At 45.8% G+C, this 72089-nt stretch overlaps 1 protein-coding gene and 1 long non-coding RNA gene across 2 annotated transcripts in view; both read left to right on the top strand.

Annotated features, from left to right (window-relative positions):
* LOC311227655 overlaps positions 1–394 on the top strand; it is a 2700-nt gene extending 2306 nt beyond the window's left edge. The window contains exon 3 of the long non-coding RNA XR_014619608.1: positions 203–394. This is a non-coding gene — a long non-coding RNA (uncharacterized lncRNA). The remainder of the gene's footprint in view (positions 1–202) is intronic.
* Positions 395–45431: 45037 nt separating this feature from the next.
* hcn3 (hyperpolarization activated cyclic nucleotide-gated potassium channel 3) lies at positions 45432–71311 on the top strand (the record flags this gene model as incomplete). Its single annotated transcript, XM_084311936.1, has 7 exons — positions 45432–45535; positions 50286–50715; positions 59228–59389; positions 60442–60660; positions 63242–63388; positions 70110–70350; positions 71094–71311. The coding sequence occupies exons 1-7, from the start codon at positions 45447–45449 to the stop codon at positions 71309–71311; spliced, it is 1506 nt and encodes a 501-aa protein (XP_084168062.1). The 5' UTR covers positions 45432–45446.
* Between the last annotated feature and the right edge of the window lie 778 nt (positions 71312–72089).

Here is a 72089-nt window from a genome sequence, read left to right as displayed (position 1 = left end):
CAATTTCTAGGAATCCCAACATGTCAACATTATATTTCTGAAGATGTCTCATGATACTCCATGTTCATAAAACCTTTAAAGGTCAGTGATACGTCACAACTCGTAAACTCTGGTAAAAACCTCTGGCTGAATGCACGATGGGTCTTGGGTATGACACCTGCCCAACAAATCTTTGACATTTGTTTTGTTTCACCATTTCAAGGTGCTGCCGTAGTTTTGGCCCCTGTTTTGGCCCCTGTTTTGGCCCCTATTGTCTTGGGTGCTGCCGGCTTCACTGCAGCAGGGATCAGTGCCGGATCCTTAGCACCAAGTATGATGTCATCAGCTGCCCTTGCAACTGCAGTAGGAGTGGCTGCTGGAGGCGTAGTGGCGGCCTTGCAGTCAGCAGGTAAATTATGTGTATGACCTTTTTTCTGAATATCAATCATTTTAGCCTTTGTTAGTGAAATTAAGTATAAATTATATTGTGGGACCAGCAATGAATGTACAAATTGATTGTAACTGATACATGTATTTTTTATTGTAGGCGTGGTGGCCGGCGCTGGTGGAGCAGTAGGGGGTGGCTGCGCTATATTCTATTCTGGCCAGAACATGGTACTTGCTATCCCGTGCTATTTCGGATGAAGACAAAAGAAGGCACAGCAGCACCTCTTGTGTTCCCAGAGTTCCCAAGGGGTCACCGTCCATAATAAATAAAGAGTTACTTGCATTTGATTTGATTTCTCTTGTTTCTGCCAAGCATTAAGTCTGAACCTTTCATCTTAGAATCCAAGTAATGACACAAAGGAAAATGTTTCTATAATTTCTATCAATCTATCTACATTTGAGCATCTAAAACGCTGAGTCACCACTTGAACAATATGGAGGGCGTTTGTGTGAACTGTTTGTCGATGTTTACCATGATTCACTCTATATAAGGCAATTAACAATGAATGAATGAATTATTTTATTTTGAATGTTTACACATACAAATAAATAAACATAAACAAATAATTCTTGGAAAATTTTCACAAATAAACAAATGAAAAGGATAGGTTTGAAGCCGAAGGCTTATAGAGCAACCTACCCCTAATTCAAAAACAAATTCAAAAAAGTTTTAAGTTTTCAAAATATAACAAACAAACAACAACAACAAAAAATCAACAAAAACCTATCCAGAAAAGAACAAAAAAAATTAAGTTTGCAAGATAAAACAAACAAACAAGACCTTATTGACTTGATATATATTGCAATAGGGCTGACCCCTATTAGTCGAATAGTCGACTAATCGATCGAAAGGAGCCGTAGTCGACTGCCAACCTCTTAGTCGAATGACAAAATAAAATGATTATTATAATATATATAGCCTATATATATATATTTCTTTTTTTATATATATATATTTTTTTATCATTCTTTCCAAAAGAAAAGAGGCCTAGAAGCGTGGCTAACGCTAATGGCATGCATACCAGAGGCTAACTGCCTAAGAAAACAGGCACAGAGGCACTGAAAGAGGATTTCACCCATCTAATGAACACACTAGACTAGACAAATATCAAGATGTATCCATCAGTGGACCAATTGCATGCTTTCGCAGAGGACAAGAAGCCTTCCGTCGACTCCTTCAGACATTAAGCACCCTCACAGCCCAAATGGGATGAAAAAATAAAAATTACTTTGTGAATGTTATTGGAGAATGTCTTCACAAAAACACTAAAGGCTTATGTCCCGTGGGACCTTCATTTACTACTTTTCACTTTAAATATTTTATAGGAATGTTTGTTCATATTCAAATCAATACATTTTCAATAGCTCCTTTCCCATGTGACCAAGAGTTCTAAAATCATCGTCTGCAACCTGCCAACTCTCCAGCCTCTACAACTACAGAACATTAAACAATTTTTTTAAACCTGCCAACCCTGGATTGACAGGGGCAGTCAATTGAAGCCCAAATTCAGCCATCCACAACATTATTTTTGGCCCTCCAAAGGTTTCCAGAGAATGATGAGGTCTTCTACTTTGATGACATCTAACTATATTTGACTACTTAGTTTGATTACTACAAGGGATACACACTGATCTTAAACCTGAGACACTGTTTTTACTTGTTACATTTATTCAATTATCAATGTCCTGTCACATTATTTGGCCCACTACCCATGTTACATTTTGGTCCTTGGCCCTCCGCTCCATGTCTAAAGGTTTGGGCATCTCTGGACTAGAGACAAGATCAATTGATTTGGAGGATCTAATTTAATTGTAATGGATGGTATGGGAGAAGATATGCCAATCTATTCCCAAGCGAGAATAACAATATCAATAATTTAAAATAACTGTATTTTCCAAATGAAAGGTGGTATAGCCTATAGCAGGGGTCGGGAACCTATGGCTCGCGAGCCATATATGGCTCTTCTGGTGACAGCATATGGCTCCCAGAATTTTTTGAGTAAAAAAAAAAAAAAGAAAAAAAAAAAAAAATTTAATACTTGTGATATTTCTTAATAATACTGTGTCATTTAAAAGTAAACAGAAATTAGTTTTGAAGATACAGCTAATAGTATCTGTAGCTGAAGATATAGCGAGCAGAGCTGGCGAGGGAACACAAGTGGACAGAAATTAAAAATCTTCAACCTGAAGACCAGCTGATTCTTAAAACTTGGAACAAGCTTCCTGTGACATACCACACAATGCAGCGTGAGTATTGCCGTATATTGACCATGTTTGGCTCTACATATGCATGTGGGCAGTCATTCTTGCATATGAGGAACATTAAGACCAACCTACACTCACGTTTAACTGATGGAAGCCTCAACGCCTGCATGAAGCTCAACCTCACCACGTATGAACCAGATTACAAGGCCATCAGCAAAACCATGCAGCACCAGAACCACTGCTCTCCCAGTCAAAAAGGTTCCTGACCCCTGGCCTATAGATAACATTCAGCCACTAGATGTCGCACTAGAGCACCAGCATGTAATTTATCCAATCAGGTGCATTCCACATGGGGAAATGGGAAGTATGGAGGGGATACATGCACACAATATGTAAACAACAACATTCATTTTGGACCAAACACATTTTCTTTACATTAATTCCTTTATCAATTGAGTGTTTTCATATTAGGGACCTTTATACTTTTACTCCACTACATTTCTAAGAAAATAATGTATATGTATGTACCCCACTACATTTATCTGAACCCATCAGTTAGTAGTTACTTTGATTACTAAGATGATATACTTTCACATTTGAAGCCTGCAAACTTCAAGAGGACATAATCAGAGGCAGCATAACTGGATCACATAACACTTTAACATAACCTGTAGAGGTCAATGGATCAAGAATTGAGCGCTCTCAAACATTGGAATACACAAGCGTCATGTAGAATGCATACTTTTACTTTAGATATATAAGTACATTCAATAGCAAATACTTTTCTACTTTTACTTAAGTAGAATGTTGAATGGAGGACTTTTACCAGAGTACTCATTTATCTGGGTATTTTCTACTTTTACTTAACAGTGTATGTTACAAAGGGTCAGATTAAACCGAATATATATATTTATTGCCTGAGATCCCATGTATAATATTTGTATATCGTTTGATATCCCCTGTATATTCCTTGTACAATATGCACTGAATATCCCTTTAGTCTAGCAGGACAGACCATAATATTCGTTCCCCTATTGGAAGCGATCCCCTGGCGCCAGGTACCGAGTAAAGCCTTACCCCCTCGAGCTGACTTGAAAGCTACCGCCAGGACTTGCCCAAGCATGCCCGCTTTCGCCCACGGCTACGAGACCGAGAGGCGACAGAAATGAGATAGGTACTATTTGTTCACGGTACATATATATATGGCGCAAGAAATGTAGAACCTTGTATAACATTGTTATGCCGACGATACTCAACTCTTCCTCTCCTTCCCTCCCTCAGATATCCACGTCTCTGTGCGGATCTCGGCCTGTCTGTCCGACATCTCAGCCTGGATGACGTCCAACCACCTCAAACTGAACCTAAGCAAAACAGAATTGCTCCACCTGCCGGCCAAATCCTCCCCCCTAACCGACCTTTCAATCACAGTCGAGAATGCAGCTGTGACTGCGTCCCCGACCGCCAAGAACCTTGGTGTTGTCCTCGACGACCAGTTGAACTTCTCTGCTCACATCGCAGCGACGACCAGAACCTGCCGATTCCTCCTGAGCAACGTCAGAAGGATACGCCCCTTCCTGACAAAAGAAGCCACCCAACTCCTCGTCCAATCAACAGTCATCTCCCGCCTCGACTACTGCAATGCACTGCTCGCTGGCCTCCCGGCCACTGCCACTAAGCCTCTTCAACTCATTCAGAACGCAGCGGCCCGCCTGATCTCAAACCTACCGAAGTCGGCCCATGTCACCCCACTTCTTAGGGACCTGCACTGGCTCCCCATTGCTGCACGAATCCGCTTCAAGGCCCTCGACCTAGCATACCGTGCGGCAAAGGGAACCGCTCCCGCCTACCTCCGGTCAATGGTCTCTAACTACACACCCTCAAGACCCCTACGCTCTGCATCTTCTGGCCGCCTCAGACCTACTCCTATCCAAGCTCCGGGAGGGTCATCAAAGAGAAGTCGCCTATTCTCAGTCCTTGCCCCACAATGGTGGAATGAACTACCCACCCCAGTTAGGACAGCCGAATCACGTCCAATCTTTCGCCGTCGACTAAAGACGCACTTCTTCAACCATTATCTGAATTAAAAAAAAAAAAAAAAAAAAAAAAAAAAATCTAACCCTAACTAACCGTACTGTCATGCACTTGTCCTAATAAACTAACCTACACTGTAGCACTCAACACTTTGATGAACATTGTTGCTCAGCTGATAGAGTTGTGCCCTTCCTGATGGCTTGTCGTACAGAACTTGTAAGTCGCTTTGGATAAAAGCGTCAGCTAAATGACTAAATGTAAATGTAAAATGTAATGTAGAACCCCCCTTGCAGTTCCTTTTCAGTTCGCCTTCAGTTCAGTCTGGTTCAGTTATCCAAGTAACGTCTCACCCATTACGCAACGTGGGCAGAGCAGGGCTTGCATTGCCCAAGATAGAGCCTCGTGTTATCCTAATACGTCTGTTTGTCGTATCGTTCGCTATCTATTAGTAAACCTTCATTACGAGTCAAAGACCACGTGGAGTGAGTAATTGTGCGTCTATAATAGAGCACTTATTACCCGTGCTAATAGTATAGTAACGTCAAGTTTAACCGTGCATTACCGCACCGGAGGATTTACACCGGAGCAGCAGCACCACGGAGGATTTACACCCCACCAGCAGTGCCACTCTCCGGGCAAGGATTATTCTTCTTCATTCTTCACCACGCTGCTGGAAGCAGAGAACCGCCTACACCCACTGCTGTGGGACCCACGTGCCCGTGGGGAAATCACTCAAGCTCGTCTCCGTCGTACCGGAGACCCCACGGCTTCCACCTTCATCTGCGCGGAGCGCACCCTGGGATTACCAGGCTGCTTTCTCCGCTGACGCAGGGAGTAAATACACCGTCTCCAGGTGCATTGCTACAGCTCCGTGGACCATTGACATTCCTAGAGCTTTGCCCCCCTCTGCTGGCTTACAACCGGTAGTACACCCTTTCCCAGAAGATCCCTAGATAATTACTTAATATTTACTATTGACTCGCCTATGCACATTCTATTTGCCTTATAAGCGCAACTAAGTCATGTAATATAATTCCTTTATGTAATAAATATTGTAAACGAGTATTTTGTGTGGAAAACCGTGTTATTGTTGGAGTGTTCTAATCTAATAATACTTATGTACAGTATTGGCCAGGAGTACATAGACGGTAGTGATTAATGATATCAGTACTTGATTAATACAGTCAGGGAATTGTACCCCTCAGTTACAGTGTACTTCTTCCACCACTGACCACAACTCTTACAAATAGTGGCATCTTGACTACTGGCAAAGCTCAAGACATTAGTGTTCACCACATCTACAGAACCTGATACATTTACATTTTGTCATTTAGCTGACACTTTTGTCCAAAAGTTAGCAGGAAGGGTACAACTCTTACAGCTGAGTAACAATGTTCATCAAACAGTGCTGAAACTTGGGTGCTGCAGTGTTGAGTGCATAGTAGTAAAGACATATTAGTATAGTAGGAAGAGTGCTTTTATGCTTTTATTTCAGTTCTTGTTTCAGTAGGCCACATTAATACCTAATTTTGTTTTCCCTTACCAGGAACATTCCAAGACACATGCGGTTGCTCACAGTCTTGGACCATCCAAGGCAGAGCACTGCGAAGGAGTATTGCAATCACCCCGTGGTTCTGTCATTCTGTCTGTCTACACCAGCAATAACTTCTACAGTTCTGATCCGATTTGGATGAAAGCACATGACGCTGATAGTAGGCCAAGGACCTGAATTCTAGAATATTTTTTTAATCGGTCAACAACCAGTATTTTATTTGAATACTTTTAGTGGTAAATTTTGTCCCATAGGAATGAATTGCAGAATGTTGCAATCCCAGAGTCTGGGAGCTGCTTTTCTCCAGAATCGTGCATGTTTTCTAAATGATCACACACTTCTCAAGGCGCTCACATCTTTGTTTTTGTTCGCCCAAATAAAATCTGCATAAGTTTGACATTGTACACACAAATTATATTAAAGGGACAGGCACATAAATGAGCCTCATAGACTTCCACTGGGAGAAACACACACACACACACACACACACACAAAACATACAAGGTGTCAATGAACTCAGTACAGACTTCTACATTCATTGGGTCTCATTCACCAACATTGCCATAAGATTTCTCTTACGGCAACCACCTTGGAACCACCTAAGACAAACTCACCGACAATTACACCCGGATTCACCAACGCGTGGAGAGCCTGTCTTAACTCATTCAGCACCAGCTATTATCCTCATCCCTGGCTGTCAATGGGCCACGCTAAAAGATAGGCATTTTCACTGTGCGTCACGATGTTTGCAGAGCTATATCTATATTCTATATTATAGCTATGGAGATAATACTATGGCTCATTTGACAGTCACTATCTCTCGTCCAACATGTACAATTAAAAAAAAAATACATGTATACGTTTGCGTGTTATCCCGTGGTGAATATTATATAGTTTCAGAGTGATCCAGGCTAATTCCTGGAAGCCGAGTTATGGAGTGCTATGTGCATTTTGCGAAAGTCGTTAGCGTTGCTCGCCTGGACACAATATTATTTCCAAATCAAAGGTATATAATAGGTATTATGTTTCATCATGATGGCATCAAAGGGGGGGGGGGTTGTTTTGTGATGCTCTGATCGTCAGCAACGGCATACGTTTTGAATACTAAATACATTGATTGTTGCGATCGATGTGAAATCATTGTTGGATCAAAGTAGGATTGATGTCATATAGTCCTTACCTTTGCTAGGAGTTATTCCAAAATGAATATTCCAATTGTCTGATTGCGATATCCAGTATTGATGTCCATCGGGTCCCTGACATGAAATGGCACAAAATATGCATCAAGTGTGCTGGACGCGTTCCAAGGTGCTCGGATGTAGCGTTTCACTTGCCTGGGTCCAAATTCTCCACCCCGGACCATATAAAATGTAACAGACAGTGTGAAATAAGGTTTCAAAGGGTAGGCGATACTGCCACCTAGCAGGATTCGGCCGGCATTGCACTCTCGGGGTCTCAGAATGAGTTCCAATGATAACACTGAGGTCCGTGAGAGTGTATAGGATATTAAAATAGAAAAAACGATCTAAAAACGATCTAAAAACGTAATATTACATGTTTGGCGGTTGGCGAGCAAACGCGTAATATTACGTGGTTGGTGCAGAATGAGTTAAGTGGCCAAAACTATCCCAGCTGCGATGCCTACAATGAGAAACGTCACTCATTGACAAACTTGAACGCGTGTTCGCGTTTACTTCATTTGCATACAGACACGCCTCCGGCAGCTCCTTATAAAGCCAGCCAACAGAGCCGTGTGCAAATGAAATCCCAAGAATTACGAGATTGAAGAGAAGAGTTAGAGGCGCACCTGCAGGAAAACGTAGAGCTAATTACAGCAATGCGGAGATGGAATTACTCCTGCTGGGAGTGGAAAGGAGGAAATACATTTTGAAACGATTGCGGACATGCCGCGCAGTCTGGTCCGCTCACGCCCGACTCTGTGGAGATGTTGTGAGGTTTTGTCCGCTCCCCACCCACTCGCTCCGTTCCTTTAAGGTATTTTGTTAATTAATTGCATTCCGCGCCTCACGCTTCTTTCCTGTAAGATGCCGTGTTGATTGGTGCTCTCCCCACCACACGCTTCTGGAGCAATGATCTATTTCATCCCGCAGCTGTCACAGCTTGTCATTTAGCGCCCTGTGGCTTTAAATACCCTGATCTCCCTAATATCGATGTTGGATCGTTTTGAATATTCCCTGCATCTGCCTTTCTTTCCCGTCGCTGTCTGTTGCTCCCCAGGACTCTCGTGAAGTATCCCTGTTGGAGAACCTTATTCCCCGTACGAAGCTACGCCTCGTTTATCTGCCCGCATTACGCGTTGCGCTCTGGTGAGTTTTTGGAGACAGTTCTTTTTGGATCACTCGTTTTTTGTGTGTTTGTGAAACACCGAAGAGATCCCGTTTTTGTTACTGTTCTCACCTATTTTTGTTGTTGGATTTACACCTTGGATTACCGCGTTGTTTTTTCTCTGGACTCTGCTAACTGTGTGTATCACACCGAAGATCAAGTCACTTGGATAATTGTTTTGGATCAGTCACCTCTCTGTTACTGTTGTGCGCTGAGCTAACTGGGATTTCTCTCTCTCCCTCCGTTTCCACTTGGAGTGTATGCTGGGGGGATCTGCAGAGCGGCTCAGACGTCACAGGCAAATTCCTCACCATCACCGTCTGGGAGAATCTGCAGAGCCGCAAACATTCTTCACATGCCAGATTCCCCGTTTGTTCTGTTTTCCACCTAATTCAATCTTGTGACTCTGAGAATAAACACGCCCTTGTTTTTGGCTAACTCTGAAACAACTCTCTCTGTGCCGTTGCGCTTGGGGTCGGTTACAAACCCTAACATTACGATCCAACCACCATGACGACCCCAGCCGACACAGAGAGAGCCCCTGCAGCTTGCCAGGCCTCTACTACCAGCATGGCCCCAGTCTGCTAGCTTAGCCCCGGCTGCTAGCACAGCCTCTATGTTAATGCAGCCCTTGCAGCTAGCATAGGCCCTGTAGCTAGCCATGCCCAGGCAGCTAACCCGGTCCCTCTGCTAGCCCCACTTTACGTGTAGCTTCCCCAGCTAGCATGGCCTCCACTTTGTGTGTAGCTTTCCCACAGCTAGGACTGCCCTTTCAGCTAGCTTGTGCCCAGGCGGCTAGCCCTGCCTCATTGCCTGGTCCGGCTCCCACGCCTGGCCCGGTCCAGCTTCGACGCCCGGCCTCCACGCCTGGTCCGGCTCCCTCGCCTGGCCCAGCCGCTATGCCCGGTCCAGCTTCTACGCCCGGCCCCGGCCTCCACGCCGTCTCCTGGTCCCTATTCCACGGGGGGATGGCGTGTTCTCCCTCGGACCCCGGCTCGCCATCGCTCCCTATTCCACGGGGGGATGGCGTGTTCTCCCTCGGACCCTGGCTCGCCGTCGCTCCCTATTCCACGGGGGGATGGCGTGTTCTCCCTCGGACCCCGGCTCGCCATCGCTCCCTATTCCACGGGGGGATGGCGTGTTCTCCCTCGGACCCTGGCTCGCCGTCGCTCCCTATTCCACGGTCGTTTTTTCTCTGGACTCTGCTAACTGTGTGTATCACACCGAAGATCACGTCACTTGGATAATTGTTTTGGATCAGTCACCTCTCTGTTACTGTTGTGCGCTGAGCTAACTGGGATTTCTCTCTCTCCCTCCGTTTCCACTTGGAGTGTATGCTGGGGGGATCTGCAGAGCGGCTCAGACGTCACAGGCAAATTCCTCACCATCACCGTCTGGGAGAATCTGCAGAGCCGCAAACATTCTTCACATGCCAGATTCCCCGTTTGTTCTGTTTTCCACCTAATTCAATCTTGTGACTCTGAGAATAAACACGCCCTTGTTTTTGGCTAACTCTGAAACAACTCTCTCTGTGCCGTTGCGCTTGGGGTCGGTTACAAACCCTAACAGATGTCATGATAAGATGTGTACGTACTGTACTACTAAGATAAGATAAGATGATCCTTTATTGATCCGGGTGTCAAAGCAGCATGGGGGGGGAATACAGGGTGGGGGATGCATAGCTTCACAGTCCTATACACACTATAGGTACACCCGTACACTTAAAGTATATACAAATACAATATAATATAAAAAAAGTACAAACACAAGATAGTCCAGTGATGAGAGTCCAGTGATATTAGTCTCTATTGCAAAATACAAATGAATGAATGAATGAAAACTTTATTTAACAGATTGCAGAATGGGTACAATACAGTACGGCTCAATACTCACAATTGTTAAGGGGATGCAGACCTGAAAAAGACGTTTGTCTTGTTTCCATCAGGGTCCCCCATTTTCAATTCATATAGACATTTATGACATACACAACATACATGACATTTATGGCATAGGGACATATAGGTATTTAGTACTGATACATTTGTGACATAAACGGTATTCAAATATACAGTACTGTTACCCCTAGATCCTGACAGAGTATATACATATGATGGGGAGGGGACTGTACATTAGGAGGGGGTGGGAGAGAAATATCCATACGGCGGGGAGGGAATATATACATGCGGTGGGGAGGAGACTGTCTATTAGGAGGTGGTGGGGGTTTTGGGCATTTACGGTGGCCAGTTTCGAATTGCAGCCTCCCGTAGGTGCTCTTTAAGAGCAGTTTTGAATGTGGGTAGGGATTCACATTCCTTTACAGCTTTGGGTAGGGCGTTCCACATTGATGTGGCATAATTGCGAAACGTGTTTAGTCCCTTGTTTGAGCCGAATCTGGGTTTAACATGATTTGTTGAGCTTCCTCTGGTGTAGTGGTTGTGGTATTCACTGACCTTTGGGAAGTATTTTGACATGTACATGGGTACCTTAGTCGTATAGTGTATCTTGTAGACCAGGCCCATTGCAAGTTGCTGTACTCTGTCGTCTACTCTAAGCCATCCTAGGTTGTCAAAGTGGGCAGGGGTGAGGTGGGTTCTGGGGGTAAGGTCAAGTAGTAGTCTGACCAGTTTGTTTTGTGATGTTTGTAATTTTGTTTTAAGCGCCTTTGAGGTGCTTTGGTACCATGAGGTGCACGCATAGTCATAGTACCCTTGAATGAGTGCTCCTGCCAGAGTCTTCAGGGTATTCTTGTTTACCAGAGAGGAGATCCGGTACAAGAATCTAGTTCGTTGGTTGACTTTTTTTATTACATTGGATGCCATTTTGTCACAGGAAAGATTTGCCTCTAGGATGGAACCCAGGTAGGTAATTTCGTCTTTCCTTGTGACAATATTGTCACCCACTGCAACTGAGAAGCCGTCGGTCTTGCTGAGTTTGTTATTTGAACCGAAGAGAATGGACTCTGTTTTGCCCATGTGTAATGATAGTTTGTTATCAGCGAGCCATATGCAGATTTTGCCTAGTTCCGAGCTAAGGGTTTTTTCAACCTGCAACTTGTTCTTGTCAGAGACCAGCAGGGCTGAGTCGTCCGCAAACAGGAACAGGTTGCAGTCACAGGCTGACACAAGATAGTCAGTAGGGTGATGTGAGTATCTAGTTCTCAAGTCCCGGGTTGTGACAGGGATAGTTCTGGCAGCAGATCCGGCCGCCCAAGCTAATATAGGGCAGCGCAGTATCTGTGATCTCCTAATAAAACAAGTCATTAGAATAATAGAATAATATAAGCCTACTGTTCATCATCGGCGTATTTAGACCACTATCACTGGGGCATGTGCCCCAGTGTTGATCAGCTGTGCCCCAGTGATCAAAAATAATAATAATAATAATAATAATAATAATAATAATAATAATAATAATAATAATAATAATAATAATAATAATAATAATAATAATAATAATAATAATAATAATAATAATAATAATAATAATAATAATAATAATAATAATAATAATAATAATAATAATAATAATAATAATAATAATAATAATAATAATAATAATAATAATAATAATAATAATAATAATAATAATAATAATAATAATAATAATAATAATAATAATAATAATAATAATAATAATAATAATAATAATAATAATAAAAAAGATAAAATTTACTTCGCTTTGAAATATTATAGTGAAATATTTTGCACTGTTGTCGCATTTATCTTGTTGAAATCCTCCAACAGGCTCTTTTTTGTAAGTTGACTGGTTTGCACACCCCTATGACAGCTAATACATGGTACATCCCAGCAGTCAGCTGGCCTCGTGCAGTTCACAGGTCAAATCACACAGTGCTGCGTTAAGCGGTTGCATTCTGTCATGATGCACAGCTAAGAAAGTTAAAGCAAAGGAAATTCGGGCATTCCAGCCCTCGTGGACAGACTACTACGGGTTTGTGTGTCAGAAGGACCGTGCTGTGTGTACTTATGTTGAAGGATTGCCAAACAAAGACAATCAAATCAAGGATAAAAGATATCCCCATGTCAGCTCGAAGTGTCGAGCGATGCATCAACGAAATGTCCGAAAATATCAGAGAACAGCAAACAGCTAGATTAAAAGATGCTCCGGTGTGCAGCTTAAAGGGACAAACCAACACAGCCCCCAGATAACGGAGCTCAGTAAAGCAAAACAGTGCCAGGGATCTCAGGTAGGCTGCGGCAGCTGTTTATTTTCCTACACATGGCGCTGCAGCATGTTAACTTGAACGTCTCTCTCCCTCTCTCCTCTCTCCTCTCTCCTCTCTCTCTCTCTCTCTCTCTCTCTCTCCTCTCTCTCTCTCTCTCTCCCTCTCCTCTCTCTCTCTCTCTCTCTCCTCTCCTCTCTCTCTCTCTGGCCTTGCTCCGGTGGAGGGATTGGAGGAGGGTGTGCCATCATGTTAACGTTAGCCTCAGTTAAACCTTGTGACGACTGAGCTGTGTTCTGGTCATGTGACACTACACATATTTAATTGAGACCCTTTATTATTTCAATTTAGCTGGAAATACATTGATACATCATTCAGTAACATTTTCAGAGCCTTTTAACAAAAACATTATTACGGTCACCATTGTGACCAGTGGGATTCTTTTTACTCAAAATGTGAGTATTACCAAGTCACCTTGTGTTCTTAAAACAATGACAATAAACATAGTTTTATTAGGTTGAAATAATGTGGTTGTGTACTTATTTTTTCTGTTAACTTATTATGGATTGAAAACTGAAAACCAAACTAAATGTGCTATATATAGCCTACCGTCTGCGTCGAATATGAAATAAAGGCATCTAAATGATAAATTTTTTCTTTAAAAAAAACAAGCTCAATCAAAAGATTCTACATGATTCCAAAATAGTGAAGAAAATGACTTTAGGAAGAACAAAGGCAGAGGCTCTGGTCCTTGCTCCAAAGGCAGTGGGTGATGTTCTCAAGGCCTTAACATCAGACAAACTCCTCCCATTCTCCATACAGATGGATGCATCTAACCTAACCCTAACCCTAAAACCGAAATAAAGTTAAAAATAAAATAGTTACAAAATCTGCCCATTTTCGCAGAAAAAACTGGCAAAATCGGCAAAAGAAATTCATATGCCGGGGTGCCCGCCTGTGCCCCAGTACAGTGCTTGGTCTAGATACGATCCTGCTGTTCATTCATTACGCAGACTATACGGTACGCGCGTGTGTGTGTGCGTGCACTGAACAGGTGGCCAGGCAGGAGCGAACAAGACGGTATAAATATGGAATATTAATACAGTCTATTCCACTAGATATATCCATACGATTAGCTTTAGTTCTTATTTATTTATCCACTGTCATTTCAATGCCATAGAATCCCGTCTTCACCCGGATTGTGTAAGCCTAGGGTGCAGAGTTGACCATTTAAATAGCGCGATTGCTCACTGTTAATTGGATGGCAGGGTTCAATGTACATAATTGCTGTCCAAGTCCAACTGCAAGGTCAAGGTTTTATTTGTCACACGCAACATCATACCGGTAAGATGAGCAGTGGAATGTTTATCCACTGGCTCTTAGAATGTATACAATAAGCAATGTCCAAAACTATAAATAACCATTTGCCTAGAATGTTTCCCCTTCCCCGTAGATCACAACATGTCTCAGAGACACCATTCGGCACACAGTCAGCTGTACATAGGCAGCACCCACACTCACAATTTCTGCTGGAATTGTCTAGTTTGAACAAATTTCCATCATTGCCCATGTAAATCAATAATGAGTGTAAACAAGTGCAAGAGGGTGCTACTACACAAAGCCTGGGCCTCACCACTCCTGTAATCAGCTGGGGTTGGGCTTTGCCCACTCACACGGGTGTAGGCATCTTCTCATCGTCTTTAATGGTTACTTCTTAGAGATTGGCTGCCCTCTGGTGTCCCTAACACAGTAGTGCTGGTAACTGGGAAGCTTAAAGGGGAACACCACCCAAATTAAGAATTCCAATATGTTATTTCCATGGCCTAGGAAAGTTCAATCAATATTATGAGTTACTCTCTCCCAAAGCCAGAAAAGTAAGACTCAAACTTGTGATGTCATCAGGTATAACGTTTGCAGCTGCTCCATGAGGCCACTGCCACAGCAATGGCATGCCTATAAATTAGAAGGAAAGCTGCTTCTGTAAAGGAAGCCAACGAGACCACTACTATTGTAGTATTGTAACAAGAGCCATAAGGATAATTCATAATGCTGGATATTGAGGTCATACCAATTTATTATTCTTAAAGTCAAAAACATAAATATTCACTGATCTTGTGGAACAACACAAATAATGTATAAAGCAAAAATGTATCTACTACCAGGAAATATTCAAAAAGTGTTCTTTAAGAAGGGGGTTATAAAAAGGGGGAAGATGAATTAAAAAATCTTTGTGTTTGTTGTTGAAAGGTTTTTGTATTTCAATCTGTGGAGTGAAACTGTAGAACAGTCTGAATGTGGAGCTAAAGCAGCAAGGTACAGGGACAAAGAAAGGTTTTGACAATCACCAGTTGTTTATATATATATTAATACTATATTATTGTGGGTACATATATTTATATATATAAATGTATAAATAATAGTGCATTTAAGTGTAGATACTGTATGTGGATATGTATGTATTGTTGTGACTTCAAAAATATGTATAATCACAACCACTGAGTACTATTTTGGTTTGTTGCTTTTTTATTAAAAACATCTCTGTTCAAAATAAATAAAAGCGTCAGTAAAATGACTAATGACTAAATGTGAATGTGTACTTGTATGTGAATGTGAATGTGAATGTAAATAATATAAATGTGAATGTGAATGTAAATATAAATATAAATGTGAATGTGAATGTAAATATAAATATAAATGTGAATATAAATGGGAATGTGAATGTGAATGTAAATGCAAATGTAAATAATGTAATTTAAAATCAATCTGGGATTTTAAGAATTGACAGCGGATTATTCAAATGCAATGCGGCAGGTGGCACAGTGCTCAGCACTGCTGCCTCACAGCAAGAAGGTCCTGGGTTCGAACCCCAGCAGGGGGCCTTTTTGTGTGGAGTTTGCATGTTCTCCCTGTGTTTGGTGGGTTTCCTCCAGGTACTCTGGTTTCCTCCTACACCATAGAGACATGCATGGTAGGCAGGGACTACAGATGAAAACTAGCTCATTAGCTAATTCTGGCACATTTACATTGATGTGGAAACTGAAGATGTTGATTCATGTGCACTGTCCCTGGGTAATAAATAAATATATGATGATGATGATAAATGGATTTTTTAAACACAGCCCTATCTAATAATCAGTGGTGCGTTATTGAAATCATCTGGGGTGACACGCACCACGTGCACGCGCGCTCCCGGCGCGTGCGCGCGCTCCCGCGAATGCGCATTTAATGTCCCCTCGCTTGGGCACAGACTAAAGACAGTGCCTAATTGCCTCTACGAATGGAATGTAACACGTCTTCACAACAAGGTTAGGTGTGAATGTGTCTGAGAACGTATTTAACACACCTGACGACCGGAGCTATTGATATGCAAATAGCGAGTGAGGTTACACACCGTGCTACCCCGTCCCATGAACAACGCATGCCTGCTAATAATGTTCATGTGCTGATCTAAAAAAATTAATTAAAATGTAAAAAAAAATTAAAAAAAAAATTCAATCTAAATGTATTCTCACCTTGATGTTTCAAGCTCTGTAGCTTTTATTCAGACATTAATGCACGAACAACACAGCCTTAAACTGGCGGCTGATTGGCGCAGTGGGCAAGGCGCTCGCCTCTAACGCAGGAGACACTGGGAGCTACCGGCTGGCCGGTCGACACAATTTGCAAGTGAGGGTGGGAAAGCCGGTGGGTGGGGATTTGACGTTGTGGACAGCGACTCCTACAGGTAGGTTTGGTGACGCCGGTGCGACGGAAGCAGGAAGTAGCGGGGGCAGCGTGAGCCTCCCACGCGTTACTCCTCGCCACTGAGAGTTTGAGCTGCTGCGGTGAAAAGATGCGACAGGCTGCCTCCTCGTGTACCGGAGGGGACGCGTGATGCAAGGCTTCTGTCCAGGCATGCGTTGTTCATGGGACGGGGTAGCACGGTGTGTAACCTCACTCGCTATTTGCATATCAATAGCTCCGGTCGTCAGGTGTGTTAAATACGTTCTCAGACACATTCACACCTAACCTTGTTGTGAAGACGTGTTACATTCCATTCGTAGAGGCAATTAGGCACTGTCTTTAGTCTGTGCCCAAGCGAGGGGACATTAAATGCGCATTCGCGGGAGCGCGCGCACGCGCCGGGAGCGCGCGTGCACGTGGTGCGTGTCACCCCAGATGATTTCAATAACGCACCACTGCTTCTGTCCTCACTACTACAACCGACCTGTGGGAGGCATAGTCTAGCAACGTTCAAGACAGGGGAGGGGAGAATTGGATGATACGAAATTGGGATGGGAGAAAAAATTTAAAATGGGGAGAAAAAGTGGATAAAAACAAAAAAAACACATACAAGTGGTGGACCGGTTGATTGGTCCCTATTAGACCTATTAGACACCAAGTAATCTATTCAAGTGTCTAAAGCAGCTTAGTAAATGTAAATGTACCACGCAAAACACATTTTAAGATGGAAAATAGACAAAAGAGTACTGTGTACAATGTATACAGTCATAAAGGCAAATCAAATTACCACACACACATACACACACAGCCATGTTTTCATGCATTGTGGGGACATTCCTCAAACGTACATGCATTCCCTAAACCCTTACCCTCCCCTCTAAACCTGAAATGTGGGATACCTTGTGGCAGGGACGTGCACAGGACTTTAGAGGGGCAGGTGCTCAAAGGCTGAAAAGGGCACTACACTTGTGTGTATATATATTAACCGAGCGCGCGCGCAAGCACGATTTTTAAGGGCCCTTTTCGGGCGGGGGCCCCCTTTTTATGCTTTTTGGGGGGTTTTGGTGATCAAATATTGAATATTGAACTATAATAATCAGTGCAGGAGCTCACTTATCCTTGAAAGACACTTTTATCACTGACTTAAAAGGCCCATACATCTCCATAAAGGTTCAGGGGGGAGGGAATAAGTGCTTACCCTACAGACCCCAAGAAGTGCTGTATATTCTGTATTGTTTAATATAAATGCATTTTTTATTCCAATCCTGATTTGTATTTGAGATTCCCAAATCCCATCGGACTTGACTTCTTCATGTCCCTCAATGAGTGTAATACCAGCATTCAACTGTATGCGCCACAGCGGTTTCTATCATCATCATCATCACCACCCACGCTATGCATAAAATATATAGGTCCGCGGAGAAGCACGCTGAGGAGGCCGTGCAAACTGCAATGGAATATGGGGCATCTCTCTCTCTTTACCTAATATTTTAATTCTATCCTGACATTTTTCAGTTTGAATCTTTCAAAAAGGGCACTTTTTTGATGAGGCTCAAAAAGGCAGGTGCTCAAGCACTCCTTGGCCTCTATGTGTGCACGTGCCTATAAAGAAGGCTGACGTGCACAAGGAGTTCAAGCGCATCAATGTACACAAAGCAGACCGAATCCCAGGCAGAGTGATCAGAAAGTATGCAGAGCAGCTGGCTCTCCCTCTCCAAGCATGTAGTACCCTCCTGATTGAAGTCATCCACCATTATGCCGGTGCCAAGAAAGAACAGGATAACATGCCTGAATGACTGGTGCCCTGTTGTCCCATAAGAGCAAATGTTTTGAGAAGCACGTTACCGCCTGGTATGGACAGACACTGCTCTGCCCTCACCCGCAAAACACTACAATGGGTCATGCAAACAGCCCAGAACATCAGTGGATGTGAGCTTCCCTCCATCCAGGATATATTGAAGACCCCAACCACAAACTGTTTCAGCTGATGCCGGCTGACAAACGGCACTGCAGCCTCAAGGCCCGGACCAGCAGACTCCAGGACAGTTTTCCCCCCAGACAGTCAGACTCATGAACAAATAACACTAACAACCTGCTACGTGCCTGTGACTGTGGTAATCTAGTGCTATTTTATCGCTGTCGCGGATTATTGTATTTTAAATTAGTGCTATTTTTACCATTGCTTATGCTGCTATTTTCATACTATTTTTATTGCTTTCTTTTTTGTCCTACTTTATTGTTGTTGGGCAAATTTATTTGGAAAACAAGGCCACACACAGCCGCCCGCTGGTGTCGTTGCGTGCGCCTCTCAGATCTTCGGTCTTGGTTCGTTTGGTGTATTTGGGAAACTGCAGTGGCACAAGTGACTTGCCAGGCTGATCTGTCGAGTGCCAGAGTTTCAAGCTGCGTGATGTTTGCACACTTTAGGATGTCCCTGGTGTAGTCCTTAAAGCGTCTCTTTTGGCCTCCAGCAGCCCACTTTGCTCCTCTCAGTTGGCCATAGAGGACTTGGCGGGGCAGGCGGTGGTCAGGCATACGTATGGTGTGCCCTATCCAACGAAGATGTTTTTTGGCCACAGCTGCGGCCATACAGATTGAGCTGGTGTTGTTGAGGATGTCTGTGTGCGGGACTCGATCTTCCCAGGTCAGGCCGAGGATCCTTTGGAGGCAAGTTGGCAACGGATGTGGAAAGCGTCCAGGTTGGTGATGTGCCGGCGGTATGGGGTCCAGGATTCTGCTCCATAGAGCAGAGTAGAGAGACACACACACACACACACACACACACACACACATGAATTCGCAAACAAACACACACATTTACTACTTACAGTATGCAACTTTTGGGTATATTACATTGACTACATTCATTCACTAGCACCTAACCACCTCAACCATGATGACCTATACCCTTACAAAGAATAGAACAGCCATTGTATAAATAGCTCACCAAAAGTCATGTATCATCATAGTACCATGTTTGTGCTTAAATAATACTATGGAATAATCCAATGATACCAACGGTATTGCTATACCTTTTTGGTCACTATCATGGTCATGGTAGTGACCAAAAGATTATGGAAATACCATGATAGTTTTTTGTTAGGGTAACCTTATATTCTATACTAGGGTAACCTTACTCTAACCCTAAACTTAACCCTATGCTTAACCCCTGCTTTGTCCCCAATTGGACAAGTCATCCCCAATCAGCTGGATTTTAGTCAGAAAGACACAAAAACATACACACACCTATTTCTGAAAACATGACAAATTTGGTATGTGGCTCAGGAGGTAGAGCAGTCGTCTGGTAATCGGAAGGTTCCCAGTTCGATTCCCGTTCCTCCCGGGCAGTGTGTCAAAGTGTCCTTGAGCAAGACACTTAACCCCTAACTGCCCCCGATGAGCAGGTTGGCACCTTGCATCGTTGCCTCTGCCATCTGTGTGTGAATGTGTGAATGAATGGGTGAATGTGAGGAACAACAATTGTAAAGCACTTTGGAGAAAGGCACCATTTTTTCCACAAAACTGCCTAATATTGCACTCTAACCAGATGGCTATACTTCATCATCACCCGCAATTAATTTTGATTACCACGCCTCTATTTCAGTCACACCTCTTTTGGGGGAAAACAACTGGGGGAATAAACAGAAATTAGATGGTATTTGTTCATAAACTACAACTGTTACAAAGGGTCAGATTAAACCGAATATATGTATTTATTGATTGATATATATTGCATAGGATTTGTATATCGTCTGATATCCCTTGTGTATTCTTTGTACATATACACGGAATATCCCTTTAACCTAGTACAGACCATAATATTTCGTTCTCCTATTGGAAGCGATCCCCTAGGCGCCAACGGCCATACCCCCAATGCCGAGTTCAAAGTCACCGCGAAGACATGTCTGTACATGCCCGGCTTTGCCCAGGAATACGAGACAGAAATAAGGTTGGCACTAGATTATTCACCGTACGTATAAATACGTCGCAGGTGGATACAGCAGTAGTCTTGTCTTATCCTAATACGTTTGTTCAACGTATCGTTCACTCCTTACTAGTAAAGCCTTCATCACGAGTCAACGACCAAGTGAAGTGAGCAACCGTGCATCTAAATAGAGCACTTATAACCGCGTGCGAATAGGATAGTAAAGTGTCAGAGCTTAGTGGAATAACGTCAAGTTCGACCTAGTTAATGTGAAGTACCGCGCACCGGAGAATCTACACCGGTGAATGCAGAGCCCTTTTCCGGCTGGATTATTATTATTATTGCTTGGGTCCTGTGGCTATTGGAGCGGAGAAGAATCGTCTACACCCCACTACTGTGTGGGATTTACCCGTGACGTGAGGAACATCACTCGAGCCCGTCTCTTGGAGAGGCTGGCCGGCTTTCACCTATGCTGCACGCATACTGGGATTACAGCTGCTGCTTTCGTCCAGATCAAGGGAGTAATATACCGCCTCCCATAGCAGGAGCTTATTGAGTCCCCGTTGATCCAGACTTTGCATTCGAACATTTCCTCCCCCTGCTGGCTTACAACCGGTGGGAACCCTACTAGTATCTCCCGCTATCTTACCAGAGTACCATAGATATAATTCCTAAGATTCAGGTTGTATTATTATCTCCTGCGTAATATGAGAATGGACATACGTTATTGATTTGCCTACGCACATTCCTTTGCCTTATAAGCGCATCCAAAGTAAAGTATATTATGTACTATCATTGCTGCTAATAAATACTTAAACCCAGTTTTGTGTGGAACCGAGTCATTGTGGGAAGTGTTCATCATAAGATACCTGTGTACTGTATGGCCAGTAGTAATGTACATAAGACAGTAGTGGTTTAATGATACCATACTTATTAATACAGTCAGGGAATTGTACCCCTCAGTTACAATTGGTCCTTCGAGCCGGAGATAGTAATTAGCGTAATATTAATATAATATTAATATTAACATGGCCGATGATGAACACTCCACAAACGGTTCTCCTAAGCTAGATCGCCCGGAGCGCAGACGGCAGCCACCTCTTCACCTAGAGGACTACGTTGTCAGTCCAATACCTAGCTTTAAAAGGAAGTTAAATACGGATAAAATAACTAAAGCGGATAGTAAAAGTATGCCAAACCCTAACGACCAGGCGACCCCGACAGTAGAGACCCTAGTGGGTTCTAACGTAACTGACCAAGCTCACGGGGGGGACCAGGAGGGACATGACATGACTTTACCCCCCGACAACGCCAACGGGACAGTCCCCGGAGAGCTCCAGGATAAAGAAAGCGCTCCAGGGACGTAACCCGACCCACTACCAGAAGAGACGCACACCCAGGAGATGGATCTCCTCGAAGCGCGACAGGAGAACGGATCTCCAACGAGCACTGCCAGAAGCCGATCACCTCCGCCTGTGTCTTCCCCCAGCGAAGCGGACAAGATGCTGGCGCAGGCACTCATCGCCACCCTGGCAGCCTCCACCGAACGCGATCGACTTCAAGCGCAACAGACGAACGAGCGCGAACAAGCTGCAGACCAACGAGAGCGCCTTCACGCGCAACTCCAAGCGCAAGCCCTCCGTGAACGCGAACATTCTGCAACCGAGCGAGAGCGCTTCCAGGCGCAACAAAAGAGTGAAGACGACCGCATAAGACTGGAGACCAGACGCCTTCAGACGGAAGAGAACATTGAAAGAAGCCGCGCCGATGCGCAGCACGCCGCCGCCAATGCGCAGCGCGACGCCGCAAATGCCCAGCGCGAAGCAGCGCGCGACGCCGCCCATGCCCAACGCGAGGCAGAGCGCGACCGGCTGCAGGCGCAGCTGATGGACAAATTGATTACCATGGCGACACCCCCTCACTCCGCACGGAGCTCCCGGAGATCGTCACGACAAGGGTCTAGGACACATTCCCCTACCCGACCAAGCGACCCGGGACCCCGCCAACAGGAGGATCCTGTCCACGTCTCCGAACCCCCTCCCCGGCCGGTCCATACGAGACCCAGCAACCGGGAAGAACCGGACCACGCCGAGAGACTGAACAGAAGACTCCAGGACCTAGCAGAGGAAGAGGAGGAGGAAGAGGAGGAATGTCAAGCCGACCAGCAGCAACGTACTCTGGACCAGGAGGCCCAGTACAGCCCCGACCAGCAGCAACGTACTCTGGACCAGGGGGCCCAGTACAGCCCCGACCAGCAGCAACGTACTCTGGACCAGGAGGTCCAGTACAGCCCAGACGTCAGCCCCGAGGCACTGCGCTACAAACCCCCGACTCAACTCACGGGTGAGTTTGACGCACCGTCAGCACCGAGGAACAGTACCTGGGTACCCGACCTTCGGTACCCACCAAGCACCAGCCCAAGACGACACGCACGGGGAGACTCGCCCAGGAGGCCTCTCCCCCAACGCTCACCGATGTGCCAGCCATCCATGGCATCGTACCTTGGCACACCGACGTTCCCGGACTTCACACACGAGAACAGAGCACAATACACAGAGCTACGAATGTGCTTAGAGACAATGATGTCCGATGTAACTGATGAACCGTACAAGTATGCTATCCTACTCAAGCACCTCAAGGTGCCCCGAGCGCACAATATAGCGCTGGCATATTCCACCTCTACTACCCCATACACCGCGGCTCTAGCAGCACTCGACCAACGTTACGGACGCATATGGGACTACGTGATACAGGAGATAAGAGACATTGACCGTCTCCCTCCAGCCAGAGACAACAGAGCACTAGATGACCTCTCTATCAAGGTACAGTCCCTGGTAGGGATGCTGGGGTCCCAAAAGGAAAAAGGGATACACGAACTGTACGCTAACTCTAATGTAGAGAGGATATTAGAGAAGCTCCCTCCCGCCCGACAAGAGCGTTTTCGGCGGCAGAGAGACCACCGTGACCCCAACGGCCCAGAGGCATCCCTCCTAGACCTGTCTGAGTTCCTCGCCAGGGAGGTCAGCAGCTTACAACTGGACACGTTCGTATGGAGTGGACCAAGCCCAAGACCAGGACCTCGGGGATTAAATAATAACCGCCGGTCGGTGACCGTTATGCACCAAGCCGAATCAGTACCGCAGCACAAGAATCACAACACCCCCTCGACGAAAGAGGAGTGGAAGATTGAATGCCAGTACTGTGAAGGGGAACATCGGCTGTATCAATGCGACAAGTTCAAGACGCTGACCACGGACGAGGTGAGTCAGTGGATCAAGGACCACCGCCGCTGCTTCCGCTGCGCGCGCAGCCATATGGCAGCTGAGTGCCGCTTGAAGAAGAAGTGCGGCAGGTGCGGCGGCACCCACTTGGAGGTCCTGCATGACATCAACAAGCGTCAGCCAGGACAACAGAGTGGGCCCGTCGCGGTAATGTACCATGCCGAGGCGGTGGCACCAGTACCGAAGATCCACCAGACCGCTCCCTACTGTTCCGACTGCTACAGCAGACACTGGGAGTCACAGTGCTACTCGGACGACCGCGAGTCGGCACCACCCCAGACGATCCAAAGCAACCGACCAACAGGAGTGCTCCACATTGACCAGCATAGCGGAACCCCCCGAGTGCTCATCAAAGTGGTCAGAGTGCTCCTGAGCTACGAGGACAAGGTCCTGGACACTTACGCCGTCCTGGACGATGGGTCTGAAAAGACTCTCCTCCTCGCTTCCGCCACAGCCCAGTTGGGCCTGCGGGGTGCCAAAGGTACCATGACCATCCGCACCATCAGAAGGGACCAGAAGACCATAAAAGGTGAAAAGGTCTCCTTCAAGATAGCAGCGGTGGACCAGCCCGAGAAGCAGTATAGTATAACCAACGTCTTCACCAGCCACGACATAGGCCTGTCTCAGTACACCTACCCCATCCCACAGCTGATGGCCAAGTATGTGCACCTACGTCAACTACCTATACCGCTTATCGACGGCGCCACACCGACCCTGCTCATCGGCTCCGACCACGCGGACCTCATTCTCCCAATTGAGGCGGCCCACATCGGACCCAAAGGATGCCCAGTCGCGGTTCAGACCCGACTGGGATGGACGCTCCAGGGCCCCCTCTACGGACTTGACAGTCAACCCACGTCTACACGCTGCCTACACACAAAGGCGAGCGACACCGGCCACTCCCTCGTACAGCCCGTTGAGAGGCTATTGACATTAAGCGAGAGGCCTGTGAGAGAACCGTGGGCACCAGAGGGAGTTCGGAACTCCACCCCCCTCAGCTGCGCTCCAGACGTAGCTGACCTCAAACCCAGCACCCCAAGCGACTCCTTGACGGGGCAGCCGGCACCGGCCCCTCCTCAGACGGGGTACAGAGCAAACAGGAGGAACAGACGGAGGAGGAGGAGGCACAGCCAAGCACAGATCAAAGCAGTCTCAGGCCCGCTTCCTCCTAAGCCCCCCTTCATCCCGTCCAGTCGTCATGACCATAGACCAGTCACTACCCCGAGCTGCGTGGCCGGCCGGCCGCGTAAGCAAAGTGATCACTGGTGCCGACAGAAAGGTCAGAGCGGCAGAAGTGCTCGTCCAAGGGCGGACATACAACCGACCCGTGGCGAGGCTGATAGAGTGGCCAAGGCTCCCCGACTCGCTTAATGACGACCATGACCCCCTGACTTTGTGAACTGCCTACCCTCACAACAGACATTGAGTAGTGGACAGTGCGGTTAATCTGTCTCTGCTTATCTAATTAGGTGGGACTAATTAGGAGGCGGCTGTTACAAAGGGTCAGATTAAACCGAATATATGTATTTATTGATTGATATATATTGCATAGGATTTGTATATCGTCTGATATCCCTTGTGTATTCTTTGTACATATACACGGAATATCCCTTTAACCTAGTACAGACCATAATATTTCGTTCTCCTATTGGAAGCGATCCCCTAGGCGCCAACGGCCATACCCCCAATGCCGAGTTCAAAGTCACCGCGAAGACATGTCTGTACATGCCCGGCTTTGCCCAGGAATACGAGACAGAAATAAGGTTGGCACTAGATTATTCACGTACGTATAAATACGTCGCAGGTGGATACAGCAGTAGTCTTGTCTTATCCTAATACGTTCGTTCAACGTATCGTTCGCTCCTTACTAGTAAAGCCTTCATCACGAGTCAACGACCAAGTGAAGTGAGCAACCGTGCATCTAAATAGAGCACTTATAACCGCGTGCGAATAGGATAGTAAAGTGTCAGAGCTTAGTGGAATAACGTCAAGTTCGACCTAGTTAATGTGAAGTACCGCGCACCGGAGAATCTACACCGGTGAATGCAGAGCCCTTTTCCGGCTGGATTATTATTATTATTGCTTGGGTCCTGTGGCTATTGGAGCGGAGAAGAATCGTCTACACCCCACTACTGTGTGGGATTTACCCGTGACGTGAGGAACATCACTCGAGCCCGTCTCTTGGAGAGGCTGGCCGGCTTTCACCTATGCTGCACGCATACTGGGATTACAGCTGCTGCTTTCGTCCAGATCAAGGGAGTAATATACCGCCTCCCATAGCAGGAGCTTATTGAGTCCCCGTTGATCCAGACTTTGCATTCGAACATTTCCTCCCCCTGCTGGCTTACAACCGGTGGGAACCCTACTAGTATCTCCCGCTATCTTACCAGAGTACCATAGATATAATTCCTAAGATTCAGGTTGTATTATTATCTCCTGCGTAATATGAGAATGGACATACGTTATTGATTTGCCTACGCACATTCCTTTGCCTTATAAGCGCATCCAAAGTAAAGTATATTATGTACTATCATTGCTGCTAATAAATACTTAAACCCAGTTTTGTGTGGAACCGAGTCATTGTGGGAAGTGTTCATCATAAGATACCTGTGTACTGTATGGCCAGTAGTAATGTACCATTACTGTTTAATGATACCATACTTATTAATACAGTCAGGGAATTGTACCCCTCAGTTACAACAACTTTAGGACAAAACATATAAATCACACTGAAGACCATTACCTGCTGAATGGGGAAATGCCATAGGGAAGACTGAAAGGGCATATGCCTGAAAATGTATCCAACGTAACTATTAACCCTCAATGGCAGCCAGTGTTAATTGAAAGTAATTGCTTGATATAACTTGATGCACTAACAAAACAAACCTTTCTTTTTTTTATCTACTTTTCTTCTCCTCCTTTTTTCTGTATTTTTCTCCCATCCCAATTTAGTCGTTATGCCAATTCCCCCCTCCTCTTCCTGGTCGTTGCGCGCATTTTGCCCCCCACTTGCCGGTCTAGGGAGGGTTGATAGATACTATCACATGTCCCCTCCGATACATGTGGAGTCAGCCAGCCGCTTCTTTTCACCTGACAGCGAGGACTCTCACTGGGGGAGCGTAACGTGTGGGAGGCTCACATTACTTCCCCCAGTTCCCTCCCTCGCTGAGCAGGCGCACCGACCGACCTGTAGGAGTCGCTGTTTACAACGACCAGGATACACACCCCGCCGGCTTCCCACCCGCTAACACTGCCAATTGGTTAGTATGGACGACCGACCAAGCCGGAGGTACCGCTGACAGCTGGATTCGATACCAGTGTCTCTGCGGTGGTAGGCAGGCGCTTAGTCCGCTGCGCTACCCAGCCGCCCTACAAAACAAACCTTTCAAACAATTTAAGCATTCTGCGAGAGCCAATGTACCCGGATGTGCCGATCTGATGTATCCGGGACTGCTATTGAATTAGATGCATTGCATTTTTAAGGATTTTGGAGAGTTTGGAGCGTTTGCCCATTCAGAACTGGTCAATTGCTTGACCCCCGGAAAGTGCTGCTTTCAGCGACACAGCTCTTTGTTGCCTGTTCCCATCATAGATATATCACAGTTTATATATATATATATCGAAGGTTATCCTATAACCCTAGTTATGTGAGTACTGGCAAGCTTTCTGCTTCGCCTTACTGGACTAGCTTGTTATACATATTGTATACATTGAAAGTATTTCTCATGCACCTACATCTACCCAGCCACGCCCACTCCCGGTCACGTATATAACCTGGTGGCGTGACTGTGCTCCTCCTCCAGAGTCTGAACTTCATTCGAAAGACAGTCAGGGGTCCTCAGGGCGCAAAGCAGAACGCTTGCCAGTACTCACATAACTAGGGTTATAGGATAACCTTTGTTATGTTTCGAGACTGGCTACGCGTTCTGCTTCACCTTACTGGACAAGTGGGCGGAGCAAGGCGCATAGGCCCGATAAATGTACCCGCTGAGGTCCCCTTTACGACCACCAGTACAACAGGGAGGGTCCGTCCTAGTGAGGAGCGGAGGGATAGAACACTGACTGTGCGAAAAAAGGGTGCAATACCCAAAAAACGCACAAGGTGAGTAGACCGTGTGAAAAAAGCGTCGTGGCCCTGCCCCCGGGTCCAGTGGCCGAGGCCTCATATCACTGATATGGGTTCTCGCCGTCTGCAGGGTATATTTTCCTGTTGGGGGAAAAAAACTTGATAAACGCGGAGTGCGGGGCCACTGAGCAGGCTGACTGACATCATCCTCTTTAGCCTGTGGGCTGTTGTTTAAAAGGTGCCTGTGAGGATGGTATTCTGACTGCTTTTCTTTTGCAATCGGCTGATTGGGAGATATGTTCAGAACGGGCCTGACCCCCCCCCCCCCCCCCGTTTTCTTATGTATCAGAAAACAGGGGATAGACCCTCACAATACGCCCCATCCATTGGGGCTGTAACCGGCCTGCTTTGCCAAAAGAAAGGACTCGATTCAGAATCTGCCTGTGTTTGGCCAGGGCTGTCGCAGCTGCAGGCTCTGATAACAGAGCCAGGTTCGTAAAACCTGCGAACGGCGTTGGGCGTATTGGTAAAATAAGCCCTAACTCATCGTTTCTCCCCTATCTGAGGATAGGAGAGACCCGGTCCCCTGTAAGGGCCCTTGACACAGGATTTCCATACAGAACCTGGGGAAAAACACCTGTCGTTATATCCACTTCTTTGAGAGGATGACGACGTTAGTTTATCCCACAGAGCCAGATCCATTTGACAGCATGAGCTGGGATCTTCAGCTAAGCAGCACGACAATTCACCAGCATAACCTCCCCTCGGATTAATTCAGAACTGGGACACTGTTGAAGGATTTGGGGTGCTTTTTCAATGTATGTGATGTATAGATTGGGGGGAGATGACCACAGCTAAAACGGTGAGATCGAAATGTGCATGGAAGACGGTGATAGAACAGTGGTCCAGTAGCCAGCAGAATGTTTAGCAGCCAGCCGAATGTTGACATTCCTTTTAAGAACAAATTGATAAGAGCGAGGGGGAGGGGTGACATCTTTGATGAAACAGTAGAGAAACGTTTTGAAATGTGTGAAAGGTTATTAGCAGTTGTCATGAGCGTCGCATGACAACCAGGAGAGGGGCGGGGGGCCGTCGTTGCTACGGCGAGGATCTATAAGTCGAACGGTGTTTCCGGGTGTAGGGCAGACTAAAAATCTGACTGAGACCAAAGGAACGAATCCCACAGGAGGGAAGGGACCAAGAGACTCTCTCCTCTTATCACAGAGGGGGGGGGGGGGGGGGGGGGAAGAATGCCACATCATCATTAGCTTCGGCTACCACGAGGATGGTCTTGGCTAACGAACAGGCCTGACCATTGTTGGACTGAGAGACCGAGGGACAATAGACTGGACCGAAAGATCATTAGATAGACTGAACACACCGAAAGATCATTAGAATAGACTCTTCAAGGACAATACAATCTGTTAACATCTGAGCTGAGGTTTCTGTTTATAGCAATAAACCACGCTTTTCCTTGTAAGGTATTTCACATTGTCGAAGTGTCGAATTCTTACGGAGGTGGAGAATTATTATGGTTTGCGGATTGTACTAACGGGGGGAGATAAGGATCTTATCAGCCAGTATCGGAGACGTTAGGACCATTCAAATGACACAACGCAGAGGGATTGGATGGAGAGCCAAACAGACGAAGACGTGATACTGGCCAGTTTGATCAGGATCTAACACTGTGATGACATTTTAGGCGGGACCCACACATAACCCCACTCTTCCGAGTCGGCGGGTATGGGGAACCCCCCCCCCCCTCTGCGACAAGCAGGATATGTCAATATCTGCTCTGACGCTGAGGACGTCAGTCCATCCCACGTACATACGCCATTACTTCGGCGTGTACGGGGAATTCCCTTAGTGATGAGCGCACCTGTTCAAGGCTTTCACTTATTACACGCACCCTTGTCAGGATTTCACCAAATTGATATAGCATACCCAAAGATAAGGGTTTATATTTCATGAAAGCAAAAACATACGAGGTGAAAATGGACCCTCGAGGAGCAGTGTTTTTAGCCCTGTGTTGATTTATAAGTGAAAAGCATACGCAAGCATATGTCCCTCTTAACACCTGAAAAAAAAAGCCCAACACAAAAGCCAACCACCATCCGTGGGCTCTGAGTCTACGTTGTTTAAAAACGTGCACACGAGAGCCCCACGGCTCCATTTCACAAGACAAGAATCGCCACCTGCTTACTTTTCTTTATCAGAAAAGGTAACAGGGCCTTCATTGTCACCTTGTTTGAGGCATACATTAAACACATTAGTGAAATGATTGCACATTTGTCTCAACCAAAAAATGCCGCTCCTTCCAAGAGTGGTCTCTTTATTGAACACAGGCATTGTAGCCTGGTCCCGCAACCTCTACCTTGTGCGGGTCGGGGGTCGCGTACAGCCTCGATATGCTGCGCAACGCCTTGCGGACCGCAGTGAGCCAAACAATGTTTATGATGAATTGAAAACATGGGGGACCCTGATGCAAACAAGACGAAAGTCTTTCTCCGGTCCGCCCTGCAACAATTGCGTGTACTGTATTGTTAATACAATTTTCAATCAATCAATCAAACAAAACTGGGAGAGGCAAGCAGTATTGTTTTCACATTGACTGCCACGTACATGTTCCGCGGGGCCGGGGGTTTTGGTTTAACCCGAGCGCGCCAAGCGGAACATAATACAGGCTGTCCGGTGCTCATGCCTCCGATTAAACGGTGCGATGGGCGACAGTGACAGCCTCAAAATGCCGGTGCCACCGCGCCCGGCCTCACCTGAGCGCGGCGCGACTTGCCACCGCCCGCCGCACGTTGTCACTCTTCAGCCATCTTCTGAAGAAACACTGTGACGCGCAGCAAGCACCAAGCGCCTCCTTGCTTTCCTTTAGTCCGTCTGGGGAAGAGAGAACAACGCTTGGACTGCCGTCTCTCCTCCTCCAGTTGCATCTCGCGGCGTCGGGGTTGCTAGGCCCGGCACGCCAGCGAGGAACCGGATGGTGGCCCTCATGAAGACGCAGCCTCCAGGCTGAACTCCGTGGGGACACCATGGCCGGGGGTGCTCCTCACACGAGAGGGGCCAACCACGGCCTCCGGGCAGCTCGAAACTCCCCACCGCACGCAGCGAGGGCTCACCTGACTGCCATGACAGCCGGTCCAGGGAGCCCCTGCCATGAGCGGTGGAAGCCAAGCGATGGAAGCGCTGGTGGCGTTGCCATCTCCAAACTAAATTCACACTAATAACTATCTCTAACTCTCAGACTGCAGAGCGCGTATGAGCAACACTTTCGAATGAAAGAACGAGGGAGGGGGAGCACAGTCACGCCACCGGGTTATATATGTGACTTTCAATGTATGTATGTAACGGATGGTATCGTGAAGCGCAGTCAAGAAGGGCTGGGGTGAGTAGCGGTGCTATGGGTTAAACTCACTCTCACATCCTCAAAAGACGCATAGACCCAGCACTTAGAAGTGGATTCACCTCTTGGTATAGCGGTCTGTGTTGCTGCCTGCGGTGTGGGAGACCGGGGTTCGAATCTCCCTCAGGGCATCGACGTTTAAGGTGACGTCACAACCGTTACAATGGTGCCGTGACCCGGATGCCTTGGGTGGAGTGGAGTGAGTTTGAGAGGGTGAGTGTAACGGATGGTATCGTGAAGCGCAGTCAAGAAGTGCTGGGGTGAGTAGCGGTGCTATGGGTTAAACTCACTCTCACATCCTCAAAAGACGCATAGACCCAGCACTTAGAAGTGGATTCACCTCTTGGTATAGCGGTCTGTGTTGCTGCCTGCGGTGTGGGAGACCGGGATTCGAATGTCCCTCGGGGCATCGAAGTTTACGGTGACGTTGTCACAACCGTTACTTGTATAACAAGCTAGTCCAGTAAGGCGAAGCAGAACACGTAGCCAGTCTCGAAACATAACTATGGTTCCCCTAGGTAAAACAACCTTTTCCTGTTACATGTTACAAAGTTTGTTATAGTGCCACCATCTGGTCAAATGGAACCACATTCCGCACTGCACCCCATTGGGTCCTCACCAATACACACGCCCAGTGCATGGCCGTAGCTAGCTATGAGGTCACCGAGGTCCGGACCTCGGTAACTATTTGTAACTATTAAAAAAAAAAAAAAAAAAAAGTATATAATTTTTTTTTATAAAAAAAAATATAATTTTTTTTTTTTTTTTTTGTCAACGACCGGCCCACTACTTGGCTGAGACATCGGCCCATTGGTACTGACTGACACTGGGCTGGCCCAATCACATCTCTTACTAAGCACCCCCCCCGCCAGTCGTGCAGGTATATGACTGAGAGGGGGCTGTGGTTGACTGAGAGGGGGCTGGTACATGACTGAGAGGGGCTGGTACATGACTGAGAGGGGGCTGTGGTACATGACTGAGAGGGGGCTGTGGTACATGACTGAGAGGGGGCTGTGGTATATGACTGAGAGGGGGCTGTGGTACATGACTGAGAGGGGGCTGGCTGGTACATGACTGAGAGGGGGCTGGTACATGACTGAGAGAGGGCTGGTACCTGACTGAGAGGGGGCTGGTATACATGACTGAGAGGGGGGCTGGTATACATGACTGAGAGGGGGCTGTGGTACATGACTGAGATGGGGCTATGGTACATGACTGAGATGGGGCTGTGGTACATGACTGAGAGGAGGCTGGTACATGACTGAGAGGGGGCTGGTACATGACTGAGAGGGGGCTGGTACATGACTGAGAGGGGGCTGGTACATGACTCAGATGGGGCTGTGGTACATGACTGAGAGGGGGCTGGTAGATGACAGAGGGGGCTGGTATACATGACTGAGAGAGGGCTGGTACATGACTGAGAGGGGCTGGCTGGTACATGACTGAGAGGGGGCTGGTACCATGTATTGTGCATCATTGTAGGTCAAACCATTAAAAAGTTTATTTCCACTGCAGCCATTTTGGATTTTGGTCTCTCACAAATTTCCCCCGCCTTTTTAAAAAATCCATTGAGAAACGAAGTGCCACAGATGACCCAACTACTAGGTCCATATCGTATCATCATAATATTATTTTTTAAATCATTAGGATAAGGGTTCCCTTGATAAAGATGCATGAAAAGGCTGTATAATATACAACACCAGTAGCTCAACTGCAAAAACTGCTTTTTTATTTGATTAGATTTATTTGGAAATTAAAAACACATCATAAAAACAAATCATCTTGACCAATTTGTATTCCTGAGGATATCACCTAAAAGCATTCATTAACAAGCATTAACACTTATTTCCAAGGTGGTCCTCGATGGAAGACATAAAAACACAGCACATTATAGCCTACTCAACTGCAAATTTTTCCTCAACTGCAAAAATGTATGCCTACTTATGTATTAGCCTACAGGGAAAAACACATTCACAACAGGCAGCAAAGTTTGTTTTCAGCCAAGTATGGTAATAAGGTAACTATTAGGATATATATGGTATGGATTACTTACTCTTAATAACTTATTACTATCTGTGGTAGGTTGGTAGCTCTAGTCTCCACCTACACAAATTGTTTTTGTGCTGTCCATTGATCATGCACCTTCACGTGGTAGGCACATAGGTCAAACTCCCAAAACAAACACACCATTGATTTAATTGCCATATAAGATGAATATAAAACAAGAAGGTGATCTATTAACTGTGTAAACCTTATGCAATATTCATCATTGATATTTGAATACTTGAAATCTGTATGAACTGAGTAGTTAGTATCAAATGAAATAAGATGGAACTGCTCCATGCATTCATTGAATAAACAACTATTTTCTCATTACCAGTATGGCATTGTTTAAATTGTACAGCTTTTTGCACATCTTTGTCAGGGGATTCCAACAATTCTGGACCTGAATGTACCAGTTAATTGTAATTGTTGTGAAGGATCAGATTAAACCGAATATATATATTTATTTATGGATATATATTTAATAGTATTTGTATATCGTTTGATATCCCTTGTATATTCCTTGTACATATACACTGAATATCCCTTTAGTCTACTAACAGCCCATAATAGTTTCATTCTCTCATTGGACAAGAACTTGGCGCCAGCAGCCAAGCCCCTTGGTTCAAGTTCAATCGTGCCGACGAACATGTCGTTACTAGCCCGGTTCCGCGTAGGAATACGTCTGGCGAAATACGAATGGTACTATTTGTTCACAGCGCATATATATATGGCGCAAGTAAAGTAGAACTTTCTTTTAGTCCCTTAGCCCTTAGTTCTTTACCCTCCAACCTAGTGGCAAGACGTTAAGCCTCACCCACGATACACGTGTGGTGCATTATGGTCAACTTGGCCTCAGAATTCCATTGAGACATCGTGTGGATTGATAGTTGAATTGTCATAGTTTGGCACTATACCGTCGAGTGGGACGTATTTCTAAGTTAATAATAGTCTATTATGTATGGTGCATCGTTCGGTTAGAGTTATACAGTGAGTAGTACCCCCATTGTTTCCTCGCGTTATCTAGAGTCTTAACCAGGCTGGGCAGACCACGTGTGGTGCTTTCATCCGAGGAGTTCTGGGCTAGGACGAGTGGACCTGCACATTGGATTACCTTACCCGGACGACGGCGAGCCCTACACGGCTTGGATTATCTACTTGCTTTGGGTGCTTTGATTTATGCCATGGATAACAGCCAACACTGGTGAGTGTTGGAACTACCCCCCGAGAGGAGTCCAGGTGAGACGGCGCTCTACCCCGAGTGAGGTCGCCTCACGTCTCTTCGTTGTGGACCGGCAGCTACCGTCTACAAGAGGGCCCAACTGTATTCATCTGTGGACCAAGGTTCTGTGGGCACCGTGTTCAGCACTCTGAATTCTCCCAAGAAATCGTTGGCCAGATGGGATATCGCCGGCGGCTCTCCTAACCCCCCCCCCCCCCCCCTACTGACTTACAACCAGCAGGACCCCCCTTTAGTATATCCAGCTATAATCATTAAGTACCATCGCTATAGTTCCCTAAAGAACCAGGTTGTATACTTGCTTCCTGCGTAACCAGAGATTGGACATTCAATGTTGATTTGCCTACGAATACTCATTTGCCTTGTGCATTCAAATCATAAATGTCATTAAGTGAACGTTGTATATACCCTTTGCTATATATTAAATATTCGACTTATACATTTGTGTGGACTTGGTTTCATGGTGGGAAAGTGTTCATCATATCTATATCATGTACTGTGTGGCCAGTAGTTAAAGTACATAAAGCGGTAGTGGTTTAATGATACCATACTTATCAATACAGTCAGGGAATTGTACCCCTCAGTTACAATTGGTCCTTCGAGCCGGATGGTAACTAGTGTAATATTAATATAGTGTTATTAATATTGAAATGGCCTATGATGAACACTCCACGAAACGGTCCTCCTAACGTAGAACGCCCGCGGCGCAGACGACAGACACCTCAGTACTTAGAGGATTACGCTGTCAGTCAACTACCTAGCCTTCGACAAACGGTAAACGCGGTAAAAGTAGAAAGTAAAATTATGTCTGACCTTAACGACCAGGTTACCCCGACCACAGAGGCCCTAGTGGGTTCTAATGTAACTGACCAAGCTCACGGTGGGGACCAGGAGGGAGCTGACATGCCTTTACCCCCCGCCAATACCGAAGAAGTAGTCCCCGACCAGCCCCGGGAGGAAGACAACCCTACAGAGAGAGAACTCTGCACGGAACAAGATGAGGAGAGCGCCGAGGAGATAGAGCTCCAGGACTCCCCAACGAGTACAGCCAGGAGCGGCTCACCTCTACAACCGTCTTCCCCCAGCGAAGCGGAGAGGATGCTATCACAGGCGTTCCTCGTCAGCCTGACAGCCTCTACCGAACGCGATCGACTCCAGGGTGAACGCGATCGACTTCAGGGTGAACGCGATCGACTCCAGACGCAGCAACGGAGCGAAGAAGAGCGCATACGCCTGGAGATGAGACGCCTTCAGACGGAAGAGAATATGGCAAGAGACCGAGCAGACACCCAGCGCGCCGCTGACGGTGCCCAAAGAGAGGCAGAGCGCGACCTCGCTCTCATCCAGCGCGAAACCGAGCGCGACAGACTACAGGGCGAGCGCGACAGACTACAAGCGCAGCTAATGGAGCAGCTGATCACCAAGGCAACACCCTCTCCCTCCGCCAGGGGTTCAAGGAACTCGTCGAGACAACAGTCAAGGGCAGCATCCCCTAACCGAGAAAGCGACCCTGAACTTGACCAACAGACCAAGCCTATACCCCCCGCAGACCCCCTTCCCCGACCGGTCCAAGCGAGACCCAGCTACAAGGAAGGAGCGGCATACACTGCGGAGAAGCTAAATAAACGACTACAGGATCTAGAGGACCTGATAGAAGAAGAAGAGGGAGAGGAGGAGAACCAAGCCCGACGACAGCACAGTACTCCACCGGACCAGGAGGTCCAGTACAGCCCAGGCTATACCCCCGCGGCGCTGCGCTACAGACCCCCGACTCTATTCACGGGTGAGCATGACGCACGACCAGCCCCGAGGAATAGCACCTGGACCAGCGGGCCATGGTACCCTGCCGGTACCAGCCCACAGAGAGGCGCAAGAGGAGACTCGCCTAGGAGGCCTCTCCCCCAACGCTCGCCGATGTATCAGCCATCCACGGCGTCATACATTGGCACACCGACGTTTCCAGACTTCACCTATGAGAATCGAGCACAGTATACACGGAGCTCCGGATGTGCTTAGAGACAATGATGGTGGATGTCGCTGATGAACGCCACAAGTATGCAATATTACTGAAGCACCTGAAAGTACCCCGAGCGCACAATATAGCGCTAGCCTATGCCACCTCTACGACCCCATACACCGCGGCTCTAGCAGCGCTGGACCAGAGATATGGACGTATATGGGATTACGTAATCCAAGAGATAAGGCATATTGACCGCCTACCCCCAGCAACAGACAATCGCTCATTAGACGACCTGTCTATAAAAGTGCAGTCCCTGGTAGGGATGCTGGGAGCGCAACGAGAAAGGGGTATGCACGAGCTATACGCCAACTCTAACGTCGAGAGGATTTTAGAGAAGCTGCCACCCGCCAGACAAGAGCGCTTCAGGCGGCAGAGAGACCACCGTGATCCTAACGGTCCCGAACCATCCCTCCTCGATCTAGCCGACTTCCTGGCGAGAGAAGTCAGCAGCCTACGACTGGATACGTTCGTGCGGAGCACACCAAGCTCCAGAGAGGGACCCAGGAGAATAAACGATGGAAGAAGATCGGTGACTGTCATGCACCAATCAGAATCAGTACCGAGCAGTAAGAACCACAGTACCCCCTCGAGAAAAGAGAAGTGGAAGATGGTGTGCCCGTACTGCGAGAAGGAACACTGGCTGTCACAATGTGACCTGTTCACAAAGATGAATGCAGAAGAAGTGAGTCAATGGATAAAGTCCAACAGGCGCTGTTACCGATGTGCGCGCAGTCACATGGCAGCCGAGTGCCGCCTAAAGAAGAGGTGCAGTCGGTGTGACGGAGCCCACCTAGATGTCCTACACGACAGTAACAGAAGAAAGCCTGCACCTGCACCATCGAGCAGCACAAAGGCAAGTGTCATGTACATTGACCCCGCCAGCAGCAGCGGCGCCCAAGTGCTCTTAAAGGTAGTCCGTGTAACATTGAGCTACCAAGATAAAGTCATGGACACTTACGCCGTCCTTGATGACGGGTCAGAGAAGACCCTTCTGCTCGCGTCCGCTGCGGCCCAGCTGGGACTGCGGGGGAGCGAGAACCAAATGACGATTCGGACAATAAGAAGAGATTTAAAGACGATAAAAGGCGAGAATGTCTCCTTCACTATCGCAGCAAGCGGGCAGCCAGAGCGACGGTATAGGATTACAAATGCTTTCACCAGCCAAGAAATAGGACTATCACAGTACACCTACCCCATCGCCAAACTGATGGATAAATATGTGCACCTGCGTCAACTACCTATCCCGCTCATAGACGGCGCCACCCCGACCCTGCTGATAGGCTCCGACCATGCAGACCTCATAGTCCCGATAGACCGGGTCCATACAGGACCCAGAGGCTGTCCTGCAGCAGTCGAGACCCGCCTAGGATGGACATTACAAGGCCCCCTCGCTAAATCTCTTAACCGAACAGCAGCCACTAGCTGCCTCCACTCCAGAGTGACAGAAGAAGACACCACTCTCCTGCAGCATGTCGAGAGGCTATGGACACTAGAGACAATGCCCTTTAAGAACGAAAAGAAAGACATTCGTTCTAAAGAAGACATTTACGCCATAAACCTCCTCGAGCAGGGGACAAAGAGAGTCACAGTCAGCGGAGTGATGAGATACGCAACTCCACTCCTGAGGCAAGAGGGAATGCCCACCTTTCACGCAAAGAAAGACGCTACGGAGCGGTATCTATTGAACACAGAGCGGCGCCTAGCCAAAGACCCCGCTCAAGAGAGTGTGTACCGCGCTGAGATTGAGAAGCTAATCACAGCGGGACACGTGACAAAGATTGACATTAAAGAGGCCGATCAGACGACCGAATCATGGTACGTGCCGCACCACAAGGTCCACCACAACGGCAAGGATCGCATTGTGTTTAACTGCAGCTACCAGATCGGATCCCAAAATCTGAATAAAGAGCTCTTGCCCGGCCCCACACTCGGCCCCTCTCTACTAGGCGTGCTACTACGCTTCCGCCAGGACAAGGTGGCTATCAGCGGGGATATCAAAGGGATGTTCCTGCAGGTGAGACTAGTGGAGGAGGACAAGCCCCTGCTGCGGTTCCTATGGAGAGAGAGGATCGGAGATGAGCACCCCGCCATCTATCAATGGGAAGTCCTCCCTTTCGGAACTACATGCAGCCCGTGCTGTGCTACATTTGCACTACAGAAACACGTCGCAGAGGACCCAGCAGCAGATGAAGAGGTCCGACACAGTGTGAAGAACAGTTTCTACGTGGACAACTGTTTACAAAGCGTTTCGACTCAAGAAGAAGCCGAGGCTCTCCTACTCAAGCTACGCGCCTCTCTGATCAAAGGCGGCTTTGATCTCAGGCAGTGGGCCAGCAGCGACCCGCACGTATTGCGCAGCCTCTCCCCCGCGGACAAGGCTGCCAGCAGCGAGACCTGGATGGCGACAATCCCAGGAGAAGCCCAAGAAATGACACTAGGACTAGTCTGGCGCTTCAAAACAGACTCGCTCCACTATAGACACAAACCCCTGACCACGGAGCAGGGAAGGTCGACGGCGATACCGACCACCAGACGGAGTGTGTACAGAACACTCGCCAGACAATATGACCCGTTGGGATGTATTCTACCTTACACCACCAGGGCAAAGATGATTGTACGAGCACTATGGGACAAGGACCAGGGCTGGGACGACCCAATACCCGCACCCCTTGCCTCCACATGGAGAGAGTGGGAGACAGAACTCCGCTCACTCCCAGGCGTCAATATACGCCGCAGCTACTTCCCACCCACAGTGAGGCCAGAGACATGCAAGATGGATCTACACGTCTTCAGCGACGCCTCCGAAGTAGCCTATGGATCAGTGGCCTACTTGCGTGCCCAAGAGAAGGGAGGAGAGATACACACCGCCTTCATCCTGGCTCGCTCAAGAATAGCCCCACGAAAGCAACAATCTATCCCGCGTCTAGAGCTCTGCGCCCTAGCAGGAGCGCATCTAGCCACGTTAATCCAACGTGAACTCACCATTCCGGTGCACAGAACAATCTTGTGGTCAGATTCCACGACAGTACTCACATGGATCAAGTCTGATTCATGCAGATACAAGGTCTTCGTGGGAGTCAGAGTCACAGAGATTCAAGAGTTAACAGAAGCAGCGAGCTGGCGGTATGTGGACACCAAACACAACCCAGCTGACGTCATCACCCGGGGAATGTCCCTAGATGACCTCACCCGTCACAACATCTACAGTGACGGACCAGAGTTCCTCAAGCTCCCGGAAGGAGAGTGGCCTACGCCCACCCCACGGGAGGCGAGTAAAGAGGAGGCTGAGAACAAGAAACCTATGTTCTGTGGACTGAGCACAGTTGCCTCCACAGACCCCAACATAGATGATTGCCTCACCCTACAGAGTGCGCAACTAAAGACATTTCTGTGGCACCACCCAGAGATTCAGCCCACTGCCGACATTTCAGCAGCTGACTACGAAGAAGCAGAACTTCTTCTACTACAACGAGCCCAGAGAGACTCGTTCCCCGACGAGCTAGACTGTCTACAGGGAGGAAAGCCCGTCCCATCAGACAGCAGATTGCTCCACCTGGCACCCGAGAGCGACGCCCATAATCTCATCAGAGTGGGTGGTCGTCTGCGGAGGGCCCCCAATCTACCGGATGACGTTAAGTACCCGATAGTCTTGAACAGCCGACACAAGGTCACAGAGCTGATCATGAAGAAATACGACGAGGATGTACACCACGCAGGAGCAGAGAGAGTCTTTGCGGAGATCAGACGTCGCTATTGGATACTTCAAGGAAGAGAAGCAGTGCGACGCTTCCAGCGAACCTGTCTAGACTGCCGAAAGTGGCGCGCGCAGCCCAGCATACCCCGGATGGCTGACCTACCTCCCTGTCGCCTCCGACTCGGCGACAAGCCATTCCACTCCACAGGCATGGACTGTTTTGGCCCGTTGTATATAAAGAAAGGAAGAGGAACCGAGAAGCGGTGGGGTATTGTATTCAAATGCATGACCACCAGAGCGATACATATCGAACTCCTTCCAACCATGAGCACAGACTCATTCCTTATGGCCTTCCGAAGATTCACATCACGGAAAGGAAAACCGTCTACATTGTTGTCTGATCACGGGACAAACTTCAAAGGCGGAGAAAGAGAGCTGAGAGAGAGCTTCCAAGCTATGGGCCCAGAACTTAAGACCCACCTCGCTCCATCCCAGATTGACTTCCAGTTTAATCCCCCGAACGCACCCCACTTCGGTGGAACCTGGGAACGAGAAGTACGTTCTATAAAGACAGCCCTGTACGCCGTGCTTGGGGCCCAAACTGTAGCGGAAGAAGTCCTAATGACAGTCCTCACGGAGATCGAGGGAGTATTGAACTCCAAGCCCCTCGGCTACATCTCTAGTGATATAGCAGATGTCGACCCAGTCACCCCCAACACACTCTTGATGGGGCGGCTGGACCCCGCGCTACCCCAGACAATGTACAGGCCTGAAGAAGCGAACGGCCGAAGAATGTGGAGGTACAGTCAAGTACTAGCTGACAAGTTTTGGAACAGCTTTCTACTCCACTACCTACCGTCTCTACAGACCCGCCAGAAGTGGGTAAAAGAGAGAGACAATTTGACAGAAGGAACAGTCGTCATGATTATCGACCAGTCACTACCCAGAGCTATGTGGCCGGCTGGCCGCGTAAGCAAAGTGATCGCCGGTGCCGATGGCAAGGTCCGAGCAGCTGAGGTGCTCGTCCAAGGGCGAACTTACACACGACCCGTGGCGAGGCTAATAGAACTGCCCAGACTCCCAGACACTATCGATGACGACCATGACCCCACGACTTTGTGAGTTGACTGACCCTTACAGCGGACCTTGAGTGGTAGACAGTGCGGTTAATCTGTCTCTGCTTAGCTAATTAGGTGGGACTAATTAGGGGGCGGCTGTTGTGAAGGATCAGATTAAACCGAATATATATATTTATTTATGGATATATATTTAATAGTATTTGTATCGTTTGATATCCCTTGTATATTCCTTGTACATATACACTGAATATCCCTTTAGTCTACTAACAGCCCATAATAGTTTCATTCTCTCATTGGACAAGAACTTGGCGCCAGCAGCCAAGCCCCTTGGTTCAAGTTCAATCGTGCCGACGAACATGTCGTTACTAGCCCGGTTCCGCGTAGGAATACGTCTGGCGAAATACGAATGGTACTATTTGTTCACAGCGCATATATATATGGCGCAAGTAAAGTAGAACTTTCTTTTAGTCCCTTAGCCCTTAGTTCTTTACCCTCCAACCTAGTGGCAAGACGTTAAGCCTCACCCACGATACACGTGTGGTGCAGTATGGTCAACTTGGCCTCAGAATGGCATTGAGACATCGTGTGGATTGATAGTTGAATTGTCATAGTTTGGCACTATACCGTCGAGTGGGACGTATTTCTATTAAGTTAATAATAGTCTATTATGTATGGTGCATCGTTCGGTTAGAGTTATACAGTGAGTAGTACCCCCATTGTTTCCTCGCGTTATCTAGAGTCTTAACCAGGCTGGGCAGACCACGTGTGGTGCTTTCATCCGAGGAGTTCTGGGCTAGGACGAGTGGACCTGCACATTGGATTACCTTACCCGGACGACGGCGAGCCCTACACGGCTTGGATTATCTACTTGCTTTGGGTGCTTTGATTTATGCCATGGATAACAGCCAACACTGGTGAGTGTTGGAACTACCCCCCGAGAGGAGTCCAGGTGAGATGGCGCTCTACCCCGAGTGAGGTCGCCTCACGTCTCTTCGTTGTGGACCGGCAGCTACCGTCTACAAGAGGGCCCAACTGTATTCATCTGTGGACCAAGGTTCTGTGGGCACCGTGTTCAGCACTCTGAATTCTCCCAAGAAATCGTTGGCCAGATGGGATATCGCCGGCGGCTCTCCTAACCCCCCCCCCCTACTGACTTACAACCAGCAGGACCCCCCTTTAGTATATCCAGCTATAATCATTAAGTACCATCGCTATAGTTCCCTAAAGAACCAGGTTGTATACTTGCTTCCTGCGTAACCAGAGATTGGACATTCAATGTTGATTTGCCTACGAATACTCATTTGCCTTACAAGTGCATTCAAATCATAAATGTCATTAAGTGAACGTTGTATATACCCTTTGCTATATATTAAATATTCGACTTATACATTTGTGTGGACTTGGTTTCATGGTGGGAAAGTGTTCATCATATCTATATCATGTACTGTGTGGCCAGTAGTTAAAGTACATAAAGCGGTAGTGGTTTAATGATACCATACTTATCAATACAGTCAGGGAATTGTACCCCTCAGTTACAGTAATCATCTCTCTCCTTATGTCTAGTCAAGCCAGGTTGTGGAGGAAAGAGACAGGGATGAACAGGCTATAGACTACGTTGCCCATCCTGAGCCTGCTATGATGCAGGTGTTTTTAACTTTTTACATCACCACCCAAAACAAGATTCAGCCAAGAGCGAGTGAGTACACTGGTCCACTTGTCCATGGCACTTACTACCCAGCTTTGTAATGGGTTGGGGGGGGGGAATAGTACAGTAGGTACGCATATTTAAGGGGACCGTAAGGATGGTGTACTGGTGGGTGGTGTCCGACCGATTATAGTGGGCCGGTCTGGGCCAAAAAAATAAATGGACCGCTCTAATTTCTAAACCCTGGCTACGGCCCTGGCCCAGTGTGAAGTAGATCGGATGAAAGGTTCTCTAGATATGCTTTATTGCTTACAATTCGTTGTTATCTCCACCATCTGACCAGAATTACACCAACAACACTGACTGTACTCCCTTTGGGTCCTCAGCAATACACCTGCCAAGTGTGAAGTCGATCGGATGAACGGTTCTCGAGATATGCGAGCCAGAGAAGCAAACTCGTTAGTGTGTCTGTGTCAAGTATGCTTACATCATGTGAACATGACACCTGGCACTTTAGTGAATGGGTGACCGACATGGTGGAAACACGATAGTCTATGATGATAATACCAAACTGACCCAGTCACTTAAAATACCAGAGGAGAGCACTGTTGGTAGCTCAAAACAATCACCCACACTTGTTGCACTCACTTTATCTCTATCTCTCTCTGTCTCTCTCATACACACATGCGCGTCTCTCTCTCTCTCTCTCTCTCTCTCTCTCTCTCGCGCGCGCGCGCACACACACACACACACACAGAGAGAGAGAGAGAGAGAGAGAGAGAGAGAGAGAGAGAGAGAGAGAGAGAGAGAGAGAGAGAGAGAGAGAGAGAGAGAGAGAGAGAGAGAGAGAGAGAGAGAGAGAGAGAGAGAGAGAGAGAGAGAGAGATGGTTAAATGTACTACATGATTTATTTACTTTCTGCTTTATTTCTATTCGATTAGGTCTATATTATTACTTTCCACTCATCCGTATCATTACAATAGCAGCCTAGTGTCTCCAAAAACAACGCAACAAGTTAATTAGCTCTGCTGCTATCCCTTTGCCAAGCAACCGGGCTTGGCAGTGCAATCTGACACGTGAGCACCACTTGGACGTGAGTTGAGAGGCGGAGAGTATGGAGAGAGAGGTGAGTGGACGCCGATATGACAGCAAGCCGATTATAATGCTGGCCCTCTATGTCGATTTATTTGCGTCCTCGCATGCTGAAGCGTAGACACACAGCTCCAAACGCACGCATAGATATCTCCAACTGTGCACCGGATGTCTTTATGTTTTTCTACAGGTGTATCTATAGAAAACAATTCTGAATGGGCTTTGCAACTTTTCTATGGAATTATTTCATCTCCGACAACGTAGTGGTAATGTATGGATGAAATCAGCACTTTTGGAATAATGAAGGAGGACAAAGTCATCTGAAATGAAGAGAGGGGATTTTTCAACTGGAAATTGTATTTGCTGATTCCATGTGCACAGGCATAATTTGAAAGGTGAAGACTATTTAAAATATATTATATTGGCAATTTATTTAATGAAAGGCCCAGTCAATCATCTAAAAATAATAATGATAAAAAGAAATATATATATATATATATATATATATATATTTCTTTTTATCATTATTATTTTATATATATATATAAATAATTATATATAAAAAAATATATATATAGAATGGGGACCTGTTTTCATTCTGATTGACTGAGTTATTGATACAAACAGGTTAATATGAATTCTTAATTGTATTTGCTGTATTATGTGGCTGGAAAAGGAAAGACTAATGACGCTCTTCTTCAACCATTATCTGAAATAAAAAATTAAATAAAAAGATATCTAACCCTAACTAACCTTACTGTCATGCACTCCTAATAAACTACACTGTAGCACTCAACACTTTGATGAACATTGTTACTCAGCTGATAGAGTTGTGCCCTTCCTGATGACTTGTCGCACAGAACTTGTAAGTCGCTTTGGATAAAAGCGTCAGCTAAATGACTAAATGTAAATGTAAATGTAAGTTAGAAAAAGCTTTCATCACTCTTCAAGAATGCATGTGAATATATCCCACAGAAATCACAGATTGGGGCTTTAGCCCAACTTTTCCTGTGTATTAATTGTAATAAGAACTCACTAGAGCCTTTGTCACATTGCTCTGTTGAAGGTCCAAGGTGTAACGATGGCCAGTCGCTCTAGAAGTGTTGATGGACAGAAAGGGGTCAAGGAGAGCCCTGCCCGCAAAGCAGAGACACCCAGACACCGCAGCTGGAGCAGCCTACGCTTCTCTTGGAGGTCCGGCTCCCAGTCGTCCCACAAGGCAGACAAGGGCAGCGACATGTCCTCCGGGCTCTTCTCCCTGGTCCCGACCAATAACGACGACCACACAGCCAACCCAGATGGCCAGTCGGTCTTGGACGAATCAGACATGAACTGTACCAACGTCGAATCTATAGGTGGTGAATCCGCCCCTTCGCTAGCTCAGACGTTGGGTGTGGACGAACCCCTGCCGTGGGACCAGACCACCTGCTTCCAGAGGAAGATCAGCTCCTTGTTGCAGCCGGGCGTCAACAAGTTCTCTCTGCGCATGTTCGGCAGTCACAAGGGAGTGGCAGCAGAGCAGGCCAGGGTCAAGTCCTTTGGGGTGTGGATCATCCACCCCTACAGTGACTTCAGGTAATACCGTGTGAAGGGGGGACATGTATGAGGGAAGACGACAATACATACAGAGGGGGGTCAACCAGATTATTCACCGTCCCAGGGCCAGCATTGCACCCAGTTAATAACCAAACCTTCCAGAAAAGTTTTAAATGTCTGGCCCCTAACGAACGATCGAGCACTTAGTGATCCGACTGAGATTTTTCCAAGGACAGCGTGTAGCCTAGTGCGGCAGCTGGTGTCATGATGCGCAGACATGATAAGGAGATGAAAAGATTTGATTAGTGATACAGTGCATAGGACTAGATGATCTGGATTAGCCATGTCCCTTTGTCTTTCACCCTGTTGGTATCGTGGGGGAAACTAATGCTCCGTCCCTGATATTTCGGCCACTCCTTTACTGTTGAAATTTAAAGCCACCCGAAAATTGCTTGCTTTATCAGGTCACTCAGCTTTTGGACCAAACGCTTTGTCATGTATTGTAAAATATCTTGGTGGTATTCAGGCAATCTGTTGGCTCAGCCTCTAATAATAGCTGCCATCAAATTTAAACATTTTCAAACATCAGACCCATGCTGGACAGAAGGGGATAAATCCGTGTGGAGGGATTATTGCCCACAGGAATCCCCATAATTCCAATCTTGCTCTATTATGTCATAAATACAGAGCCAGATGAGGCAGAGATTACTGGAGGCCTGCTTTCCTTAAACCTTATGTTCCAGCTTCCAGGTGAATGGGAGGAAATGACACATTTTAGATATACTCCTATTAAACTTACCAAATGCCATTGTTAATGTTTTATAACTCTCTCTCTCTCTCTCTCTCTCTCTCTCTCTCTCTCTCTCTCTCTCTCTCTCTCTATCTCTCTCTCTCTCTCTCTCTCTCTCTCTCTCTGTGTGCATATAGTAACAGTTGAGAGTCTGGTGGGCTTATTTGCTGCATGCAACCTCTAATCTGTTGCGACATGAGAAAAGATGATGAGTACTCATGTAAACAAGCATGCAGACACAGGGGTCAGGGGTTTTGATGGATTGAAGAAAGGATAAGAGAGTGAAAGAGAAAGAGGCACTAATCTATCACTTCCTGCATCGCAGCTCTGATTGGCCAAAGATGACGGGCGTTTTCTCACAGGGCTCAGGTGATGGCCCCCGGATATCACAGTAATCAGATGGAAAGCTGGTTGGTTTTCCGTCCCTGTGATTAGGCAACAGGCGGAGGGAGAGAGAACCCCTGCGTGTGATTGACAGTTAAATGGAAAGACTGAGCCAGTAAAGGAAACCCAAACCATGTGCTTGTGGTGTATTGCCAACAAGACATTGGAAACCCATAGAACAATGGGGCTTGTATAACATGTGGCTGTCATTGACCAATACATTTATACTGTACTGTATAACGTCTGGGACTCGATGTCCTGTAGTCTAACGGCAACAGAGAGATGCATCACTGGCTACACACATTTCCATTGACGTGTCCTTGTCTGTATCCTCTTCTTAATGGATCTGAAGTGGTATACATTTTTTATGAGAGGGGTTCTTATTTATGACAGCAGAGGTTGTGAGAGTTAGGGTCACTCAGAAATGTGACTGTGACTGCATAACACACTCCTGTCCTGAGTAGATTGGTTTTGCTTGACCTTTGAGCAGTGATGTATAAAGTACTTGAATAAAAGTAAAGATATCTTACTTGAAAGTGACTCCAGTCAAAGTTAAAGTCACCCACAAGAAAATCACTTGAGTAAAAGTCTTTAAAGTAGCTCACATTAAATGGACAAGTATCAAAAGTATGTATCTGGTGTTAGAATGTACTTCAAAAGTAAAAGTACAAAGTAACAAAACAGACCAAAATTGTTTATTGCTCTCCAGAATGATGAATCAAACTAAACTTTTCAAAATATCCTGTGACCGTCAATGGCGGCCAGTGTTGGAAAGCATCATGCCAACAGTTTTTATACAGTATACAATAGAAATCTATGGGAATGGCATCTGTGTTTTCCACCAAAAGTAGGCGTGATTGCGAGAAAAGCCAAAGTACCCGGATGTATGTCTGATGTATAGGCTGTATCAAAGTGGGTAGCATTAGGACCATGTAAACTAAGGACTCCTTCCTAAAGAGTAGTATTCCATTCATTGTGCACATTTAATTGGTAATGAAAGAAATTTTTTATATAATATTTTAAATTCCCATGACATTTACTGCTGATGCCATCTGTTTGGTCATGTGGGAGATATGTCTCAACTTGTCTTGACGAGAGCGCCAGTTGTTCACGTGCAAATGATCTTCTACAACATGTGTAGGAGCATTGAGTGTTATCATGCATATACCGCCACCTAGAGGCTTTGATTTATACAGTCCAGATAATCCAATATCACGATGAGACAATTATATTCCGATTTAATTTTGTAGTGAGTAACTGTCCAATGTAAAAATAATACAATTGTGCTTTTACTCCACTACATTAAATCTTATTTTTAATGGAGTGAAGTAATGGTGAAATGAGCAATTAATATAAAAACTCAAGTAAATTATAGGTAGTACAAGAAATTACTTTAAAGAAGTCACCACTGCCTTTGAGACGGTATCAAAATGCTGCTACAGTATGTGCAGGGGTATTGTACCCATGCTGCTCTAGTTCATGTTACACATGATTGATCAATTACGCATAATTGAGCAGACAAGGTTTCTCTAACAAGTGAATAATACACATATACAGTGTGGGGAAACTGATATCGTACAGCTTTGTGAATGAAAAGCTCAACCATTTAGTGGCTCCTTTATTTAAGTTTAAAGTCCCTCTCGGGTGACATTGTCAACAATGTGAAAATATTCAAACAGGCCATGCAAATTATTGTTGGTTTACAGGAGTAACTGCTAATTCCTTCCAAAGGAAACAGGCTTAAAGCTGCAGTAGGCAACTTCGGAGGAATTAGCAAGAGTGAGTTTGTGGTGTTTGTGGTGTTCCTGGGGTCGCATTGGAAAACTAAGATGACTATCGCATTCCTTGTCAAAAGTACACACAATGTACAAAACCACCTGCCAACCAGAGGCTTGAAAAATAAGTTTTTATATATATATTTAAAAGAAAAAATATATATATGTATGTAGGCTATATATATTTTTCCCAGCCTGTAGGAAAACCTTTGTTGCGCATGCATGGGCTTGAAAAGTGAGGCAGAGGGGCTTGCTCACTCTTACAAATTTCTTCCCCTGATGCACCCATACAAATTTAATTTGATTGGGATTTATGGCTGGTGGACACAATTATAATGAATATACAATTATACACCTCTTTTTGACGATAGCTTATGTAACGGAGGTCCGTGAGTATATCCACAGTCACGATGGACTTCAAGTGTTGTGAAGTGACTGTGGCATGTAGCGGTACTGCAAGTAAACTCATCCACCCTTAACACTTTCTATGCCGGCCGTGTTTTCCTTTTTACCCCCTTGAATGCCGCCACCCACTTCAATGTTAGCGTTAAAAACGCATAATCTATGTTTTAAATTATGGCTATGTGTCTAATCTGCCCGTCGCTTATCAATGACTTGTTTGCAGTCAACATTGTCGAAACGGATTGTTTTTTAATCGGTTCATATCCTTTTTATAGCATTTCGAAAAGCTATCGTTCTCTCGAAAATCTCCGGAAAATAGAAAGATTCCCTCATAAACAGCATTTATTGGAATATTCTCGAATACACTAGACACGTTGTCATTTGTCGGCCTATTTATGAATCGTTTTCAAATAAACGCTAGATTATCGATAGTATATGTGTACTTCTGCACGCTATAGAAGCGGGCTGAAAAATCTATTCTCTCATTTCCTCAACATCACACACACACACACACACATATACACATACGGGACACGCTGTTATCTCAGTGAATACAGCTCTGATTATCCTAAAACTGGTAACATAGACTCCTTACCTTAGATCAGATGTTCTCCATAAAGATTATTCCAATTCCTGATCGCCATTCCAAATATTGATCGCGTTTATTGATTGATTATTGGCTGCTGTAAATATATATTCCACGCTGCTTTCCAACTCGCGATCACTTCCATGTTCATCAGATCCCTCGCCAGCATAATGGAGCCAGTTGGCTCCCCCCACACAGATCCACCACAGATCCACCAGTCTAATCGAATGGCCTGCAGTTACACAGGGATATACGATAGGGGGCGGTATTTTGTGTCCGTCTGAGCTCCTAGAGGGTCTGCTGTACCAACGGGAGACTCGGTTGATGAAATATGAATTCAGATCGCTAATAAAAAAATCAAACGACAATTCACGTCGTCGGCACTCAACGGGGGGCATGATAAGACGACAATACACATTGCTGGTACTCAAAGTGTTAAAAAGCATCCAGAATATTTTCCCTAATGGGGTTGTACTTCCGCGTTCGGTTTGCGCGATCTGATTGGCCACTGACGTTTCTGGTCATGTGACATGTGCGCCAATCGTGTGACGCCTAGTTCTATCACCGGTTAAGCTAGGCACTCTTTTTGAATTCACCTCTTGGTATAGTGGTCTGTGATGTCACCCGGGTGCGAAACTCACTCAGAGTTTAACACACAACGCAGAGATTGCAATACGAGCCCGGCTACACTTACAGATCTAAACGGGGTAATACGATCATTGGAGATGAGCTTTAATTAAACAAAAAACTCAAGTTGGACAGAGAAACAGTTGGACAAAGCTGGTTATGCATCTTTCACAGTTTGTTCTCATCCTCTCCCCTCCTTCCTCCCCTCCCTCTCTCTCTGTGTAGGTTCTACTGGGACTTTGTGATGCTCCTATTGATGATGAGCAACCTGGTCATTCTGCCCTGGGGCATCACCTTCTTCGAGGACCAGAACACCATGCCCTGGATCACCTTCAACGTCATCTCCGACACCCTCTTCCTGGTCGACCTGGTCCTCAACTTCCGCACGGGTATCCTGGGAGACGACAGCCACATCATCCTGGACCCCAGGGAGATCCGCATGTACTACCTCCGCTCCTGGTTCCTGGTGGACTGCGTCTCCTCCATCCCTGTCGACTACATCTTCCTCATCGTGGACCTGGAGTCCCGGTTGGAGTCGTCCGATGTGTACCGCACAGCCCGTGCCCTGCGCATCGTGCGTTTCACCAAGATCCTCAGTCTTCTGCGCCTTTTCCGACTCTCCCGGCTCATCCGCTACATCCACCAGTGGGAGGAGGTAGGAGGAAAGAAAGAAAGAAAGAAAGAAAGAAAGAAAGAAAGAAAGAAAGAAAGAAAGAAAGAAAGAAAGAAAGAAAGAAAGAAAGAAAGAAAGAAAGAAAGAAAGAAAGAAAGAAAGAAAGAAAGAAAGAAAGAAAGAAAGAAAGAAATGGAAATGATAGCTGTCCTGAATATCTTTTTTGGGACTCAACACCGATTAGCATAGAATATTAGTCTGTTATGTACTTTCTTCAAACTTGTTGTTATTATTGATTAATGATGTCTTTATGCCATGATGTCATTAAGCTTTATTATTATGCTATTTAGAGACAAAGACAAAATCAGACTTCAAGGTTTTTCCTCTTAATTGGCTACAAAATGTGCAATAATCAAATTAAATAAATTATAGTCTTAATTTATAAAAAAAAAAGAGAAACTGCTCGTAGGCAAAATGGGAATAAAATAGCCTGTGCAATATAAAACTAGAAAGGTGAGCTCAGTAGAGCACAAATCTCTGCCAGGCAGTAGCCTGTGCCTGCTGTCTGCCTGCTATTTCGAAATAATTCAAAAATTACTATTTAAGCCATACATCAGTTTCCACAGAGGACAATGCATTATTTTTAGAAGACATCCTGTCTCATGTCTTTGGGGTACAACTCCAAGTAAAGTCTCAAGTTTTTGGTCACTAGTCCAAATCAAGTCTTAAGTCTCTTTTTGGAATACTATATTTTAATCTGCTGTGCATCCGGTTAGAAATAAACACTGTGCACCATGGTTATCTGGGGAATATAGGGAATGCACGTGGTTTTGCATGTTGTCATTATCTCTAATCTATCTATTACCATTTCAGAAATCTGTTGAATACAAGTATTGTATGTATTATGTTTTATCTACTAATGTATCGATAAGATCACTTTAAAATACCATACTGCACTGCAATATGGAAAAAAGAAAGCTTGTCTTTTAACCCCATATGCTGAGGGCACATTTAGCATAAAACGCCTGATGAGAGTAATTTGCGATTTATTACTTGAACCACTTATAGCACATGCATGAGTCTGGTCTTTTTTTAAAGGAAATATTCTGAACTTTCTTCCACAACAGGAGAAGAATCACTCTGAGTGCTAATGTAATAGAGTTAGAGGTTTGAACACACTGAGCTGGAAAACATAACAGTTCCATAGCCTGAAGTCTTATCTACAGTACAGGTCCAAAGTTTATAACAATCCAGGGCGGCTATGTGGTGCAGTGGGCAAGGCGCTCACCACGAATACTGGAGACGCTGGTTTCGCCTGTTCGAGCCCAGCGCTCCACATTGCTTTCAGTTTAGCTGGTCGTCCGTACTAATACACATTGGCAGTATTAGGGGGTGGGAAACTGATGGGTGGGGATCGGGCGTTGTGGACAGCGACTCCTACAGGTCGGTGGGTGCGCCTGCGCAGTAGAATCAGGAAGCGATGGGGGCGGCGCCCCTCCAAAGCGCAGACCCCTGACTCTGAAAGATCGCGCCGCGCAGGTGAAAAAATGCGACTGCTGTTACCTCGAGTATCGGAGGGGACTCGTGCTATGTATGACTTAGTCCACATTGCAGCCGGCTTGTGGGAGGCAAGAAACAGCGTTCGAGACAGGGGAGGGTTGAATTGGATGATACGAAATTGGGATGGGAGAAAAATAGAAAATGGGAGAAAATGTGGGGGGAAAAAAATTTCAATCCCACGAAAAATCTGTGTTTTACAGATGTTTTTGTAATCCTTGTATCAGTAATAATTCGTCCAAAATGGCGGACCGCTCATTGAAATGGACGGCAAATGAGGAATGCGTGATTTCTTTCCATAGCCTCTGTTTGCGAAGACGCTCTCTGATTGGCTAGCCCGCGTACAGCGAAGAAGAAAAGACCCTCTCTGATTGGTTTAGCTCCGAAGGGTCTCTTCCGCCTTGTACATATATAGTCTCTGCTTCTAACTGGTTATGCTTTGGCCCTCTTTCGAAGTGGGTTATGCTTAGAGTTATGGTGGAAGTTGAGGTTGTATTTGCGAATGATGTGACCGAGGGGGAGAATGTAGCAGATGAAGAGCAGGGGGCCGAGGACTGAGCCTTGGGGGACCCCCTGTGTGACTGAGGAGTGGGAAGAAGTGTGGCCGGAGAGGGAGATGAATTGATGTCTGTCAGTGAGATAGGAGGAAAACCAGTCAAGTGCTGTGCCCTCAACACCCAGTTGGTGCAGCCTTTGGAGGAGGATGGAATGACACACTGTGTCAAAGGCTGCACTAAGATCGAGTAGGATCAGGATGTTGAGGGCACCAGAGTCAGCGGAGATGAGGAGGTTGTTGATTACTTTTACCAGTGCAGTTTCAGTACTGTGAGCTGGACGGAAGCCAGACTGAAGGGGTTCATAGAGGGTGTTGGACTGGAGATGGGAGGCAGCAATGCGCTCAAGTGTTTTGGAGAAGGTGCGGCTGGGTGTCGCAGCGGACATTGCGCTCGTCACCAACGCAAGAGACACCGGTCTCGAATCCGGCTGTCAGCACTGCCTCCGGCTTGGGCCGGCCGTCATACTGACTCAATTGGCAGAGTTAGCGGGTGGGGAGTCAAAGGGTGGTAGTCTGGTCATTGTAAAACAGCGACTCCTACAGGTCGGTCAGGGCGCCTGCACAGCAAAGACAGGAAAATGGCGGGGGCAGTGTGAGCCTTCTACACATTACTCCTCGCTAATGAGAGTCTCCGCTGGCAGGTGAAAAGAAGTGACTGGCTGCCTCCACATGTATCGGAGGGGACATGTGATGGGCTTCTATCCTCCCTACGACCGGCCAGTGGGGGGAACATGCGAGCAACGATCAGGACAGGGGAGGGAGAATTGGCACAAGAGGAAAATTGGGATGGGAGAAAAATCACAGAAAAAGGGGGAGAAAGAGTAGGAAAAAAAAGTGTTTTGGAGAAGAAAGGGAGATTTGAGATAGGGCGGTAGTTGGAGAGGTTGGATGGGTCGAGGGTAGGTTTTTTGAGTACAGGGTTGACAGCTGCGAGTTTATAGAGGGAGGGGATGTGGCCTAGGGATAGAGACTGATTGAAGAGGGCAGTGAGATGGGGGATGAGAGCAGGGAGGCACGCCTTGGTGAGGGTGAGGTGAGGGAGGTGGTCATGAGGTCCGTGATGAAGGAGGAGTCGACTGGGACGAAGGCAGTGAAAGGGGTGGGAGGGGTGGAGTCAGGTGGGGGGGAAATTATAGTAGGGGGGGCAGGGGTGGGGGAGTTGGCGATGCTGGCGGTCAGTGAGCTGTTGATGAGGGATATTTTGTTGTTAAAGGAGAGGAGAAACGAGTTGCAGAGGTCAGGGGAGGAGATTGAGTTATTGTCCAGGGGTTGAAGGAGTTTCTTGACAGTGGAGAAGAGGGTCCGGGGGTTTCGGTTGCTGCTGTTGATGATGGTGGAGTAGTGGGCAGATTTGGCAGCTTGGAGTGCATCACGGTAGGAGGAGATGTGCTGTTTATGGAGGACAGCGTGGACAGTGAGATGGGTTTTATTGTAGAGGCGTTCGAGTTGACGGCCGGTCTGCTTCATGGAGCGGAGTTCCGGGGTGTGCCAAGGGGAGGAGGTGGTGAATGAGACAGTGATCGTTTTAAGGGGTGCCAGTGAGTCAAGGGAGTCAGAGAGAGTAGAGTTGAGCAGGGTAGCGTAGTCGTCGGGGTTAGAGGGGGCAGAGTCGAGGGGAACGGACACATATGGACTGGGACAGAGTGAGAGGGTCGATGGATTTGAATAGGTTGAGTGGGGTGACGATCGAAAGGCGGCAAATCCAACAATGTATTGGTTGATCTGCAAAAACGCAGCCCGGAGCCGGCAGACGAGGGGAAACAGTTTAAAGGATATTCTGTAGCTGTTTACCATTGTTGCCTTTATCTATTGTTACCTTGATATGGGCATGGACATGACATCTAAACCACTTTCATGTACAATATGATTATGCCTAAATCATCAATGAACACAATCTTTACAAAGTAAAGAATTGTTGGCAATAATACAGGGGCAGCAGCACACTGTTGAATTAAGTTGGGTACAGGTAGAGGGACACTGGTGCATCACTGCTCAATAGGACTGTTCTATCCACCCATTTTGTCCTTGGCTTGTGTGCGACTTTTAATCCAAATCGGCCCTGTAGTTTGTGAGATTAGCTGCGGCTACATAGAAAAAAACATGATCTAACAAAAATAGCTTCTGTGGTTTAGCTAAGCCTCAACACAAACTAACATACCTGGAGCTTTGAATGATATGAGGCTCAGCCTGCTTCAGGTTGTGTGACAGAAAGACCAACGTGTCCACATTCTTTGGTAACAGGGAATTTCTGGTTTTGTTTACAATAAAGCCAGCTTTAGAAAAAATGTGGCAGAGATGCAAAGCAATCGCCTGTCTGCCACGGATAATGGTCCACATTTTGTCTCCACCACTCAAGAGGGCCGGATTCCATTCTTGACCTGTCTTTTAAAAAGTCCTCCAGTTCCTTCTGTTATTTACAATGCAGGCTCTGCATCTTGCTTCACCTATTGGATTGCTCTGTGCGCCAATAGCGTGCCAGCTGAAATTATTTTACCAACGCACCTATCGCAGACTAGGTCTATGCCCCTCCAGCCAGTATATAAGCAGGGGCTGTGGCGTTCAATCTCCCTTCCATTTCTTTCAGCTGAGGAATACGCTTCACTTCCGACGCCACAAGTAACTCTTCTCTTCGTTTCTCTTCCCAACGATCATTTACAGTCTTTTACACAAGCCGAGGCCCCCACTCCAACAATAGCTCAGCTTTCCTGGTGGCGGAGACAGGGAGAACCCATCTTTCCCACAATTTCCTCAAGACGTCAGAGTCTGGCAGGCCTCACCAGGGCAAGGCACCCTCCAGTCAGTGCGTCCTCCTTCAAGGGCTCCCCGCCGGTCTGATTCCAGGCCTGAGAAACGCTGCAACTGCCTCAGTCTCCGCTACATCAGCCAGAGCCGCCAACCACCTTGCTCCCTCTTTTTTGGCCTCTGGCAGAGAGACCAAGCTCACATCAAGTTGGCGCCTACCTGGAGCCACCCCCAGGGTCTGAAGAGGTGCACTTTTTGCAATGCGTTAGGTGCCTTAAACCCATCAAGCGCAGTTTAACCCCTCAATGGGACCTCTCCTTGGTACTGGATAGCACACTGTCATTCAAATCCCACATAAATAACATCACACGGTCTGCTTACTTCCACCTACGCAACATCAATCGTCTCCGCCCCTCACTTACACCTACCAGCACCACTACTCTTGTTCACGCCCTGGTCACATCCCGCCTGGATTACTGTAACTCCCTCCTCATTGGTCTCCCACACAAGTACCTCTATAAACTCCAACTGGTCCAAAACTCAGCCGCCCGCATTATCACTAGAACTCCCTCCACCAACCACATCACTCCTGTTCTCCACCAACTTCCCTGGCTGCCTGTTAAGTCACGCACTGACTACAAAGTATTACTACTCACCTTCAAGGCCCTCCATAACCTAGCCCCTCCTTATCTCACAGAACTTCTCCAGTCCTACACTCCCTCTCGGTCACTCAGATCCTCCTCTTCCTTCCAACTTGTCACTCCCCCTTCCTGTCTGACTACCATGGGATCCAGAGCCTTCTCCCGCTGTGCCCCCCGCCTCTGGAATTCCCTACCACAAGACATCCGTGCAATAGATAACCTCCCCACCTTTGTTTCCCGTCTCAAAACACATCTGTTCATTCTGGCATATTCACTTTCATTTTAAGTGTATTATAACTGCTCCCCTTTGTAACTGTGTAATACCGTCTTTTTACCTGTGTGAAATTGTATTTGTTTTTAACCCTGTACGGCGACTTTGGGTGCTCAGAAAGGCGCCTTTAAATAAAATGCATTATTATTATTATTACTGTGTATACTGATGGAGGAACCCTTTATGCCTTTGGAACAGGCTCCCTTGAGTCAGTTGTCCTTCAAGACAGTTTTTCTGGGCGGTCAGGTGGCGTAGCGGAGATTGTGCTCGTCACCAATGCAAGAGGCTGCGGTCTCGACTCCCGGAGAGTCAGCATTGCCTTGGCTTGGGCTGATCGCTATACTAACTCGTTTGGCTGAGTTAGGGGGAGGGAAGCCGTGGGTGGGTCCTGGGCGTTGTGGACAGCGACCCCTACAGTTCGGTCGGGGCGCCTGCACAGCGAGGGTAGGATCTGGAGAGAGGTAGTGCGACCTTCCACACGTTACACTCTCCCAGTGAGAATTTGTGCTGCCAGGCTGGCTGCCGGCTGGCTGCACATGCGTCGGAGGAAAGCATGTGACAGTCTCTGGCCTCTCGGACCAACAGTAGGGGGGTGCGCAACAACCAGGAAGGGGGTTGGGAATTGGCATAACGACTAACAGTGGGATGGGAGAAAAATCGGAAAAAGGAGGGGGGAAAAGATACTAATAAAAAAAAAATACAGTTTTTCTTCCGGCCATCATAACTGCTCAGCATGTCAGCGAGCTGTACACTTGCCAGTCTTCCCAGAATGCCTGGCCATCAATGGAGATGGTAGCAGTGGCATAAGCCTGCCTTCATCCCCAAGAACATTAGCAGCTCTTTCCACTCCAGAGATACTCCAGAGAGGCTTTCTATCCCCCTCCCCATGCTGATGATAGGGAGAGGAACATGCATCTGCTATGCCATATCCGCATGCTCTCTATCTATGTGAGGTGCACCGCTGATTTCAGAACCACTCTGCAACTGCTCATGTGTCGTGGTGAGTCAGCCAGAGGCCATGCTCTGTCTAAACAATGTCTGTCCCATTGGCTGTGTGAAGGTATCTCTTATTGTTACACCCAAGCTGGTCAGACTCTCCATGTGTGGAGTGTCCGTCTCCTCTGTTCTTCTCAGAGGGGTCTCGGTGGAAGACATTTGCGCAGCAGCTTCTTAGTCTTCCTTGCCCTTTTATCAGGTTTTATCTGCTGGATGTGTCAGATAATTATCTCTCTCAGTATGTCCTCAGCTCAGGAGTCCCTCATCATCATTCTAGCTCTAAGCTAGATTGTAAGGTCTCCCAGCTCCTTCCCCAGTGGGGGTCTTATTCCTTTGTAGTTACAATTCACCATTCACTGTGTAATTTTGGCTTTTTTCCCCTGTTAAAATGCTTCTCTTTTCTAGACAGATAAAAAAAATTAAACAAATAAACGGGATCATCTTTTTAAAGTAAAGCGGTAAAGTGGTTTCTCTGCTTCTCTTCTGTTACTCTTCTGTTACTGCATAAAAACAAAATTCGTTAAAATACAGCAAAGATCAGACAAGCACGGATATATTCCGTGCTTGTCTGATCTTTGCTGTATTTTAACACTTTCCCGGCCACTTGGATGCGTCTAATATCACTCTAGACGGCCAGCATTTCATAATAGACTTGCATAGTTTGTGAGGCTGTTTGTAGAGCTAAATCTATACTTTATAGTATTGCTATCTGTCCATTCTCATTGTCAATTGAGACCATAAACATAAACCGTCCCTTCAAAATGGCGTAAAAAAAAATTCAGCAATACGTTCTCATTTTATAGCGCCGTGAATATAAGCGTTATAAGGGATTTCGGCTGGGATATTTCCTGGAAGGCGAAATAAAGGCCGCTAAGCTACTAACGTTATATCCAATGGCATTTCGGTTATACAGAAGCTAAAGCTAAAACTCAAACTGCATATGATCGGTATGATGGTCCACCACGAATGCATGAAAGGGGGGGGGGGGGGGGGGGGCGGGGGATGTCGTTTCTGATTATTGATTACCAATAACCGCGTTAGCCTCATTAGCCTCATTCATTGATAGAGTGGATGGCTATCAAAACAATGCCTGATCAGCATGTAATTTACATGAAAAAGATCTTACCGTGGGCCGGTTGGATCCCCCCGAGCATTTCCCAGTTATCGATCGCCATCTGGTAGATCGATATGTCCATTGGCTGATGATATATTCCCTTACTGCATAGTGAAATCCGCGATCCAAAACGTATTCCGTGCAACAGGCTATAGGGATTGCTTCAGGTGAGTAGAAAACTACATTGGAAATCCAAAAAGAAAAAGACAACTTCTGCCACAGGGAACACTGCATTATCGATACAGCGCCCCTAAGAGGATCTGGCCGGTAATGCACTTTTTCAAATTCAAAGAGTAGGGTACATCTGCAGTGCAGCTCGGCAACCTTGAATAGATTATTAAGTAAGGGATAATGTATAGCTACGAGGTCATTGTCGTAAAATAATTGACCGACACGGAGTTTAGAATACTGAGGCGCCTCGCCGAGGTGTTCTAAACATAGTGAAGGTCAATTATTTTGCGACAATGACCGAGTATAGGCTATACATTATCCCGCTTATTACATGGCTAACTTACTAACAATATACCTAATTCATTTTACACCATCGACAAGACGAGATCAAATGCAGACGCAGTTCTGTTGGATTCGAAACACGGATATATACGTGGCCCGTCCCGAATGTGTTAACAAATTTAGTTGTTGAACGTTTTTATCTGACCTCTGTGTGACCCTGTCAGCTCTTCCATATGACCTATGACCTGGCCAGTGCTGTGGTGCGTATAGTCAACCTGATTGGCATGATGCTGCTGCTGTGTCACTGGGATGGCTGCCTGACCTTCCTGGTGCCCATGCTGCAAGACTTCCCTCCAGACTGCTGGGTCTCCAAGAATAACATGGTGGTGGGTAGAATTACATTAAAATGGGAATGCCACCCATTTTAAGAATGATATGTTCCTCCTGCACTCCAGGACAGTCTTTTTGAAAATTCTAAAGCTAGAAATCTTCAGAGAGAGATACCCCCCCCCCCCTCTCTCAATCTTTGATGTAATAGGGATGTTAGATCTGGGGAAGCTCCATAAGATAAGTCACTGAATGGGGTTAGGATTTTATGAGGCCATAAAATGTTTGTTTGAATTCATACACCCAACTGGGGTTTATATTCTAGTATTGCTGAACCAGAATTTAAACCTCATCTGGGTACTTTGGGTCATTGAAAAGCGCTATACAAATAAAATGAATTATTATTATTATAAGCTCACTCAAACTCACAAAGTCAGAGCCCCATTCCTTGTCTATAGAGAGGTCCCAGATTTTTTTTAAGTGATAAAGGGTTCTCCTTTTTGTTTCTAGCTTTAAGAGAGAGTGGTGCATGTTTCCAAATATTAATTGAACTTTCCTGAGGCACAGGAATAATATGAATTCTTCAAAATGAACATTCCCCTTCATGAACTCACATTATTTATATTTAAAAAAGAAAGATAATAATAATTATATTCTTTCATTTAAATCTTTAAATGAAAGAATATAATTATTATTATCTTTATTTTTTATATTAATAAAAATAAATGGAAATGGAAATGGCATTTAGGGCAACACGAGCAATTTGCTATAATTCTGAACGCAACACACCTTTGATTGACGTTTGATATCCTAAAGTACCATGCATTTAAAAATGTTATGAGGATTTCTTTAGACGAAAATTTAAATGGAATTATTATTGTGAATCTTTGGCACAAAGTGATAAACAAATAAAGAGATGCAGACAAATGGGTAAACTGGAGTGAAAGACAAATCACAAAAGATACACTAACTAAAATGAGGTTGTAAACTCCACCATGTGCTCATTCATGCTGTATAATTTAATATTTCAATAATCAATATTACAAAATTTTCATCCGTCTTGTTTTTCTTCCTGACTTCTCATTCTTCCTGAACACTTTGTTCCTCCCAGAACGCCACTTGGCACATCCAGTACTCGTATGCCCTGTTCATGGCCATGAGCCACATGCTGTGCATAGGCTACGGTGCCCACCCTCCACAGGGCATGAGCGACGTCTGGCTCACTATCTTCAGTATGATTGTGGGGGCCACTTGCTACGCCATGTTCCTGGGTCATGCCACCAATCTGGTCCAGTCCTTGGATGCATCTCGCCGGCAGTACCAGGACAAGGTACTCACTTCAGCCCTAAAAGGGACATTTGTTCCACTATATTTTGACCTTGTACTACTGTGGTTTAATGAAGGCTATGTGTTGCACTCCTGGTTTTATGTTTTTACTAGTGCTGTCAGGCGATTAAAAAAATGTATCTAATTAATTACAAGATTTGTAATTAATTAATCTAATTAATCGCATTTTAATCGCATAACCATTTTAGTCCTGATATTCTATATTCTATAATCCTATTTCAAATTGCATGTGTCCGGATGGCAGAATTCAGTACTGTATCGATACAAAACCTTCTGTTTAATCATCTTCCATTTATTCATTTGCTTAGATTTTTCAGGTCTGGTCAATTTTAGCATGGTGTTATTCACAGTCAAAGAAAAAAAAATGATTGAATTGATATTCTCATTTGGTTCATTACAATTTACTCAAGCATAGTAACAGACACAGTATTTCTGACACATTCCCTGAGATGAATAGATGTCCCTAGAATCAGATACCAAGAACATGCAAATGGACCATTTAAAAAAAAAAAATCTGTAAATGTTTATTCTACGTTCTTATGGAATGAATGAGATAAAAAAAAAAAAAAGTACTTATTTTTTTTTAATTTTGAGTTAATTTTCATAACGCAATAATTTGCTGTGTAATTAATCAATCTAATTAACGCGATAAACTGACAGCCCTAGTTTTTACATAACCATACAAGAATACATACAAAGATGCAACACCATTTTTATGTTTTTAATAGAGGTATTAGATTATGGCTTAAAGGGGAACTCCAACATTTTGGGAAATTAGCTTATTTAACATCTTCCCTGGAGTTAGACAAGAAGATACATACCTTTTTTGTCTCTGTGCGTGCATTTTAGCTTTGGGAATAGACGCTCCGTTAGCATAGCTTAGCTTCATCACTGGAAGTGAGGCAGGACAGTAGCCTTACAGTGCCTTACAGTGTATTGCAAGGTCTGACATTGACCAAACTTGATATGCATGACCTTGGTGGGCTCTAGGTCAACTCCTGAAAAGGGGGTCAATGTCAGACTTTGCAATCAAAAGGTAGGGGGCTAATAACCCTTGCCATAATTTCAGTGCGCCCCCTAACTTTTGATTGCAAGGTCTGACATTGACCCCCTTTTCAGGAGTTGACCTAGAGCCCACCAAGGTCATGCATATCAAGTTTGGTCAATGTCAGACCTTGCAATACACTGTAAGGCACTGTAAGGCTACTGTCCTGCCTCACTTCCAGTGATGAAGCTAAGCTATGCTAACGGAGCGTCTATTCCCAAAGCTAAAATGCAAGCACAGAGACAAAAAAGGTATGTATCTTCTTGTCTAACTCCAGGGAAGATGTTAAATAAGCTAATTTCCCAAAATGTTGGAGTTCCCCTTTAAAGAGAAACAACATTGATCTCACACCTAACACCTATAGACACATGTATATTTTGTATTTGCATAATTTATTCTAGGCTATCTAATTGTGGATGTATTTTAGTATATGTATCTACATTTGTATTTGTGTATAGGTTATGTAATGTGGATGCATTTTAGTATGTATCTACAGTACATCTGTATTTGTACAGGCTCTGTATTTGTGGATACATTTTAATATATAATTTTAACTTTTCTATAAAAGCCTCCTGTAGACAGGTGTTGTAAATTTGCGTTTTTTTTTTTTTTTTTTTGTCCTTTTCTGTTTTTCTCCCCTCCCAATGTTAGTCGTTATGCCAATTCCCAATCCTCTTCCTGGTCTTTGCGCACTCTACCCCCTACCGTCGGTATGGGAGGGCGGAGACTATCATCACATGCTTCCTCCGACACATGTGTACCCAGCCCACCACTTCTTTTCACCTGGCAGGGCGGACTCTCACTGGGAGAGTGTAACGTGTGGAAGGTCACACTACCTCCCTCCAGATCCTTCCCTCGCTGTGCAGGCGCCCCGACCGAACTGTAGGAGTCACTGTTTACAACGACCCGGACCCACCCACCGGCTTCCCTCCCGCTGATGACGGCCGACCAAGCGGGAGGCAACGCTGACAGCCGGATTCGATACCAGCGTCTCTCGCATTGGTGACGAGCGCTTAGTCCGCTGCGCCACCCAGCCACCCGTAAATTAGCGTTTCTAATGCTACTGTAATGTCCATATAAAATAAACGTAACTTAACTTAACAAAAGCCCTTTTGAGCATTTTACCTAATAGGCAAATGTATGGCCAAATGCCTTGAGAATATGTTTACTTAATGGAATTTGGGTGACCTTCTTTTGGTACTCTTCAGAGGGTTTTGACAAGAAAAACCAAGACGGATAATGAAAGGACAAATGGCTGCCTTTTTGTTTTGGCTCACTGTTCTATAATACCCATTATTTACAAATTCATTCAGTTAATCCAATTAGGATGAAAAAACATGTGTTCATGAAGCAAATGGAACAAATGTACAGTAAATGTAATAGGAATGATTATTTCATGCAACACATGGTACAGAATGTGACAGCGTTTGACATTTTGACAATCACGCTCAACTGTGCATCTTCAATTAGGCCCACAAATATGTCCACTTACCATGTGTTTCTGAACAAATGTCTCCAGTACAAGCAGGTGGAGCAGTACATGTCCTTCCATAAACTGCCATCGGACATGAGGCAGAGGATTCATGAGTACTACGAACATCGCTTCCAAGGCAAGATGTTTGATGAGGACAGTATTCTAGGAGAACTCAGCGATCCTCTCAAGGAGGTCTGTTGTCAAACATAATCTCTCTGTTTCTCTATAGCCTACCTCCCCCTATCTCTCTGTTTTGCTGTCTCTGTCTCTGTTTCTCTCTCGCTCTCTCTCTCTCTCTCTTTCGCTCTCTTCCACATACATACACGCGCACACACACACACACACACACGCACATACAGTAGACAACACATTCATCTGAATAGTAACTGTAATCCATTTTGGCTACTGTAAAATAGATACTGTAGTCATGGACTGCATTTATAAATGGGCTGCATTTATATAGTGCTTTTATCCAAGGCACTTTACAATTTATGCCTCACATTCACCCATTCACTCACACATTCACACACCGACGGCAGAGGCAACCATGCAAGGTGCCAACCTGCTCATCAGGAGCAGTTGGGGGTTCAGTGTCTTGCTCAAGGACACTTCCGGGAGAAGCCAGAATTTAACCGTTAACCTTTTGATTACCAGACGACCGCTCTACTTCCTGAGCCACTGTTGTCCCTAGTCCCTAGTCATCAGATTATTTTGCTAGGTTTGTCTAGCCTCCAGAATTCTAGTTTAAGAACATGTGTTCTGTAACCACCATGGTATTAAACATGTTCATCTTATGTACATGTGAGATTCATTGCCCTCACAGAGATGAGGTGAGACCATGGGGATGTCATTGATTGAAATTCCTTTCCCATAGTGTAAGGAGTGAGCCTGGTCTTAACCTATTCTGATTGAAAACATTTATAATCTGACTTCTTTGTCTTTCTCTTCAGAAATCTGACCACATCCCCACCACGACTACATGCAAAATTATTGCCCTTTGCCCTCTGCCCTCTGCCCTTTGTCTCCATAAACCTCCTCTTTGTCATGACCTCCAGGTCACATGTTATCTAAAGTTATCGGCCATCTGCTGGCCTACATCCGGTGCAATTGACAATGTTTCTCCTCAGTGGTCCCTCTACCTATATAAATAGTAAATGATCCCGTACTAAAATGTGGATAAATATTGTATAATTGTTAGATGGTGATTCTGGTCACATCATAGAGGTCAAACTAAATTGGAAGGAATTGTTTGTTTTAAGGTCCTATATTCCAATTCAGCCTCTAGATTTCACTAGAGAACCAGCATCTCAGACCAAAACAATGTTGTGCTTACATAGGATTACATAGGTTAGGATAATTATTGTACGCTGTACCATCAAACTAAGTTCAGATCAACTATGATCAAATATGAATCAAGACCCTGCAAATGTATATGATGTATATACCCTATTTCTTGCGTAAAATGTTGTCCGAAACATATTTCTGGTTCAACTTTAAGTTGAAAGAGAGAAAGGTGAGCTGCTATTTATTTTCTATTTGAAAACAAGAGCAGAGAAACAGGGACCTCTCAACTAGCAGTGCGGAAATGGGAAGTAGGGAGGGGATACATGACATACAGTACACGCACGGCCGGTGCAGCTATCCAAAACGAAGAACAGAGAAGCTCAGATTACAATACACACAGAGGGAGTGTGACTTCATTCTCTGCTCAGGACACCATTACTCTACTATATATCTTTACATAGCAAATACTTGTTTGCTGCTATATAAATATAAGAAATCTGGGATATAGCACCTTTACGCTTATTCTATAGATTCTAGAGACAAAGATTATGTTATTGATTACAATTTTACAATACACTAATCTAGAAGGAATTATAGTTTTCTTTTTTTTCCTACTTTTTCTCCTCCATTTTTCTGTATTTTTCTCCCATCCCAATTCCCCCCTCCCCTTCCAGGTTGTTGCGCGCATTTGCCCTCCACTTGCCAGTCTAGGGAGCCCTGAAGTCTATCACATGCGTCCTCCGATACATGTGGAGACAGCCAACAGCCTCTTTTCACCTGACAGCGAGGACTCTCAGGCTCACACTACCTTCCCCAATTCCCTCCCTCGCTGTGCAGGCGCCCTGACCGACCTCTAGGAGTCGCTGTTTACAACGACCAGGATACAACCCACCGGCTTCCCACCTGCTGACACTGCCAATTGTGTCAGTATGACGACCGGCCAAGCCGGAGGCACCGCTGACAGCCGGATTCGATACCAGTGTCTCTGCGGTGGTAGACAGACGCTTAGTCCGCTGTGCTACCCGGCCACCCAAGGAATTATAGTTTTTTTTCTCCCATTTTTCTATTTTTCTCCCATCCCAATTTCGTATTGTCCAATTCTACCCTCCCCTATCTCGAACGCTGTTAGGCCATGCCTCCCACAGGTCGGCTGCAATGTGGACCAAGCCTTGCATCACGTGTCCCCTCCGGTACACGAGGAGGCAGCTGTCGCATCTTTTCACCTGTATAGCGCGATCTCTCAGCGGCGAGGGTCTGCGTGGGAGGGACACGCCGCCCTCGTCGCTTCCTGATTCTGCTGCGCAGGCGCACCAACCGACCTGTAGGAGTCGCTGTCCACAACGTCCGATCCCCACCCACCAGCTTCCCACCCCCTAATACTGCCGATTGTATTAGTCTGAACGACCAGCCAAGCTGGTAGCAATGCCGAGAGCTGGGCTCGAACCCAGCATCTCCTGCATTAGTGGCAAGCGCCTTGCCCACTGCGCCACTTAGCCGCCAAGGAATTATAGTTTTAAAGTAACCTTCCAAAACCTGTGTACCCCCGCTATCTTGATGAATTGAAAATGGGGGACCCTGATGTAAAGAAGACGAAAGTATTTTTCTGGTCTGCATCCTCTCTTTTTTTGTGCCAATTCTCCCTCCCCTGTCCTGATCGTTGCTCGCATATGCCCCCCACTGGCCGGTTGTAGGGAGGATAGAAGCCTTGCATCACATGTCCCCTCCGATACATGTGGAGGCAGCCTGTCACATCTTTTCACCTGCCAGCGCGGACTCTCATTTGGCGAGGAGTAACGTGTAGGAGGCTCACACTGCCCCCGCCATTTTCCTGACTTTGCTGTGCAGGCGCCCCAACCGACCTGTAGGAGTTGCTGTTCACAACGACCAGACTACCACCCTTCGACTTCCCACCCGCTAACTCTGCCAATTGAGTTAGTATGACGGCCGGCCCAAGCCGGAGGCAACACCGACATCCGGATTCGAACCCGGTGTCTCTTGCGTTGGTGACGAGCGCAATGTCCGCTGCGCCACCCAGCCGCCCTAGGTCTGCATCCTCTTAACAATTGTTTGTATTGAGCCGTACTGTATTGTACCCATTCTGCAATCTGTTAATAAAGTTTTCAATCAATCAATCAAACCCCCGACTGCCAGACAGACAACAGACAGAGAGTTTCTTACCACACAAATATACTGTGTATATCAAAATATATTTGTACACTGCATAAATAACAGAACCACAGATACAAGTATACAGGTGTAATAGGCCCTTTTCACAGCAGACATTTTAGACATAGATGGGTAAACACAGGTATAACTAGAAAGGTGTGCTCAGTGGAGCGTAAATCTCCACCAGGCGGCATGCCCTAATAATAAATATAGCTGCAATTCCAGTGTTCAAGCCAAATGATTAAAAAAGTATTGTACACACATGGTTCAACAGTGTTATGAAACATATTTTGCAAGTTTTGTAATGATTGGACAAAAACTTTTGATTTATAGTCTGATTTGTGTTATGCCACGCCCAGGTTGTTCATTTGTTATGCCCCCCCCTAGTGGTAGATTTGAATGAAACTTTCAGGGTGTGTCAGGTACATATGTTGTTGACTTTGTTCTATTTATGTGCTGAGCAACGCTCTTTCAGTGGCGGCTCTACCACTAGGGGCGCTAGGGCGCCGACCCACCTGCTGGCCAGCTGCTGTTAAATCAGAGAAGAAGACAATAAAACTTATAAATAACCTATAAATAATATAAACATGTTTAAAATTAATAATATTTACTCATTTTAAGTATGTTTGTATTTCCAATGCACAATATAACGTTATTATCTAAATTAAAAAAACATCGTTTTCCAGAGCAGGAAGTGACATTTTTTTTTTTTTTTTTTTTTTTTCTCGGCCCGGGCTATACGCGATAGCGCTCTGAGTGCGCGTCACAGTTTGATCGCTGTCTCCGTCACAGCCAATCAGTGCATACGGCGTTGTGCGTTGAAATATGACTATTATGTTGGAATCCGAGCGCGATTTGAAGCGGTCTAGAAAGCAGCGTGAACTTCCGTGAGAATTTCCATAGCCGCATTTCGCGGAGACGCTCTCTGATTGGCCGACGCCAGTATTTTTTTCCATGGCAGAATTTCACAGAGACGATCTCTGATTGGCCGAATCCAATTTCTAATGTTCCAATTCTAGCTTCTAGCTTGGTTCCTGGTACTAGGACTGTTGTTTGTCTTAGAGCGTGCCGTGCCGTGACTGCAAGTTCTTTCTTTAGACTGTTAAGCTTAGGCACTCTTTCAAAGTTGGTTAAGGTTAGAGTTTGTCTTAGAGCATGGCGATAGAACGCCAGGTAGTTTGCAGTCTGTTCGAGCGGAAATGGACAAAGGAATGTACTTGTTGAGTGTTGTGCTAACGTCGACGAGCTCAGCTGAGCTAACACTTGGCTAACAAGCTATATGGCGGATATCAAGCTCTCCTGCCCTGGACGTTTCAACTAAACAGTGAGTCTCTCTCTCTCTCTCTCTCTAACGTTAGTACTAGTACTAGGCTGGTGCGGGCTAACTGGCTATCGTTCTGGGAGCTAACGTTAGTACTAGTACTAGGCTGGTGCGGGCTAACTGGCTATCGTTCTGGCAGCTAACGTTAGTACTAGTACTAGGCTGGTGCGGGCTAACTGGCTATCGTTCTGGGAGCTAACGTTAGTACTAGTACTAGGCTGGTGCGGGCTAACTGGCTATCGTTCTGGCAGCTAACGTTAGTACTAGTACTAGGCTGGTGCGGGCTAACTGGCTATCGTTCTGGGAGCTAACGTTAGTAGTACTAGGCTATCGTTCCGTGATTTGTTTACTTGGTAACACGGGTTGCTAAGGAATTTAGGTTCGAGGTTGAAGAAATCTCTCTCTCTCTCTCTCTCTCTCTCTCTCTCTCTCTCTCTCTCTCTCTCTCTCTCTCTCTCTCTCTCTCTCTCTCTCTCTGCTTAACGTTAACGTTTGTAAATAGTTTTTTTAGGAGCAGTACTACTGCTGGCCATTCATGAAGCGAGACATTGCTGATTGTTTATTTATCGATGGCTCATTGATTTAACTACTGCAGCTCTCTCGGATTGAAAATACGTGGATTATGGCTTGTTCAATATCGTCTATGTTTGAATGAATGAATGAGAACTTTATTAACAGATTGCAGAATGGGTACAATACAGTACGGCTCAATACACACAATTGTTAAGGGGATGCAGACCAGAGAAAGACGTTTGTCTTGTTTACATCAGGGTCCCAGATTTTCGATTCATATCGATAGTTTAATAGCTAGCCTTGGCTCGTTTAACAATATGCAAAATATGTGTACAGCCCTGTACTCATACTGAAGTTATTCTTGGTATATAATAGGTCTGATTGTGTAACGAATCGATTCCACGTCGCGCTGTGTGTGAGAGAGAGAAGGAGAGAGGGAGAGATCTGCCTGTGTTTGTAGACGGGCGAGTTTTGTTTCTAACTTTTCTATTTATATATTGTGTTTCAAGTTGTGAATTAGAGTCTAGACTATACTTTATTTGACTGGTTGTGTGTTGTTGTAGTAACAGCTGAGCGACTCGTTCATAAGAGCCGATTCATTGCAGTGAGCGTGAGTCGAATCGCTCACGTCTTGCCATGAGTGTTGCGTGGTACTGTACTGTACTGTACAAAATATTTGGTATAGCGCCCCTAGTGGCGAAGTACCCAGCGGCCGCTACTGCGCTCTTTCACACAAACCAATTCTTACCACACAAATTCTTGCCTGTGTATATCATTGGTTGATATCTTCTAAACATAATTAAATATCATCAAGGCTTATACACCTTTTGATAAGCTTGTTCCAGTAATGATCTACAGATGATTTGGTAGCAATGGTACTCTATGCTGAGCACACACACACACTCACACACGTTTTAATACTTTATTTGGTTCCACAAATTATATTACATAAACAGGGAATCAAATATATCGGGGCCAAGCAGCACTGAACACTTAAGGGTACACATAGCACCTCCTTCTCCACGTGGCTAAGCTGCCAATAATAGCTGAGACAGAGCAATATTTGGCACACACACACACACACACACACACACACGCACACACACACGCACACACGCACACACACGCACACACACACACACACACACACATACTGACCAGAACGAAAATATAACATAATTGTGTCGCCTGGTGGAGATAATTAATAATAACATTAATAATGGCTCCATTCCATGGGGCTGAATAAATTATTTGGGAAAAATATCTAATATCTAATTATTTTGTCTGATATTGCAATTGCGATATTGGAGGGTTTTTGCCTTATTATTCTCAATTTCATTGAGAAACATATTGAAAAGATCATGGTATGAATTCTGTGTGGAGTTGTACCAAACCAAGATATTTTCTTTAGTATTGCAGCGTCCTGCGATTTGATTGCATTCGGCCATATTGCAATTTGGATAACACGTTGATTGAGTGTTCAGCCCTGTATGCCAGTGAGTAAGCTGCACAATACCTGGGCCCGTGCACAATGCATAATACTTTGACACGTCAAAGAGTCAACTGTGAAAATGGAAATCTTGACATTTCTCTCCAGCTGACGCTTTTCCCTCTGTTTCTCACCACCAGGAGATTGTCGGTTTTAACTGTCGTGGGCTGGTTGCCAACATGCCACTGTTTGCCAACACAGACCCTCACTTTGTGACGGTGATCTTGACCAAGCTGCAGTTTGAAGTATTCCAGCCCAATGACCTAATCATACGGGAGGGAACGCTGGGTCGGAAAATGTACTTCATCCAACATGGCTGCGTCACTGTGTTTCCCCGTGGAGCCAGGGATATAAAGCTCAGCGACGGCTGTTATTTTGGAGGTAAGTCGTCGAGTGGTTATATCCTTTGAATGTGTCCCTCCTCCTGTCCGTCAAATCTATAACTACCCTATTTTTCCATGAAGCTTTTCGCTTTCTCTTTGTTGCTAGCTATTTCTATCCTTAAAGTCCACATCATTTTTCACTTAACTTCATTATTGTTACCCTCCCAGAAGATGTCGCCTTATTTGACCCTTTCCCCCTAATCGATACACAGAGGGAGTTCCACAAATCATGTTCAACACAGATTCGGCTCAAACAAGGGACTAAACACGTTTCGCAATTATGCCACAACAATGTGGAACGCCCTACCCACAGCCGTAAAATAATGTGAATCCCTACCCACCTTCAAAACCGCAAGAGCACCTACGGGAGGCTGCAATTCGAAACTGGCCCCGGTAAATGTCCAAACCCCCCCCCCCCCCCCCCACCCAACCCCCTCCAATGTACAGTTTCTTCCCCCTCAAATGTATATATTCTCTTTTAGAAACTCTGTCTCTTAAACAGTACTGTATATTTGTATGTCGTGTATATCATAAATGTTATGATGAATTGAAAATGGGGGACCCTGATGTAAACAAGACGAAAGTCTTTTTCTGGTCTGCATCCCCTTAACAATTGTGTGTATTGAGCTGTACTGTATTGTACCCATTCTGCAATCTGTTAATAAAGTTTTCAATCCATCAATGAAACTCCCGGGGCTCCTTCAATAGAAAGTGATTGTCCTCTCTCTCTCCCTGGTGCAGAGATCTGCCTGCTGACTCTAGGACGGCGCGCGGCCAGTGTTAGGGCTGACACCTACTGTCGTCTTTACTCGCTGAGCGTGGACAGCTTCAATGAGGTGCTGGAGGAGCATCCGTTGATAAGGAGGGCCTTTGAGAGCGTGGCCATCGACCGCCTGGACCAGGTTGCTCGCAGGGCCAGTGTGGAGCCTGCCATCGATCTGCAGACTCTGTCGTTATAACACTGGACAAGAACAACGCAGGACTCCTCATTTTGTGAAATTAACAATGCCACAAAGAAGGAGTGGAGTGGAGTGGAATGGCAGAGATTGTTGTTGATTTTATACATTAAAAGATGGTCAACTGGGTGAAGAACCTCATGATATGTTATGTTGGCAGGAAGGATGCGAAGGCTGCAGGTTGATAATTATATTTCTGATTTCCTACAAGGCATTTGTGAATATTTCACATGATTTTAAGAGACTCTTTTATTAGATCTATTAGTATACTGTCTAGGTTTGCATGTCCTGCTGCCAACTCTCAATCATCTATCACCCTCTACTACAGCATCGCTGATCTGATTTTTCTCTTTACATATAATGTATATATATGTATAGAGAATAAATCATATATATATATATATGGACTGTGGTCTTTTTTATTTATTTTTTGTGGATTACCGTAAAGTGGATTTGACTGGACTGTTCTACTTGCTGGTCATTATTCTTTTTTGGCATATTTCTATGATCACTTACAAACACACAAAATGTCTCATGTTGATATGCCTTGTGTACTACTGTCTGTACCAACAGTCCTTGTACTCAGTAAGGCCAACAAACGTACAAACATAAGTATGTCCTGCCTAAAACACAGCTTTCAGAAGAGCTTAAGAAGACAGAAGCTATGCTCTCTGGCTACATTGACACACTGCTACAGACCGGGCTAAACATGTATACAGTATTTCAATCCTGAACTCCTCAATTTACGGCAATGAAGCTCATGGCAATGCTGGCCCAGGGT

This window comes from Notolepis coatsorum, assembly GCF_963971535.1.
Source record: "Notolepis coatsorum genome assembly, chromosome: 4".
In the NCBI taxonomy this organism is placed as follows: domain Eukaryota; kingdom Metazoa; phylum Chordata; class Actinopteri; order Aulopiformes; family Paralepididae; genus Notolepis; species Notolepis coatsorum.
Note: the sequence above shows the minus strand (reverse complement) of the source record. Positions and strands in the feature narration are given on the sequence as shown.